This window comes from Spermophilus citellus (genome assembly GCF_964194105.1).
Source record: "Spermophilus citellus genome assembly, chromosome: 11".
Taxonomy (NCBI): Eukaryota; Metazoa; Chordata; class Mammalia; order Rodentia; family Sciuridae; genus Spermophilus; species Spermophilus citellus.
In genome coordinates this window covers 15,714,866-15,786,954 of record NC_138192.1, presented here as the reverse complement: position 1 = coordinate 15,786,954, position 72,089 = coordinate 15,714,866, and positions in this window count along the sequence as shown.

Genomic DNA, 72,089 nt, shown 5'->3' with positions numbered 1-72,089 from the left:
TGTATCCATATAGGAGAAAACAGAGTGAAACCTAAAAATTAAAACTGTTATTGCCATCGAACGGTTTAACCTAGAATAACAAAATTTGCTGAGCCAAGTGGATTTGGGGTACTGATCATTACCTGAAAGTGTCATCAAGATTGGTTGAAAAAATGTGTGCTGAGATTTCAGGAAACTCTTACTTTTTTGGAAGCTTGGAAACCCCTTTCCATGAAAGTGATTTGCGCCGGTCTCTGCTTAGGGCTACATCAATAGGAAACAAAACATAGAGATAGAATTTGGAACAACTTTATTGTGTCAAGTTTCAAAGAGCTAGACAAACCGGGTTTGATTTAGAGTTCCTGCAACATGTATCCATTAGGAGAAAACAGAGTGAAACCTAAAAATTAAAACTGTTACTGCCATCGAACGGTTTAACCTAGAAGAACGAAATTTGGTGAGCCATGTGGGATTGGGGTACTGATCCTTACCAGAAAGTGTCATCAAGATTGGGTGAAAAAATGTGTGCTGAGATTTCAGGAAACTTGTAGTTTTTTGGAAGCTTGGCAACCCATTTCCATGAAAGTGATTTGCGGTGGTCTCTGCTTAGGGCTACATCAATAGGAAACAAACCATAGAGGTAGAACTTGGAACTACTTTATTGTGTCAAGTTTCAAAGAGCTAGCACAAACCGTGTTTGATTTAGAGTTCCAAGTACATGTATCCATATAGGAGAAAACGGAGTGAAACCGAAAAATTAAAACTGTTACTGCCAACGAACGGTTTAACCTAGAAGAACGAAATTTGGTGAGCCAAGTGGGATTGGGGTACTGATCATTACCTGAAAGTGTCATCAAGACTGTGTGAAAAAATATGTGCTGCTATTTCAGGAAACTCGTAGATTTTTGGAAGCTTGGCAACCCCTTTACGTGAAAGTGATTTGAGCCGGTCTTTGCTTAGGGCTACATCAATAGGAAACAAACCCTAGATTTAGATCTTCGGACTATTTTATTGTGTCAAGTTTCAAAGAGCTAGCACAAACCGTGTTTGATTTAGAGTTCCAACTACATGTATCCATATAGGAGAAAACGGAGTGAAACCGAAAAATTAAAACTGTTACTGCCAACGAACGGTTTAACCTAGAAGAACGAAATTTGGTGAGCCAAATGGGATTGGGGTACTGATCATTACCTGAAAGTGTCATCAATATTCGGTGAAAAAATGTGTGCTGAGATTTCAGGAAACTCGTAGTTTTTTGGAAGCTTTCAACCCCTATCCATGAAAGTGATTTGCGGTGGTCTCTGCTTAGGGCTACATCAATAGGAAACAAACCATAGAGATAGAACTTGGAACTACTTTATTGTGTGAAGTTTCAAATAGCTAGCACAAACCGTGTTTGATTTAGAGTTCCAAGTACATGTATCCATATAGGAGAAAACAGAGTGAAACCTAAAAATTAAAACTGTTACTGCTAATGAACGGATTAACCTAGAATAACGAAATTTGGTGAGCCAAGTGGGATTGGGGTACTGACAATTACCTGAAAGTGTCATCAAGATTGGGTGAAAAAATGTGTACTGAGATTTCAGGAAACTCGTAGTTTTTTGGAAGCTTTCAACCCCTTTCCATGAAAGTGATTTGCGGTGGTCACTGCTTAGGGCTACATCAATAGGAAACAAACCATAGAGATAGAACTTGGAACTACTTTATTGTGTCAAGTTTCAAAGAGCTAGCACAAACCGTGTTTGATTTAGAGTTCCAACTACATGTATCCATATAGGAGAAAACAGAGTGAAACCTAAAAATTAAAACTGTTACTGCCATCGAACGGTTTAACCTAGAAGAACGAAATTTGCTGAGCCAAGTGGATTTGGGGTACTGATCATTACCTGAAAGTGTCATCAAGTTTGGGTGAAAAAATGTGTGCTGATATTTCAGGAAACTCGTAGTTTTTTGGAAGCTTGGCAACCCCTTTCCATGAAAGTGATTTGCGCTGGTCTCTGATTAGGGCTACATCAATAGGAAACAAAAAATAGAGGTAGAACTTGGAACTACTTTATTGTGTCAAGTTTCAAAGAGCTAGCACAAACCGTGTTGGATTTAGAGTTCCAATTACATGTATCCATATAGGAGAAAACAGAGTGAAACCTAAAAATTAAAACTGTTACTGCCTTCAAACGGTTTAACCTAGAAGAACGAAATTTTGTGAGCCAAGTGGATTTGGGGGTACTGATCATTACCTGGAAGTGTCACCAAGATTGGGTGAAAAAATGTGTGCTGAGATTTCAGAAAACTCGTAGGTTTTTGGAAGCTTGGCAACCCATTTCCATGAAAGTGATTTGCGCCAGTCTCTGCTTAGGGCTACAGCAATAGTAAACAAACCATAGAGATAGAACTTGGAACTACTTTATTGTGTCAAGTTTCAAAGAGCCATCACAAACCGTGTTTGATTTAGAGTTCCAACAACATGTATCCTCATAGGAGAAAACAGAGTGAAACCTAAAAATTAAAACTGTTACTGCCAAGGAACGGTTTAACCTAGAGAAACGAAATTTGGTGAGCCAAGTGGGATTGGGGTACTGATCATTAACTGAAAGTGTCATCAAGATTGGGTGAAAAAATGTGTGCTGAGATTTCAGGAAACTCGTAGTTTTTTGGAAGATTGGCAACCCCTTTCCGTGAAAGTGATTTGCGCCGGTCTCTGGTTAGGGCTACATCAATAGGAAACAAACCATAGAAATAGAACATGGAACTACTTTATTGTGTCAAGTTTCAAAGAGCTAGCACAAACCGTGTTTGATTTAGAGTTCCAAATACATGTATCCATAAAGGAGAAAACAGAGTGAAACCTAAAAATTAAAACCGTTACTGCCAACGAACGTTTTAACCTAGAAGAACGAAATTTGGTGCGCCAAGTGGGATTGGGGTACTGATCATTACCTGAAAGTGTCATCAAGATTGGGTAAAAAAATGTGTGCTGAGATTTCAGGGAACTCGTAGTTTTTTGGAAGCTTGGTAACCCCTTTCCGTGAGTGACTTGCGCCGGTCTCTGCTTAGGGCTACATCAATAGGAAACAAACCATAGAGATAGAACTTGGAACTACTTTATTGTGTCAAGTTTCAAAGAGCTAACACAAACCGTGTTTGATTTAGAGTTCCAAATACATGTATCCATATAGAAGAAAACAGAGTGAAACCTAAAAATTAAAACTGTTACTGCCAATGAACGGTTTAACCTAGAAGAACAAAAATTGGTGAGCCAAGTGGGATTGGGGTACTGATCCTTAACTGAAAGTGTCATCAATATTGGGTGAAAAAATATGTGCGGAGATTTCAGGAAACTCGTAATTTTTTGGAAGTTTGGCTACCCCTTTCCATGAAAGTGATTTGCGCTGGTCTCTGATTAGGGCTACATCAATAGGAAACAAGCCATAGAGGTAGAACTTGGAACTACTTTATTGTGTCAAGTTTCAAAGAGCTAGCACAAACCGTGTTTGATTTAGAGTTCCAAATACATGTATCCATATAGGAGAAAACAGAGTGAAACCTAAAAATTAAAACTGTTACTGCCAACAAACGGTGTAACCTAGAGGAACGACGTTTTGTGACCCAAGTGGGATTGGGGTACTGATCATTACCTGAAAGTGTCATCAGGATTGGGTAAAAGAATGTTTGCTGAGATTTCAGGAAACTCGTAGTTACTTGGAAGCTTGGCAACCCCTTTCCATGAAAGTGATTTGCGCTGGTCTCTGCTTAGGGCTCCTTCAATAGGAAACAAACCATAGAGATAGAACTTGGAACTAATTTATTGTGTCAAGTTTCAAAGAGCTAACACAAACCGTGTTTGATTTAGAGTTCCAACTACATGTATCCATATAGGAGAAAACTGAGTGAAACCTAAAAATTAAAACTGTTACTGCCAACGAACGGTTTAACCTAGAAGAACGAAATTAGGTGAGCCTAGTGGGATTGGCGTACTGATCATTACCTGAAAGTGTCATCAAGATTGGGTGAAAAAATGTGTGCTGGGATTTCAGGAAACTCGTAGTTTTTTGGAAGCTTGGCTACCAATTTTCATGTAAGTGATTTGCGGTGGTCTCTGCTTAGGGCTACATCAAAAGGAAAAACACCATAGAGATAGAACTTGGAACTACTTTATTGTGTCAAGTTTCAAAGAGCTAGCACAAACCGTGTTTGATTTAGAGTTCCAACTACATGTATCCATTTAGGAGAAAACAGAGAGAAACCTAAAAATTAAAACTGTTAATGCCAACGAACTGTTTAACCTAGAAGAACGATATTTGGTGAGCCAAGTGGCATTGGGGTACTGATCATTACCTGAAAATGTCATCAAATTGGGTGAAAAAATGTGTGCTGATATTTCAGGAAACTAATAGTTTTTTGGAAGCTTGGCAACCCCTTTCCATGAAAGTGATTTGCGCCAGTCTCTGCTTAGGGCTACATCAATAGGAAACAAACCATAGAGATAGAACTTGGAACTACTTTATTGTGTCAAGTTTCAAAGAGCTAGCACAAACCGTGTTGGATTTAGCGTTCCAACTACATGTATCCATATAGGAGAAAACAGAGTGAAACCTAAAAATTAAAAGTGTTACTGCCAACGAACGGTTTAACCTAGAAGAACGAAAATTGGTGATCCAAGTGGGATTGGGGTACTGATCATTACCTGAAAGTGTCATCAAGATTCGGTGAAAAAATGTGTGCTGAGATTTCAGGAAACTCGTAGTTTTTTGGAAGCTTTCAACCCCTTTCCATGAAAGTGATTTGCGGTCGTCTCTGCTTAGGGCTACATCAATAGGAAACAAACCATAGAGGTAAATCTTGGAACTATATTATTGTGTCAAGTTTCAAAGAGATAGCACATACTGTGTTTGATTTAGAGTTCCAACTACATGTATCCATATAGGAGAAAACAGAGTGAAAGATAAAAATTAAAACTCTTACTGCCAACGAACGGTTTAACCTAGAAAAACGAAATTTGGTGAGCCAAGTGGGATTGGGGTACTGATCATTACCTGAAAGTGTCATCAATATTGGGTGAAAAAATGTGTGCTGAGATTTCAGGAAACTCGTAGTTTTTTGGAAGCTTGGCATCCCCTTTCTATGATATTATTTTCCGCGGGTCTCTGCTTAGGGCTACATCAATAGGAAACAAACCGTAGAAATAGAACTTGGAACTACTTTATTGTGTCAAGTTTCAAAAAGCTAGCACAAACCGTGTTTTATTTGGAGTTCCAACAACATGTATCCATATAGGAGAAAACAGAGTGAAACCGAAAAATTAAAACTGTTACTGCCAACGAACGGTTTAACCTAGAAGAACGACATTTGGTGAGCCAAGTGGGATTGGGGTACTGACCATTACCTGAAAGTGTCATCAAGATTGGGTGAAAAAATGTGTGCTGAGATTTCAGGAAACTCGTAGTTTTTTGGAAGCTTGGCAACCCCTTTCCATGAAAGTGATTTGCGCCGGTCTCTGCTTAGGGCTACATCAATAGTAAACAAACCATAGAGATAGAATTTGGAACAACTTTATTGTATCAAGTTTCAAAGAGCTAGCACAAACCGTGTTTGATTTAGAGTTCCAACTACATGTATCCATATAGGAGAAAACAGAGTGAAACCGAAAAATTAAAACTGTTACTGCCAACGAACGGTTTAACCTAGAAGAACCAAATTTTGTGAGCCAAGTGGAATTGGGGTACTGATCATTACCTGAAAGTGTCATCAAGATTGGGTGAAAAAATGTGTGCTGACATTTCAGGAAACTCGTAGTTTTTTGGAAGCTTTCAACCCCTTTCCATGAAAGTGATTTGCGGTGGTCACTGCTTAGGGCTACATCAATAGGAAACAAACCATAGAGATAGAACTTGGAACTACTTTATTGTGTCAAGTTTCAAAGAGCTAGCACAAACCGTGTTTGATTTAGAGTTCCAACTACATGTATCCATATAGGAGAAAACAGAGTGAAACCTAAAAATTAAAACTGTTACTGCCATCGAACGGTTTAACCTAGAAGAACGAAATTTGCTGAGCCAAGTGGATTTGGGGTACTGATCATTACCTGAAAGTGTCATCAAGTTTGGGTGAAAAAATGTGTGCTGATATTTCAGGAAACTCGTAGTTTTTTGGAAGCTTGGCAACCCCTTTCCATGAAAGTGATTTGCGCTGGTCTCTGATTAGGGCTACATCAATAGGAAACAAAAAATAGAGGTAGAACTTGGAACTACTTTATTGTGTCAAGTTTCAAAGAGCTAGCACAAACCGTGTTGGATTTAGAGTTCCAATTACATGTATCCATATAGGAGAAAACAGAGTGAAACCTAAAAATTAAAACTGTTACTGCCTTCAAACGGTTTAACCTAGAAGAACGAAATTTTGTGAGCCAAGTGGATTTGGGGGTACTGATCATTACCTGGAAGTGTCACCAAGATTGGGTGAAAAAATGTGTGCTGAGATTTCAGAAAACTCGTAGGTTTTTGGAAGCTTGGCAACCCATTTCCATGAAAGTGATTTGCGCCAGTCTCTGCTTAGGGCTACAGCAATAGTAAACAAACCATAGAGATAGAACTTGGAACTACTTTATTGTGTCAAGTTTCAAAGAGCCATCACAAACCGTGTTTGATTTAGAGTTCCAACAACATGTATCCTCATAGGAGAAAACAGAGTGAAACCTAAAAATTAAAACTGTTACTGCCAAGGAACGGTTTAACCTAGAGAAACGAAATTTGGTGAGCCAAGTGGGATTGGGGTACTGATCATTAACTGAAAGTGTCATCAAGATTGGGTGAAAAAATGTGTGCTGAGATTTCAGGAAACTCGTAGTTTTTTGGAAGATTGGCAACCCCTTTCCGTGAAAGTGATTTGCGCCGGTCTCTGGTTAGGGCTACATCAATAGGAAACAAACCATAGAAATAGAACATGGAACTACTTTATTGTGTCAAGTTTCAAAGAGCTAGCACAAACCGTGTTTGATTTAGAGTTCCAAATACATGTATCCATAAAGGAGAAAACAGAGTGAAACCTAAAAATTAAAACCGTTACTGCCAACGAACGTTTTAACCTAGAAGAACGAAATTTGGTGCGCCAAGTGGGATTGGGGTACTGATCATTACCTGAAAGTGTCATCAAGATTGGGTAAAAAAATGTGTGCTGAGATTTCAGGGAACTCGTAGTTTTTTGGAAGCTTGGTAACCCCTTTCCGTGAGTGACTTGCGCCGGTCTCTGCTTAGGGCTACATCAATAGGAAACAAACCATAGAGATAGAACTTGGAACTACTTTATTGTGTCAAGTTTCAAAGAGCTAACACAAACCGTGTTTGATTTAGAGTTCCAAATACATGTATCCATATAGAAGAAAACAGAGTGAAACCTAAAAATTAAAACTGTTACTGCCAATGAACGGTTTAACCTAGAAGAACAAAAATTGGTGAGCCAAGTGGGATTGGGGTACTGATCCTTAACTGAAAGTGTCATCAATATTGGGTGAAAAAATATGTGCGGAGATTTCAGGAAACTCGTAATTTTTTGGAAGTTTGGCTACCCCTTTCCATGAAAGTGATTTGCGCTGGTCTCTGATTAGGGCTACATCAATAGGAAACAAGCCATAGAGGTAGAACTTGGAACTACTTTATTGTGTCAAGTTTCAAAGAGCTAGCACAAACCGTGTTTGATTTAGAGTTCCAAATACATGTATCCATATAGGAGAAAACAGAGTGAAACCTAAAAATTAAAACTGTTACTGCCAACAAACGGTGTAACCTAGAGGAACGACGTTTTGTGACCCAAGTGGGATTGGGGTACTGATCATTACCTGAAAGTGTCATCAGGATTGGGTAAAAGAATGTTTGCTGAGATTTCAGGAAACTCGTAGTTACTTGGAAGCTTGGCAACCCCTTTCCATGAAAGTGATTTGCGCTGGTCTCTGCTTAGGGCTCCTTCAATAGGAAACAAACCATAGAGATAGAACTTGGAACTAATTTATTGTGTCAAGTTTCAAAGAGCTAACACAAACCGTGTTTGATTTAGAGTTCCAACTACATGTATCCATATAGGAGAAAACTGAGTGAAACCTAAAAATTAAAACTGTTACTGCCAACGAACGGTTTAACCTAGAAGAACGAAATTAGGTGAGCCTAGTGGGATTGGCGTACTGATCATTACCTGAAAGTGTCATCAAGATTGGGTGAAAAAATGTGTGCTGGGATTTCAGGAAACTCGTAGTTTTTTGGAAGCTTGGCTACCAATTTTCATGTAAGTGATTTGCGGTGGTCTCTGCTTAGGGCTACATCAAAAGGAAAAACACCATAGAGATAGAACTTGGAACTACTTTATTGTGTCAAGTTTCAAAGAGCTAGCACAAACCGTGTTTGATTTAGAGTTCCAACTACATGTATCCATTTAGGAGAAAACAGAGAGAAACCTAAAAATTAAAACTGTTAATGCCAACGAACTGTTTAACCTAGAAGAACGATATTTGGTGAGCCAAGTGGCATTGGGGTACTGATCATTACCTGAAAATGTCATCAAATTGGGTGAAAAAATGTGTGCTGATATTTCAGGAAACTAATAGTTTTTTGGAAGCTTGGCAACCCCTTTCCATGAAAGTGATTTGCGCCAGTCTCTGCTTAGGGCTACATCAATAGGAAACAAACCATAGAGATAGAACTTGGAACTACTTTATTGTGTCAAGTTTCAAAGAGCTAGCACAAACCGTGTTGGATTTAGCGTTCCAACTACATGTATCCATATAGGAGAAAACAGAGTGAAACCTAAAAATTAAAAGTGTTACTGCCAACGAACGGTTTAACCTAGAAGAACGAAAATTGGTGATCCAAGTGGGATTGGGGTACTGATCATTACCTGAAAGTGTCATCAAGATTCGGTGAAAAAATGTGTGCTGAGATTTCAGGAAACTCGTAGTTTTTTGGAAGCTTTCAACCCCTTTCCATGAAAGTGATTTGCGGTCGTCTCTGCTTAGGGCTACATCAATAGGAAACAAACCATAGAGGTAAATCTTGGAACTATATTATTGTGTCAAGTTTCAAAGAGATAGCACATACTGTGTTTGATTTAGAGTTCCAACTACATGTATCCATATAGGAGAAAACAGAGTGAAAGATAAAAATTAAAACTCTTACTGCCAACGAACGGTTTAACCTAGAAAAACGAAATTTGGTGAGCCAAGTGGGATTGGGGTACTGATCATTACCTGAAAGTGTCATCAATATTGGGTGAAAAAATGTGTGCTGAGATTTCAGGAAACTCGTAGTTTTTTGGAAGCTTGGCATCCCCTTTCTATGATATTATTTTCCGCGGGTCTCTGCTTAGGGCTACATCAATAGGAAACAAACCGTAGAAATAGAACTTGGAACTACTTTATTGTGTCAAGTTTCAAAAAGCTAGCACAAACCGTGTTTTATTTGGAGTTCCAACAACATGTATCCATATAGGAGAAAACAGAGTGAAACCGAAAAATTAAAACTGTTACTGCCAACGAACGGTTTAACCTAGAAGAACGACATTTGGTGAGCCAAGTGGGATTGGGGTACTGACCATTACCTGAAAGTGTCATCAAGATTGGGTGAAAAAATGTGTGCTGAGATTTCAGGAAACTCGTAGTTTTTTGGAAGCTTGGCAACCCCTTTCCATGAAAGTGATTTGCGCCGGTCTCTGCTTAGGGCTACATCAATAGTAAACAAACCATAGAGATAGAATTTGGAACAACTTTATTGTATCAAGTTTCAAAGAGCTAGCACAAACCGTGTTTGATTTAGAGTTCCAACTACATGTATCCATATAGGAGAAAACAGAGTGAAACCGAAAAATTAAAACTGTTACTGCCAACGAACGGTTTAACCTAGAAGAACCAAATTTTGTGAGCCAAGTGGAATTGGGGTACTGATCATTACCTGAAAGTGTCATCAAGATTGGGTGAAAAAATGTGTGCTGACATTTCAGGAAACTCGTAGTTTTTTGGGAGCTTGGCAACCCCTTTCCATGAAAGTGATTTGCAGTGGTCTCTGCTTAGGGCTACATCAATAGGAAACAAACCATAGAGATAGAACTTGGAACTACTTTATTGTGTCAAGTTTCAAAGAGCTAGCACAAACCGTGTTTGATTTAGAGTTCCAACTACATGTATCCATATAGGAAAAACAGAGTGAAACCTAAAAATTAAAAGTGTTACTGCCATCGAACGGTTTAACCTGGAAGAACGAAATTTGCTGAGCCAAGTGGGATTGGGGTACGGATCATTACCTGAAAGTGTCATCAAGATTGGGTGAAAAAATGTGTGCTGAGATTTCAGGAAACTCGTAGTTTTTTGGAAGCTTGGCAACCCCTTTCCGTGAAAGTGATTTGCGCCGGTCTCTGCTTAGGGCTACATCAATAGGAAACAAACCATAGAGATAGATCTTCGTACTACTTTATTGTGTCAAGTTTCAAAGAGCTAGCAAAAACCGTGTTTGATTTAGAGTTCCAACTACATGTATCCATATAGGAGAAAACAGAGTGAAACCGAAAAATTAAAACTGTTACTGCCAACGAACGGTTGAACCTAGAAGAACGAAATTTGGTGAGCCAAGTGGGATTGGGGTACTGACCATTACCTGAAAGTGTCATCAAGATGGGTGAAAAAATGTGTGCTGAGATTTCAGGAAACTCGTAGTTTTTTGGAAGCTTTCAACCCCTTTCCATGAAAGTGATTTGCGGTGGTCTCTGCTTAGGGCTACATCAATAGGAAACAAACCATAGAGATAGAACTTGGAACTACTTTATTGTGTCAAGTTTCAAAGAGCTAGCACAAACCGTGTTTGATTTAGAGTTCCAAATACATGTATCCATATAGGAGAAAACAGAGTGAAACCTAAAAATTAAAACCGTTACTGCCAACGAACGGTTTAACCTAGAAGAATGAAATTTGGTGAGCCAAGTGGGATTGGGGTACTGATCATTACCTGAAAGTGTCATCAAGTTTGGGTGAAAAAATGTGTGCTGAGATTTCAGGAAACTCGTAGTTTTTTGGAAGCTTGGCAACCCCTTTCCGTGAAAGTGATTTGCGCCGATCTCTGCTTAGGGCTACATCAATAGGAAACAAACCATAGAGATAGAACTTGGAACTACTTTATTGTGTCAGTTTCAAAGAGCTAACACAAACCGTGTTTGATTTAGAGTTCCAACTACATGTATCCATATAGGAGAAAACAGAGTGAAACCTAAAAATTAAAACTGTTACTGCCAACGAACGGTTTAACTTAGAAGAACAAAAATTGGTGAGCCAAGTGGGATTGGGGTACTGATCCTTAACTGAAAGTGTCATCAAGATTGGGTGAAAAAAAATGTGCGGAGATTTCAGGAAACTCGTAGTTTTTTGGAAGCTTGGCATCCCCTTTCCATGATAGTCTTTTCCGTGGGTCTCTGCTTAGGGCTACATCAATAGGAAACAAACCGTAGAAATAGAACTTGGAACTACTTTATTGTGTCAAGTTTCAAAGAGCTAGCACAAACCGTGTTTGATTTGGAGTTCCAACAACATGTATCCATATAGGAGAAAACAGAGTGAAACCGAAAAATTAAAACTGTTACTGCCAACGAACGGTTTAACCTAGAAGAACGACATTTGGTGAGCCAAGTGGGATTGGGGTACTGACCATTACCTGAAAGTGTCATCAAGATTGGGTGAAAAAATGTGTGCTGAGATTTCAGGAAACTCGTAGTTTTTTGGAAGCTTTCAACCCCTTTCCATGAAAGTGATTTGCGGTGGTCTCTGCTTAGGGCTACATCAATAGGAAACAAACCATAGAGATAGAACTTGGAACTACTTTATTGTGTCAAGTTTCAAAGAGCTAGCACAAACCGTGTTTGATTTAGAGTTCCAAATACATGTATCCATATAGGAGAAAACAGAGTGAAACCTAAAAATTAAAACCGTTACTGCCAACGAACGGTTTAACCTAGAAGAATGAAATTTGGTGAGCCAAGTGGGATTGGGGTACTGATCATTACCTGAAAGTGTCATCAAGTTTGGGTGAAAAAATGTGTGCTGAGATTTCAGGAAACTCGTAGTTTTTTGGAATCTTGGCAACCCCTTTCCGTGAAAGTGATTTGCGCCGGTCTCTGCTTAGGGCTACATCAATAGGAAACAAACCATAGAGATAGAACTTGGAACTACTTTATTGTGTCAGTTTCAAAGAGCTAACACAAACCGTGTTTGATTTAGAGTTCCAACTACATGTATCCATATAGGAGAAAACAGAGTGAAACCTAAAAATTAAAACTGTTACTGCCAACGAACGGTTTAACCTAGAAGAACAAAAATTGGTGAGCCAAGTGGGATTGGGGTACTGATCCTTAACTGAAAGTGTCATCAAGATTGGGTGAAAAAATATGTGCGGAGATTTCAGGAAACTCGTAGTTTTTTGGAAGCTTGGCATCCCCTTTCCATGATAGTCTTTTCCGCGGGTCTCTGCTTAGGGCTACATCAATAGGAAACAAACCGTAGAAATAGAACTTGGAACTACTTTATTGTGTCAAGTTTCAAAGAGCTAGCACAAACCGTGTTTTATTTGGAGTTCCAACAACATGTATCCATATAGGAGAAAACAGAGTGAAACCGAAAAATTAAAACTGTTACTGCCAACGAACGGTTTAACCTAGAAGAACGACATTTGGTGAGCCAAGTGGGATTGGGGTACTGACCATTACCTGAAAGTGTCATCAAGATTGGGTGAAAAAATGTGTGCTGAGATTTCAGGAAACTCGTAGTTTTTTGGAACCTTGGCAACCCCTTTCCATGAAAGTGATTTCCGCCGGTCTCTGCTTAGGGCTACATCAATAGTAAACAAACCATAGAGATAGAATTTGGAACAACTTTATTGTATCAAGTTTCAAAGAGCTAGCACAAACCGTGTTTGATTTAGAGTTCCAACTACATGTATCCATATAGGAGATAACAGAGTGAAACCGAAAAATTAAAACTGTTACTGCCAACGAACGGTTTAACCTAGAAGAACGAAATTTGGTGAGCCAAGTGGGATTGGGGTACTGATCATTACCTGAAAGTGTCATCAATATTGGGTGAAAAAATGTGTGCTGAGATTTCAGGAAACTCGTAGTTTTTTGGAAGCTTGGCATCCCCTTTCTATGATAGTATTTTCCGCGGGTCTCTGCTTAGGGCTACATCAATAGGAAACAAACCGTAGAAATAGAACTTGGAACTACTTTATTGTGTCAAGTTTCAAAGAGCTAGCACAAACCGTGTTTTATTTGGAGTTCCAACAACATGTATCCATATAGGAGAAAACAGAGTGAAACCGAAAAATTAAAACTGTTACTGCCAACGAACGGTTTAACCTAGAAGAACGACATTTGGTGAGCCAAGTGGGATTGGGGTACTGACCATTACCTGAAAGTGTCATCAAGATTGGGTGAAAAAATGTGTGCTGAGATTTCAGGAAACTCGTAGTTTTTTGGAAGCTTGGCAACCCCTTTCCATGAAAGTGATTTGCGCCGGTCTCTGCTTAGGGCTACATCAATAGTAAACAAACCATAGAGATAGAATTTGGAACAACTTTATTGTATCAAGTTTCAAAGAGCTAGCACAAACCGTGTTTGATTTAGAGTTCCAACTACATGTATCCATATAGGAGAAAACAGAGTGAAACCGAAAAATTAAAACTGTTACTGCCAATGAACGGTTTAACCTAGAAGAACCAAATTTTGTGAGCCAAGTGGAATTGGGGTACTGATCATTACCTGAAAGTGTCATCAAGATTGGGTGAAAAAATGTGTGCTGACATTTCAGGAAACTCGTAGTTTTCTGGAAGCTTGGCAACCCCTTTCCATGAAAGTGATTCTAGTGGTCTCTGCTTAGGGCTACATCAATAGGAAACAAACCATAGAGATAGAACTTGGAACTACTTTATTGTGTCAAGTTTCAAAGAGCTAGCACAAACCGTGTTTGATTTAGAGTTCCAACTACATGTATCCATATAGGAGAAAACAGAGTGAAACCTAAAAATTAAAAGTGTTACTGCCATCGAACGGTTTAACCTGGAAGAACGAAATTTGCTGAGCCAAGTGGGATTGGGGTACTGATCATTACCTGAAAGTGTCATCAAGATTGGTGAAAAAATGTGTGCTGAGATTTCAGGAAACTCGTAGTTTTTTGGAAGCTTGGCAACCCCTTTCCGTGAAAGTGATTTGCGCCGGTCTCTGCTTAGGGCTACATCAATAGGAAACAAACCATAGAGATAGATCTTCGGACTACTTTATTGTGTCAAGTTTCAAAGAGCTAGCACAAACCGTGTTTGATTTAGAGTTCCAACTACATGTATCCATATAGGAGAAAACAGAGTGAAACCTAAAAATTAAAACTGTTACTGCCAACGAACGGTTGAACCTAGAAGAACGAAATTTGGTGAGCCAAGTGGGATTGGGGTACTGACCATTACCTGAAAGTGTCATCAAGATTGGGTGAAAAAATGTGTGCTGAGATTTCAGGAAACTCGTAGTTTTTTGGAAGCTTTCAACCCCTTTCCATGAAAGTGATTTGCGGTGGTCTCTGCTTAGGGCTACATCAATAGGAAACAAACCATAGAGATAGAACTTGGAACTACTTTATTGTGTCAAGTTTCAAAGAGCTAGCACAAACCGTGTTTGATTTAGAGTTCCAAATACATGTATCCATATAGGAGAAAACAGAGTGAAACCTAAAAATTAAAACCGTTACTGCCAACGAACGGTTCAACCTAGAAGAATGAAATTTTTTGAGCCAAGTGGGATTGGGGTACTGATCATTACCTGAAAGTGTCATCAAGTTTGGGTGAAAAAATGTGTGCTGAGATTTCAGGAAACTCGTAGTTTTTGGAAGCTTGGCAACCTCTTTCCGTGAAAGTGATTTGCGCCGGTCTCTGCTTAGGGCTACATCAATAGGAAACAGACCATAGAGATAGAACTTGGAACTACTTTATTGTGTCAGTTTCAAAGAGCTAACACAAACCGTGTTTGATTTAGAGTTCCAACTACATGTATCCATATAGGAGAAAACAGAGTGAAACCTAAAAATTAAAACTGTTACTGCCAACGAACGGTTTAACCTAGAAGAACAAAAATTGGTGAGCCAAGTGGGATTGGGGTACTGATCCTTAACTGAAAGTGTCATCAAGATTGGGTGAAAAAATATGTGCGGAGATTTCAGGAAACTCGTAGTTTTTTGGAAGCTTGGCATCCCCTTTCCATGATAGTCTTTTCCGCGGGTCTCTGCTTAGGGCTACATCAATAGGAAACAAACCATAGAAATAGAACTTGGAACTACTTTATTGTGTCAAGTTTCAAAGAGCTAGCACAAACCGTGTTTGATTTGGAGTTCCAACAACATGTATCCATATAGGAGAAAACAGAGTGAAACCGAAAAATTAAAACTGTTACTGCCAACGAACGGTTTAACCTGGAAGAAAGACATTTGGTGAGCCAAGTGGGATTGGGGTACTGACCATTATTTGAAAGTGTCATCAAGATTGGGTGAAAAAATGTGTGCTGAGATTTCAGGAAACTCGTAGTTTTTTGGAAGCTTGGCAACCCCTTTCCATGAAAGTGATTTGCGCCGGTCTCTGCTTAGGGCTACATCAATAGTAAACAAACCATAGAGATAGAATTTGGAACAACTTTATTGTATCAAGTTTCAAAGAGCTAGCACAAACCGTGTTTGATTTAGAGTTCCAACTACATGTATCCATATAGGAGAAAACAGAGTGAAACCGAAAAATTAAAACTGTTACTGCCAACGAACGGTTTAACCTAGAAGAACGATATTTGGTGAGCCAAGTGGAATTGGGGTACTGATCATTACCTGAAAGTGTCATCAAGATTGGGTGAAAAAATGTGTGCTGATATTTCAGGAAACTCGTAGTTTTTTGGAAGCTTGGCAACCCCTTTCCATGAAAGTGATTTGCAGTGGTCTCTGCTTAGGGCTACATCAATAGGAAACAAACCATAGAGATAGAACTTGGAACTACTTTATTGTGTTAAGTTTCAAAGAGCTAGCACAAACCGTGTTTGATTTAGAGTTCCAACTACATGTATCCATATAGGAGAAACAGAGTGAAACCTAAAAATTAAAACTGTTACTGCCATCGAACGGTTTCACCTGGAAGAATGAAATTTGCTGAGCCAAGTGGGATTGGGGTACTGATCATTACCTGAAAGTGTCATCAAGATTGGTTGAAAAAATGTGTGCTGAGATTTCAGGAAACACGTAGTTTTTTGGAAGCTTGGGAACCCCTTTCCGTGAAAGTGATTTGCGCCGGTCTGTGCTCAGGGCTACATCAATAGGAAACAGACCATAGAGATAGATCTTCGGACTACTTTATTGTGTCAAGTTTCAAAGAGCTAGCACAAACCGTGTTTGATTTAGAGTTCCAACTACATGTATCCATATAAGAGAAAACAGAGTGAAACCGAAAAATTAAAACTGTTACTGCCAACGAACGGTTTAACCTAGAAGAACGAAATTTGGTAAGCCAAATGGGATTGGGGTACTGATCATTACCTGAAAGTGTCATCAATATTCGGTGAAAAAATGTGTGCTGAGATTTCAGGAAACTCGTAGTTTTTTGGAAGCTTTCAACCCCTTTCCATGAAAGTGATTTGCGGTGGTCTCTGCTTAGGGCTACATCAATAGGAAACAAACCATAGAGATAGAACTTGGAACTACTTTATTGTGTGAAGTTTCAAAGAGCTAGCACAAACCGCGTTGGATTTAGAGTTCCAATTACATGTATCCATATAGGAGAAAACAGAGAGAAACCTAAAAATTAAAACTGTTAATGCCATCGAACGGTTTAACCTAGAAGAACGAAATTTGGTGAGCCAAGTGGATTTGGGGGTACTGATCATTACCTGGAAGTGTCATCAAGATTGGATGAAAAAATGTGTGCTGAGATTTCAGAAAACTCGTAGTTTTTTGGAAGCTTGGCAACCCATTTCCATGAAAGTGATTTGCGCCAGTCTCTGCTTAGGGCTAGAGCAATAGGAAACAAACCATAGAGATAGAACTTGGAACTACTTTATTGTGTCAAGTTTCAAAGAGCCATCACAAACCGTGTTTGATTTAGAGTTCCAACAACATGTATCCTCATACCAGAAAACAGAGTGAACTCTAAAAATTAAAACTGTTACTGCCAACGAACGGCTTAACCTAGAGAAATGAAATTTGGTGAGCCAAGTCGGATTGGGGTACTGATCATTACCTGAAAGTGTCATCAAGATTGGGTGAAAAAATGTGTGCTGAGATTTCAGGAAACTCGTAGTTTTTTGGAAGATTGGCATCCCCTTTCCGTGAAAGTGATTTGCGCCGGTCTCTGGTTAGGGCTACATCAATAGGAAACAAACCATAGAAATAGAACATGGAACTACTTTATTGTGTCAAGTTTCAAAGAGCTAGCACAAACCGTGTTTGATTTGGAGTTCCAACAACATGTATCCATATAGGAGAAAACAGAGTGAAACCGAAAAATTAAAACTGTTACTGCCAACGAACGGTTTAACCTAGAAGAACGACATTTGGTGAGCCAAGTGGGATTGGGGTACTGACCATTATTTGAAAGTGTCATCAAGATTGGGTGAAAAAATGTGTGCTGAGATTTCAGGAAACTCGTAGTTTTTTGGAAGCTTGGCAACCCCTTTCCATGAAAGTGATTTGCGCCGGTCTCTGCTTAGGGCTACATCAATAGTAAACAAACCATAGAGATAGAATTTGGAACAACTTTATTTTATCAAGTTTCAAAGAGCTAGCACAAACCGTTTTTGATTTAGAGTTCCAACTACATATATCCATATAGGAGAAAACAGAGTGAAACCGAAAAATTAAAACTGTTAATGCCATCGAACGGTTTAACCTAGAAGAACGAAATTTGGTGAGCCAAGTGGATTTGGGGGTACTGAACATTACCTGGAAGTGTCATCAAGATTGGATGAAAAAATGTGTGCTGAGATTTCAGAAAACTCGTAGTTTTTTGGAAGTTTGGCAACCCATTTCCATGACAGTGATTTGCGCCAGTCTCTGCTTAGGGCTAGAGCAATAGGAAACAAACCATAGAGATAGAACTTGGAACTACTTTATTGTGTCAAATTTCAAAGAGCCATCACAAACCGTGTTTGATTTAGAGTTCCAACAACATGTATCCTCATACCAGAAAACAGAGTGAACTCTAAAAATTAAAACTGTTACTGCCAACGAACGGCTTAACCTAGAGAAATGAAATTTGGTGAGCCAAGTCGGATTGGGGTACTGATCATTACCTGAAAGTGTCATCAAGATTGGGTGAAAAAATGTGTGCTGAGATTTCATGAAACTCGTAGTTTTTTGGAAGATTGGCATCCCCTTTCCGTGAAAGTGATTTGCGCCGGTCTCTGGTTAGGGCTACATCAATAGGAAACAAACCATAGAAATAGAACATGGAACTACTTTATTGTGTCAAGTTTCAAAGAGCTAGCACAAACCGTGTTTGATTTGGAGTTCCAACAACATGTATCCATATAGGAGAAAACAGAGTGAAACCGAAAAATTAAAACTGTTACTGCCAACGAACGGTTTATCCTAGAAGAACGACATTTGGTGAGCCAAGTGGGATTGGGGTACTGACCATTATTTGAAAGTGTCATCAAGATTGGGTGAAAAAATGTGTGCTGAGATTTCAGGAAACTCGTAGTTTTTTGGAAGCTTGGCAACCCCTTTCCATGAAAGTGATTTGCGCCGGTCTCTGCTTAGGGCTACATCAATAGTAAACAAACCATAGAGATAGAATTTGGAACAACTTTATTTTATCAAGTTTCAAAGAGCTAGCACAAACCGTTTTTGATTTAGAGTTCCAACTACATATATCCATATAGGAGAAAACAGAGTGAAACCGAAAAATTAAAACTGTTACTGCCAACGAACGGTTTAACCTAGAAGAACAAAATTTGGTGAGCCAAGTGGAATTGGGGTACTGATCATTACCTGAAAGTGTCATCAAGATTGGGTGAAAAAATGTGTGCTGACATTTCAGGAAACTCGTAGTTTTTTGGAAGCTTGGCAAGCCCTTTCCTTGAAAGTGATTTGCGCCGGTCTCTGCTTAGGGCTACATCAATAGGAAACAAACCATAGAGATAGATCTTCGGACTACTTTATTGTGTCAAGTTTCCAAGAGCTAGCACAAACCGTGTTTGATTTAGAGTTCCAACTACATGTATCCATATAGGAGAAAACAGAGTGAAAACTAAAAATTAAAACTGTTACTGCCAACGAACGGTTTAACCTAGAAGAACGAAATTTGGTGAGCCAAGTGGGATTGGGGTACTGACCATTACCTGAAAGTGTCATCATGATTGGGTGAAAAAATGTGTGCTGACATTTCAGGAAACTCGTAGTTTTTTGGAAGCTTGGCAACCCCTTTCCATGAAAGTGATTTGCGTCAGTCTCTGCTTAGGGCTACAGCAATAGGAAACAAACCATAGAGATAGAACTTGGAACTACTTTATTGTGTCAAGTTTCAAAGAGCTAGCACAATCCGTGTTTGATTTAGAGTTCCAACTACATGTATCCATATAGGAGAAAACAGAGTGAAAGATAAAAATTAAAACGCTTACTGCCAAGGAACGGTTTAATTTAGAAGAACAAAATTTGGTGAGCCAAGTGGGATTGGGGTACTGATCATTACCTGAAAGTGTCATCAAGACTGTGTGAAAAAATATGTGCTGAGATTTCAGGAAACTCGTAGTTTTTTGGAAGCTTGACAACCCCTTTCCGTGAAAGTGATTTGCGCCGGTCTGTGCTTAGGGCTACATCAATAGGAAACAGACCATAGAGATAGATCTTCGGACTACTTTATTGTGTCAAGTTTCAAAGAGCTAGCACAAACCGTGTTTGATTTAGAGTTCCAACTACATGTATCCATATAGGAGAAAACAGAGTGAAACCGAAAAATTAAAACTGTTACTGCCAACGAATGGTTTAACCTAGAAGAACGAAATTTGGTAAGCAAATGGGATTGGGGTACTGATCATTACCTGAAAGTGTCATCAATATTCGGTTAAAAAATGTGTGCTGAGATTTCAGGAAACTCGTAGTTTTTTGGAAGCTTTCAACCCCTTTCCATGAAAGTGATTTGCGGTGGTCTCTGCTTAGGGCTACATCAATAGGAAACAAACCATAGAGATAGAACTTGGAACTACTTTATTGTGTGAAGTTTCAAAGAGCTAGCACAAACCGTGTTGGATTTAGAGTTCCAATTACATGTATCCATATAGGAGAAAACAGAGAGACCTAAAAATTAAAACTGTTAATGCCATCGAACGGTTTAACCTAGAAGAACGAAATTTTGTGAGCCAAGTGGATTTGGGGGTACTGATCATTACCTGGAAGTGTCATCAAGATTGTTTGAAAAAATGTGTGCTGAGATTTCAGAAAACTCGTAGTTTTTTGGAAGCTTGGCAACCCATTTCCATGAAAGTGATTTGCGCCAGTCTCTGCTTAGGGCTACAGCAATAGGAAACAAACCATAGAAATAGAACATGGAACTACTTTATTGTGTCAAGTTTCAAAGAGCTAGCACAAACCGTGTTTGATTTAGAGTTCCAAATACATGTATCCATATAGGAGAAAACAGAGTGAAACCTAAAAATTAAAACCGTTACTGCCAACGAACGGTTTAACCTAGAAGAATGAAATTTGGTGAGCCAAGTGGGATTGGGGTATTGATCATTACCTGAAAGTGTCATCAATATTGGGTGAAAAAATGTGTGCTGAGATTTCAGGAAACTCGTAGTTTTTTGGAAGCTTGGCAACCCCTTTCCGTGAAAGTGATTTGCGCCGGTCTCTGCTTAGGGCTACATCAATAGGAATCAAACCATAGAGATAGAACTTGGAACTACTTTATTGTGTCAAGTTTCAAAGAGCTAACACAAACTGTGTTTGATTTAGAGTTCCAAATACATGTATCCATATAGGAGAAAACAGAGTGAAACCTAAAAATTAAAACTGTTACTGCCAACGAACGGTTTAACCTAGAAGAACAAAAATTGGTGAGCCAAGTGGGATTGGGGTACTGATCCTTAACTGAAAGTGTCATCAATATTGGGTGAAAAAATATGTGCGGAGATTTCAGGAAACTCGTAGTTTTTTGGAAGCTTGGCAAACCCTTTCCATGAAAGTGATTTGCGCTGGTCTCTGATTAGGGCTACATCAATAGGAAACACACCATAGAGGTAGAACTTGGAACTACATTATTGTGTCAAGTTTCAAAAAGCTAGCACATACTGTGTTTGATTTAGAGTTCCAACTACATGTATCCATATAGGAGAAAACAGAGTGAAAGATAAAAATTAAAACTCTTACTGCCAACGAACGGTTTAACCTAGAAGAACGAAATTTGGTGAGCCACGTGGGATTGGGGTACTGATCATTACCTGAAAGTGTCATCAAGATTGGGTGAAAAAATGTGTGCTGAGATTTCAGGAAACTCGTAGTTTTTTGGAAGCTTGGCATCCCCTTTCCATGATAGTCTTTTCCGCGGGTCTCTGCTTAGGGCTACATCAATAAGAAACAAACCGCAGACATAGAACTTGGAACTAAGTTATTTTGTCAAGTTTCAAAGAGCTAGCACAAACCGTGTTTGATTTAGAGTTCCAACTACATGTATCCATATAGGAGAAAACAGAGTGAAACCTAAAAATTAAAACTGTTACTGCGAACGAACGGTTTAACCTAGAAGAACGAAATTTGGTGAGCCTAGTGGGATTGGGGTACTGATCATTACCTGAAAGTGTCATCAAGATTGGGTGAAAAAATGTGTGCTGAGATTTCAGGAAACTCATAGATTTTGGAAGCTTGGCAACCCCTTTCCATGAAAGTGATTTGCGCCAGTCTCTGCTTAGGGCTACATCAATAGGAAACAAACCATAGAGATAGAACTTGGAACTTCTTTATTGTGTCAAGTTTCAAAGAGCTAGGACAAACCGTGTTTGATTTAGAGTTCCAACTACATGTATCCATATAGGAGAAAACAGAGTGAAACCTAAAAATTAAAACTGTTACAGCCAACGAACGGTTTAACCTAGAAGAACGAAATTTGGTGAGCCAAGTGGGATTTGGGTACTGATCATTAAATGAAAGTGTCATCAAGATTGGGTGAAAAAATGTGTGCTGAGATTTCAGAAAACACGTAGTTTTTGGGAAGCTTCCAACGCCTTTCCAAAAAAGTGATTTGCACCGGTCTCTGCTTAGGGCTACATCAATAGCAAACAAACCATAGAGATAGAACTTGGAACTTCTTTATTGTGTCAAGTTTCAAAGAGCTAGCGCAAACCGTGTTTGGTTTACAGTTCCAACTACATGTATCCATATAGGAGAAAACAGAGAGAAACCTAAAAATTAAAACTGTTACTGCCAGCGAACGGTTTAACCTAGAAGAACGAAATTTGGTGAGCCAAGTGGGATTGGGGTACTAATCATTACCTGAAAGTGTCATCAAGATTGGGTGAAAAAATGTGTGCTGAGATTTCAGGAAACTCGTAGTTTTTTGGAAGCTTGGCAACCCCTTTCCATGAAAGTGATTTGCGCTGGTCTCTGCTTAGGGCTACATCAATAGGAAACAAACCATAGAGATAGAACTTGGAACTACTTTATTGTGTCAAGTTTCAAAGAGCTAGCACAAACAGTGTATGATTTAGAGTTCCAAATACATGTATCCATATAGGAGAAAACAGAGTGAAACCTAAAAATTTAAACTGTTACTGCCATCGAATGGTTTAACCTAGAAGAACGAAATTTGGTGAGCCATGTAGTATTGGGGTACTGATCGTTACCTGAAAGTGTCATCAAGATTGGGTGAAAAATATGTGCTGAGATGTCAGGAATTACTTAGTTTTTTGGAAGGTTGGCTACTCCTTCCCTTGAAAGTGATTTGCACCGGTCTCTGATTAGGGCTACATCAATAGGAAACACACCATAGAGATAGAACTTGGAACTACTTTATTGTGTCAAGTTTCAAAGAGCTAGCACAAACCGTGTTTGATTTAGAGTTCCAACTACATGTATCCATATAGGAGAAAACAGAGTGAAACCAAAAAATTAAAACTGTTACTGCCATCGAACGGTTTAACATAGAAGAAGGAAATTTGGTGAGAAAGTGGGACTGGCGTACTGATCATTACCTGAAAGTGTCTTCAAGATGGTGAAAAAATGTGTGCTGAGATTTCAGGAAACTCGTAGTTTTTTGGAAGCTTGGCAACCCCTTTCCATGAAAGTGATTTGTGCCAGTCTCTGCTTAGGGCTACATCAATAGGAAACAAACCATAGAGATAGAACTGGGAACTACATTATTTGGTCAAGTTTCAAAGAGCTAGCAGAAACCGTGTTTGATTTAGAGTTCCAAATATATTTATTCAATAGGAGAAAACAGAGTGAAACCTAAAAATTAAAACTGTTAGTGCCAACGAACAGTTTATCCTAGACAAACGAAATTTGGTGAGCCAAGTGGGATTGGGGTACTGATCATTACGTGAAAATATCATCAAGATTGGGTGAAAAAATGTGTGCTAAGATTTCAGGAAACTCGTAGTTTTTTGGAAGCTTGGCAACCCCTTTCAATTAAAGTGATTTGAGCCCGTCTCTCCTTAGGGCTACATCAATAGGAAACAAACCATAGAGATAGAACTTGGAACTACTTGATTGTGTCAAGTTTCAAAAAGCTAGCACAAACCGTGTTTGATTTAGTGTTCCAACTACATGTATCCATATAGGAGAAAACAGAGTGAAACCTAAAAATTAAAACTGTTACTGCCAACGAACGGTTTAACCTAGAAGAACGAAATTTGGTGAGCCAAGTGGGATTGGGGTACTGATCATTATCTGAAAGTGTCATCAAGTTTGGGTGAAAAAATGTGCGCTGAGATTTCAGGAAACTCGTAGTTTTTTAGAAGCTTGGCAACCCCTTTCCATGAAAGAGTTTTGCGCTGGTCTCTGCTTAGTGCTGCATCAATAGGAAACAAACCGTAGAGATAGAACTCGGTACTACTTTATAGTGTCAAGTTTCAAAGAGCTAGCACCAACCATGTTTGATTTAGAGTTCCAAATACATGTATCCATATAGCAGAAAACAGAGTGAAACCTAAAAATTTAAACTGTTACTGCCAACGAACGGTTTAACCAAAAGAACGAAATTTGGTAAGCCAAGTGGGATTGGGGTACTGATCATTACGTGAAAGTGTCATCAAGATTGGGTGAAAAATTGTGTGCTGAGATTTCAGGAAACTTGTAGTTTTTTGGAAGCTTGGCAACCCCTTTCCATGAAAGTGATTTGCGCTGGTCTCTGCTTAGGGCTACATCAATAGAAAACAAACCATTGAGATAGAACTTGGAACTACTTTATTGTGTCGTGTCAAGTTTCAAAGAGCTAGAACAAACTGTGTTTCATTTAGAGTTCCAACTACATGGATCCATATAGGAGAAAACAGAGTGAAACCTAAGAATTAAAACTGTTAGTGCCAACGAACAGTTTTCCCTAGAAGAACGAAATTTGGTGAGCCAAGTGGGACTGGGGTACTGATCATTACGTGAAATTGTCATCAAGATTGGGTGAAAAAATGTGTGCTGAGATTTCAGGAAACTCGTAGTTTTTTGGAAGATTGGCAACCCCTTCCCTTGAAAGTGATTTGCGCCGGTCTCTCCTTAGGGCTACATCAATAGGAAACAAACCATAGAGATAGAACTTGGAACTACTTTATTGTGTCAAGTTTCAAAGAGCTAGCACAAACCGTGTTTGATTTAGAGTTCCAACTACATGTATCCATATAGGAGAAAACAGAGTGAAACCTAAAAATTAAAACGGTTACTGCCATCGAAAGGTTTAACATAGAAGAAGGAAATTTGGTGAGCCAAGTGGGACTGGCTTACTGATCATTACCTGAAAGTGTCATCAAGATTGGGTGAAAAAATGTGTGCTGAGATTTCAGGAAACTCGTAGTTTTTTGGAAGCTTGGCAACCCCTTTCCATGAAAGTGATTTGTGCCAGTCTCTGCTTAGGGCTACATCAATAGGAAACAAACCATAGAGATAGAACTTGGAACTACATTATTTGGTCAAGTTCCAAAGAGCTAGCAGAAACCGTGTTTGATTTAGAGTTCCAAATATATTTATTCAATAGGAGAAAACAGAGTGAAACCTAAAAATTAAAACTGTTACTGCCAACGAACGGTTTAACCTGGAAGAACGAAATTTGGTGAGCCAAGTGGGATTTGGGTACTGATCATTACGTGAAAGTGTCATCAAGACTGGGTGAAAAAATGTGTGCTGAGATGTCAGGAAATTCGTAGTTTTTTGGAAGCTTGGCAACCCCTTTCCATGAAAGTGATATGCACATTCTCTGCTTAGTGCTACATCAATAGGAAACAAACCATAGAGATACAACTTGGAAGTACTTTATTGTGTCAAGTTTCAAAGAGCTAGAAAAAACTGTGTTTCATTTAGAGTTCCAACTACATGGATCCATATAGGAGAAAACAGAGTGAAACCTAAAAATTAAAACTGTTAGTGCCAACGAACAGTTTATCCTAGAAGAACGAAATTTGGTGAGCCAAGTGGGATTGGGGTACTGATCATTACGTGAAAGTGTCATCAAGATTGGGTGAAAAAATCTGTGCTGAGATTGCAGGAAACTCGTAGTTTTTAGGAAGCTTGGCAACCCCTTTCAATGAAAGTGATTTGAGCCCGTCTCTGCTTAGGGCTACATCAATAGGAAACATACCATAGAGATAGAACTTGGAACTACTTGATTGTGTGAAGTTTCAAAGAGCTAGCACAAACCGTGTTTGATTTAGAGTTCCAACTACATGTATCCATATAGGAGAAACCAGAGTGAAACCTAAAAATTAAAACTGTTACTGCCAACGAACGGTTTAACCTGGAAGAATGAAATTTGGTGAGCCAAGTGGGATTGGGGTACTGATCATTACCTGAAAGTGTCCTCAAAATTGGGTGAAAAAATGTGTGCTGAGATTTCAGGAAACTCGTGTTTTTTTTGGAAGCTTGGCAACCCCTTTCCATGAAAGTGATATGCACCATTCTCTGCTTAGTGCTACGTCAATAGGAAACAAACCATAGAGATAGAACTTGGAAATTCTTTATTGTGTCAAGTTTCAAAGAGCTAGAAAAAACTGTGTTTCATTTAGAGTTCCAACTACATGGATCCATATAGGAGAAAACAGAGTGAAACCTAAAAATTAAAACTGTTAGTGCCAACGAACAGTTTATCCTAGAAGAACGAAATTTGGTGAGCCAAGTGGGATTGGGGTACTGATCATTACGTGAAAGTGTCATCAAGATTGGGTGAAAAAATCTGTGCTGAGATTGCAGGAAACTCGTAGTTTTTAGGAAGCTTGGCAACCCCTTTCAATGAAAGTGATTTGAGCCCGTCTCTGCTTAGGGCTACATCAATAGGAAACATACCATAGAGATAGAACTTGGAACTACTTGATTGTGTGAAGTTTCAAAGAGCTAGCACAAACCGTGTTTGATTTAGAGTTCCAACTACATGTATCCATATAGGAGAAACCAGAGTGAAACCTAAAAATTAAAACTGTTACTGCCAACGAACGGTTTAACCTGGAAGAATGAAATTTGGTGAGCCAAGTGGGATTGGGGTACTGATCATTACCTGAAAGTGTCCTCAAAATTGGGTGAAAAAATGTGTGCTGAGATTTCAGGAAACTCGTGTTTTTTTTGGAAGCTTGGCAACCCCTTTCCATGAAAGTGATATGCACCATTCTCTGCTTAGTGCTACGTCAATAGGAAACAAACCATAGAGATAGAACTTGGAAATTCTTTATTGTGTCAAGTTTCAAAGAGCTAGAAGAAACTGTGTTTCATTTAGAGTTCCAACTACATAGATCCATATAGGAGAAAACAGAGTGAAACCTAAAAATTAAAACTGTTAGTGCCAACGAACAGTTTATCCTAGAAGAATGAAATTTGGTGAGCCAAGTGGGATTGGGGTACTGATCATTACGTGAAAGTGTCATCAAGATTGGGTGAAAAAATGTGTGCTGAGATTTCAGGAAACTCGTAGTTTTTTGGAAGCTTGGCAACCCCTTTCCATGAAAGTGATTTGCGCCGGTCTCTGCTTAGGGCTACATCAATAGGAAACAAAGCATAGAGATAGAACTTGGAACTATTTTATTGTGTCAAGTTTCAAAGAGCTAGCACAAACCGTGTTTGATTTAGAGTTCCAACTACATGTATCCATATAGGAGAAAACAGAGTGAAACCTAAAAATTAAAACTGTTACTGCCAACGAACGGTTTAACCTGGAAGAACGAAATTTGGTGAGCCAAGTGGGATTGGGGTACTGATCATTACCTGAAAGTGTCATCAAGATTGGGTGAAAAAATGTGTGCTGAGATTTCAGGAAACTCATAGTTTTTTGGAAGCTTGGCAACCCCTTTCCATGAAAGGGATTTGCGCCAGTCTCTGCTTAGGGCTACATCAATAAGAAACAAACCGAAGACATAGAACTTGGAACTAAGTTATTTTGTCAAGTTTCAAAGAGCTAGCACAAACCGTGTTTGATTTAGAGTTCCAACTACATGTATCCATATAGGAGAAAACAGAGTGAAACCTAAAAATTAAAACTGTTACTGCCAACGAACGGTTTAACCTAGAAGAACGAAATTTGGTGATCCAAGTGGGATTGGGGTACTGACATTACCTGAAATGACATCAAGATTGGGTGAAAAAATGTGTGCTGAAATTTCAGGAAACTCATAGATTTTGGAAGCTTGGCAACCCCTTTCCATGAAAGTGATTTGCGCCAGTCTCTGCTTAGGGCTACATCAATAGGAAACAAACCATAGAGATAGAACTTGGAACTTCTTTATTGTGTCAAGATTCAAAGACCTAGCACAAACCGTGTTTGATTTAGAGTTCCAACAACATGTATCCATATAGGAGAAAACAGAGGGAAACCTAAAAATTAAAACTGTTACTGCCAACGAACGGTTTAACCTAGAAGAACGAAATTTGGTGAGCCAAGTGGGTTGGGGTACTGTACATTACCTGAAAGTGTCATCGAGATTGGGTGAAAAAATGTAGGCTGCGATTTCAGGAAACTCGTAGTTATTTGGAAGCTTGGCAACCCCTTTCCTTGAAAGTGGTTTGTGACGGTCTCTGCTTAGGGCTACATCAATAGGAAACAAACCACAGAGATAGAACTTGGAACTACTTTATTGTGTCAAGTTTCAAAGAGCTAGCACAAACCGTGTTTGATTTAGAGTTCCAAGTAAATGTATCCATATATGAGAAAACAGAGAGAAACCTAAAAATTAAAACTGTTACTGACAGTGAACGGTTTAACCTGGAATAACGAAATTTGGTGAGCCAAGTGGGTTGGGGTACTGATCATTACCTGAAAGTGTCATCAAGAATGGGTGAAAAAATGTGTGCTGAGATATCAGGAAACTCGTGGTTTTTTGGAAGCTTGGCAACCCCTTTCCATAAAAGTGATTTGCGCTGGTCTCTCCTTAGGGCTACATCAACAGGAAACAAACCAGAGAGATAGAACTTGGAACTACTTTATTGTGTCAAGTTTCAAAGAGCTAGCACAAACCGTGTTTGATTTAGAGTTCCAACTACATGTATCCATATAGGAGAAAACAAAGAGAAACCTAAAAATTAAAACTATTACTGCCACCGAACAGTTTATACTAGAAGAAAGAAATTTGGGGAGCCAAGTGGGTTGGGGTACTGATCTTTACTTGAAAGTGTCATCAAGATTGGGTGAAAAAATGTGTGCTGAGATTTCAGGAAACTCGTGGTTTTTTGGAAGCTTGGCAACCCCTTTCCTTGAAAGTGATTTGCGCCGGTCTTTCCTTAGGGCTACATCAATAGGAAACAATCCAGAGAGATTGAACTTGGAACTACTTTATTGTGTCAAGTTTCAAAGAGCTAGAACAAACTTTGTTTTATTTAGAGTTCCAACTACATGTATCCATATAGGAGAAAACAGAGTGAAACCTAAAAATTCAAATTGTTTCTGCCAATGAACGGTTTAACCTAGAAGAACGAAATTTGGTGACCAAGTGTGATTGAGGTACTGATCATTATCTGAAAGTGTCATCAAGATTGGGTGAAAAAATGTGTGCTGAGATTTCAGGAAACTCGTAGTTTTTTGGAAGCTTGGCAACCCCTTTCCATGAAAGTGATTTGTGCCAGTCTCTGCTTAGGGCTACATCAATAGGAAACAAACCATAGAGATAGAACTTGGAACTACTTTATTGTGTCAAGTTTCAAAGAGCTAGCACAAACTGTCTTTGATTTAGAGTTCCAAGTATATGTATCCATATAGGAGAAAACAGACTGAAACATAAAAATTAAACTGTTACTGCCAACGAAGTGTTTAACCTAGAAGAACGAAATTTGGTGATCCAAGTGGGATTGGGGTACTGATCATTACCTGAAATGTCATCAAGATTGGGTTAAAAAATGTGTGCTGAAATTTCAGGAAACTCGTAGTTATTTGGAAGCTTGGCAACCCCTTTCCTTGAAAGTGGTTTGCGCCGGTCTCTGCTTAAGGCTACATCAATAGGAAACAAACCATAGAGAGAGAACTTGGAACTACTTTATTGTGTCAAGTTTCAAAGAGCTAGCACAAACCGTGTTTGATTTAGAGTTCCAACTACATGTATCCATATAGGAGAAAACAGAGTGAAACCTAAAAATTAAAACTGTTACTGACAACGAACGGTTTAACCTAGAAGAACGAAATTTGGTGAGCCAAGTGGGATTGGGGTACTGATCATGATCTGAAAGTGTCATCAAGATTGGGTGAAAAAATGAGTGCTGAGATTTCAGGAAACTCGTAGTTTTTTGCAAGCTTGGCAAACCCTTTCAATGAAAGTGATTTGCGCCATTCTCTGTTTAGGGCTACATCAATAGGAAACAAACCATAGAGATAGAACTTGGAACTACTTTATTGTGTCAGGTTTCAAAGAGCTAGCACAAACTGTGTTTGATTTAGAGTTCCAAGTATATGTATCCATATAGGAGAAAACAGACTGAAACATAAAAATTAAACTGTTACTGCCAGCGAATGGTTTAACCTAGAAGAACGAAATTTGGTGATCCAAGTGGGATTGAGGTACTGAAATTACCTGAAATTTCATCAAGATTGGGTGAAAAAATGTGTGCTGAGATTTCAGGAAACTCGTATTTTTTCGGAAGCTTGGCAACCCCTTTGCAATGAAAGTGATTTGCGCCGGTCTCTGTTTAGGGCTACATCAATAGGAAACAAACCATAGATTAAGAACTTGGAACTACTTTATTGTGTCAAGTTTCAAAGACCTAGCACAAACCGTGTTTGATTTAGAGTTCCAACTACATGTATCCATATAGGAGAAATCAGAAGAAAACCTAAAAATTAAAACTGTTACTGCCAACAAACGGTTTAACCTAGAAGAACGAAATTGGGTGAGCCAAGTGTGTTGGGGTTCTGATCATTACCTGAAAGTGTCATCAAGATTGGGTGAAAAAATGTGTGCTGAGATTTCAGGAAAATCGTAGTTATTTGGAAGCTTGGCAAACCCTTTCCTTGAAAGTGGTTTGCGCCGGTCTCTGCTTAAGGCTACATCAATAGGAAACAAACCATAGAGAGAGAACTTGGAACTACTTTATTGTTTCAAGTTTCAAAGAGCTAGCACAAACCGTGTTTGATTTAGAGTTACAAATACATGTATCCATATAGGAGTAAACAGAGTGAAACCGAAAAATTAAAACTCCTATTGAAAACGAACGGTTTAACCTACAAGAATGAAATTTAGTTAGCCAAGTGGGATTGGGGTACTGATCATTATCTGAAAGTGTCATCAAGATTGGGTGAAAAAATGTGTGCTGAGATTTCAGGAAACTCGTAGTTTTTTGGAAGCTTGGCAAACCCTTTCAATGAAAGTGATTTGTGCCATTCTCTGCTTAGGGCTACATCAATAGGAAACAAACCATAGAGAGAGAACTTGGAACTACTTTATTGTGTCAAGTTGCAAAGGGCTAGCACAAACCATGTTTGATTTAGAGTTCCAACTACATGTATCCATAAAGGAGAAAACAGAGTGAAACCTAAAAATTAAAACTGTTACTGCCAACTAACGGTTTAACCAAGAAGTACGAAATTTGGTGAGCCAACTGGGATTGGGGTACTTACATTACCTGAAATGTCATCAAGATTGGGTGAAAAAATGTGTGCTGAGATTTCAGGAAACTTGTAGTTTTTTGGAAGCTTGGCAACCCCTTTCCATGAAAGTGATTTGCGCCGGTCTCTGCTTAGGGCTACATCAATAGGAAACAAACCATAGAGATAGAACTTGGAACTACTTTGTTGTGTCAAGTTTCAAAGAGCTAGCACAAACCATGTTTGATTTAGAGTTCCAACTATATGTATCTCTATAGGAGAAAACAGACTGAAACATAAAAATTAAAACTGTTACTGCCAATGAAGGGTTTAACCTAGAAGAATGAAATTTGGTGATCCATGTGGGATTGGGGTACTGACATTACCTGAAATGTCATCAAGATTGGGTGAAAAAATGTGTGCTGAGATTTCAGGAAACTCGTAGTTTTTTGGAAGCTTGGCAACCCCTTTCCAATGAAAGTGATTTGCGCCAGTCTCTGTTTAGGGCTACATCAATAGGAAACAATCCATAGATTAAGAACTTGGAACTACTTTATTGTGTCAAGTTTCAAAGACCTAGCACAAACCGTGTTTGATTTAGAGTTCCAACTACATGTATCCATATAGGAGAAAACAGAGGGTAACCGAAAAATTTAAACTGTTACTGCCAACGAACGTTTTTAAACTGGAAGAACGAAATTTGGTGAGCAAAGTGGGATTGGGGTACTGATCATTAAATGAAAGTGTCATCAAGATTGGGTGAAAAAATGTGTGCTGAGATTTCAGGAAACTCGTAGTTATGTGGAAGCTTGGCAACACATTTCCATGAAAGTGAATTGCGCCGGTCTCTGCTTAGGGCTACATCAATAGGAAACAAACCATAGAGATAGAACTTGGAACGACTATATTGTGCCAATTTTCATAGAGCTAGCACAAACCGTGTTTGATTTAGAGTTCCAAATACATGTATCCATATAGGAGAAAACAGAGTGAAACCTAAAAATTAAAACTGTTACTGCCAACGAACGGTTTAGCCTAGAAGAACGAAATTTGGCGAGCCAAGTGGGATTGGGGTACTGATCATTAAATGAAAGTGTCATCAAGTTTGGGTGAAAAAATATGTGCTGAGATTTCAGAAAACACGTAGTTTTTGGGAAGCTTCCAACCCCTTTCCAAAAAAGTGACTTGCACCGGTCTCTGCTTAGGGCTACATCAATAGGAAACAAACCATAGAGATAGAACTTGGAACTACATTATTGTGTCAAGTTTCAAAGAGCTAGCACAAACCGTGTTTGGTTTACAGTTCCAACTACATGTATCCATATAGGAGAAAACAGAGAGAAACCTAAAAATTAAAACTGTTACTGCCAACGAACGGTTTAACCTAGAAGAAGGAAATTTGGTGAGCCAAGTGGGATTGGGGTACTGATCATTAACTGAAAGTGTCATCAAGATTGGGTGAAAAAATGTGTGCTGAGATTTCAGGAAACTCGTAGTTTTTTGGAAGCTTGGCAACCCCTTTCCTTGAAAGTGGTTTGCGCCGGCCTGTGCTTAGGGCTACATCAATAGGAAACAAACCATAGAGATAGAACTTGGAACTACTTTATTGTGTAAAGGTTCAAAGAGCGAGCACAAACTGTCTTTGATTTAGAGTTCCAAATATATGTATCTATATAGGAGAAAACAGACTGAAACATAAAAATTAAAACTGTTACTGCCAACGAACAGTTTAAACTGGAAGAACGAAATTTGGTGAGCCAAGTGGGATTGGGGAACTGATCAATACCTGAAAGTGTCATCAAGATTGGGTGAAAAAATGTGTGCAGAGACTGCAGGAAACTTGTTGTTTTTTGGAAGCTTGGCAACCCCTTTCCATGAAAGTGATTTGCGCCGGTCTCTGCTAAGGGCTACATGAATAGGAAACAAACCATAGAGATAGAACTTGGAACTACTTTATTGTGTCAAGTTTCAAAGAGCTAGCACAAACCGTGTTTGATTTAGAGTTCCAACTACGTGTATCCATATAGGAGAAACCAGAGTGAAACCTAAAAATTTAAACTGTTACTGCCAACGAACGGTTTAACCTAGAAGAACGAAATTTGGTGAGCCAAGTGGGATTGGGGTACTGATCCTAAAATGAAAGTGTCATCAACATTGGGTGAAAAAATGTGTGATGAGATTTCAGAAAACTCGTAGTTTTTTGGAAGCTTCCAACCCCTTTCCAAAAAAGTGATTTACGCCGGTCTCTGCTTAGGGCTACATCAATAGCAAACAAACCACAGAGATAGAACTTGGAACTACTTTATTGTGTCAAGTTTCAAAGAGCTAGCACAAATCGTGTTTGGTTTACAGTTCCAACTACATGTATGCATATAGGAGAAAACAGAGAGAAACCTAAAAATTAAAACTGTTACTCCCAACGAACGGCTTAACGAAGAAGAACAAAATTTGGTGAGCCAAGTGGGACTGGGGTACTGATCATTCCCTGAAAGTTCATCAAGATTGGGTGAAAAAATATGTGCTGAGATTTCAGGAAACTCGTAGTTTTTTGGAAGCTTGGCAACCCCTTTCCATGAAAGTGATTTATGCCGGTCTCTGTTTAGGGCTACATCAATAGGAAACAAACCATAGAGACAGAACTTGGAACTACTTTATTGTGTCAAGTTTCAAAGAGCTAGCTTAAAACGTGTTTGATTTAGAGTTCCAACTACATGTATTCATATAGGAGAAAACAGAGTGAAACCTAAAAATTAAAACTGTTACTGCCAAAGAACGGTTTAACCTAGAAGAACGAAATTTGGTGAGACATGTAGGATTGGGGTACTGATCATTAAATGAATGTGTCTTCAAGATTGGGTGAAAAAATGTGTGCTGAGATTTCAGAAACACGTAGTTTTTTGGAAGCTTCCAACCCCTTTCCAAAAAAGTGATTTGCACCGGACTCTGCTTAGGGCTACATCAATAGCAAACAAACCATAGAGATAGAACATGGAACTACTTTATTGTGTCAAGTTTCAAAGAGCTAGCACAAACCGTGTTTGGTTTACAGTTCCAAATACATGTATCCATATAGGAGAAAACAGAGAGAAACCTAAAAAATAAAACTGTTACTGCCAATGAATGGTTTAACCAAGAAGTACGAAATTTGGTGAGCCAACTGGGATTGGGGTACTTACATTACCTGAAATGTCATCAAGATTGGGTGAAAAAATGTGTGCTGAGATTTCAGGAAACTTGTAGTTTTTTGGAAGCTTGGCAACCCCTTTCCATGAAAGTGATTTGCGCCGGTCTCTGCTTAGGGCTACATCAATAGGAAACAAACCATAGAGATAGAACTTGGAACTACTTTGTTGTGTCAAGTTTCAAAGAGCTAGCACAAACCATGTTTGATTTAGAGTTCCAACTATATGTATCTCTATAGGAGAAAACAGACTGAAACATAAAAATTAAAACTGTTACTGCCAATGAAGGGTTTAACCTAGAAGAATGAAATTTGGTGATCCATGTGGGATTGGGGTACTGACATTACCTGAAATGTCATCAAGATTGGGTGAAAAAATGTGTGCTGAGATTTCAGGAAACTCGTAGTTTTTTGGAAGCTTGGCAACCCCTTTCCAATGAAAGTGATTTGCGCCAGTCTCTGTTTAGGGCTACATCAATAGGAAACAATCCATAGATTAAGAACTTGGAACTACTTTATTGTGTCAAGTTTCAAAGACCTAGCACAAACCGTGTTTGATTTAGAGTTCCAACTACATGTATCCATATAGGAGAAAACAGAGGGTAACCGAAAAATTTAAACTGTTACTGCCAACGAACGTTTTTAAACTGGAAGAACGAAATTTGGTGAGCAAAGTGGGATTGGGGTACTGATCATTAAATGAAAGTGTCATCAAGATTGGGTGAAAAAATGTGTGCTGAGATTTCAGGAAACTCGTAGTTATGTGGAAGCTTGGCAACACATTTCCATGAAAGTGAATTGCGCCGGTCTCTGCTTAGGGCTACATCAATAGGAAACAAACCATAGAGATAGAACTTGGAACGACTATATTGTGCCAATTTTCATAGAGCTAGCACAAACCGTGTTTGATTTAGAGTTCCAAATACATGTATCCATATAGGAGAAAACAGAGTGAAACCTAAAAATTAAAACTGTTACTGCCAACGAACGGTTTAGCCTAGAAGAACGAAATTTGGCGAGCCAAGTGGGATTGGGGTACTGATCATTAAATGAAAGTGTCATCAAGTTTGGGTGAAAAAATATGTGCTGAGATTTCAGAAAACACGTAGTTTTTGGGAAGCTTCCAACCCCTTTCCAAAAAAGTGACTTGCACCGGTCTCTGCTTAGGGCTACATCAATAGGAAACAAACCATAGAGATAGAACTTGGAACTACATTATTGTGTCAAGTTTCAAAGAGCTAGCACAAACCGTGTTTGGTTTACAGTTCCAACTACATGTATCCATATAGGAGAAAACAGAGAGAAACCTAAAAATTAAAACTGTTACTGCCAACGAACGGTTTAACCTAGAAGAAGGAAATTTGGTGAGCCAAGTGGGATTGGGGTACTGATCATTAACTGAAAGTGTCATCAAGATTGGGTGAAAAAATGTGTGCTGAGATTTCAGGAAACTCGTAGTTTTTTGGAAGCTTGGCAACCCCTTTCCTTGAAAGTGGTTTGCGCCGGCCTGTGCTTAGGGCTACATCAATAGGAAACAAACCATAGAGATAGAACTTGGAACTACTTTATTGTGTAAAGGTTCAAAGAGCGAGCACAAACTGTCTTTGATTTAGAGTTCCAAATATATGTATCTATATAGGAGAAAACAGACTGAAACATAAAAATTAAAACTGTTACTGCCAACGAACAGTTTAAACTGGAAGAACGAAATTTGGTGAGCCAAGTGGGATTGGGGAACTGATCAATACCTGAAAGTGTCATCAAGATTGGGTGAAAAAATGTGTGCAGAGACTGCAGGAAACTTGTTGTTTTTTGGAAGCTTGGCAACCCCTTTCCATGAAAGTGATTTGCGCCGGTCTCTGCTAAGGGCTACATGAATAGGAAACAAACCATAGAGATAGAACTTGGAACTACTTTATTGTGTCAAGTTTCAAAGAGCTAGCACAAACCGTGTTTGATTTAGAGTTCCAACTACGTGTATCCATATAGGAGAAACCAGAGTGAAACCTAAAAATTTAAACTGTTACTGCCAACGAACGGTTTAACCTAGAAGAACGAAATTTGGTGAGCCAAGTGGGATTGGGGTACTGATCCTAAAATGAAAGTGTCATCAACATTGGGTGAAAAAATGTGTGATGAGATTTCAGAAAACTCGTAGTTTTTTGGAAGCTTCCAACCCCTTTCCAAAAAAGTGATTTACGCCGGTCTCTGCTTAGGGCTACATCAATAGCAAACAAACCACAGAGATAGAACTTGGAACTACTTTATTGTGTCAAGTTTCAAAGAGCTAGCACAAATCGTGTTTGGTTTACAGTTCCAACTACATGTATGCATATAGGAGAAAACAGAGAGAAACCTAAAAATTAAAACTGTTACTCCCAACGAACGGCTTAACGAAGAAGAACAAAATTTGGTGAGCCAAGTGGGACTGGGGTACTGATCATTCCCTGAAAGTTCATCAAGATTGGGTGAAAAAATATGTGCTGAGATTTCAGGAAACTCGTAGTTTTTTGGAAGCTTGGCAACCCCTTTCCATGAAAGTGATTTATGCCGGTCTCTGTTTAGGGCTACATCAATAGGAAACAAACCATAGAGACAGAACTTGGAACTACTTTATTGTGTCAAGTTTCAAAGAGCTAGCTTAAAACGTGTTTGATTTAGAGTTCCAACTACATGTATTCATATAGGAGAAAACAGAGTGAAACCTAAAAATTAAAACTGTTACTGCCAAAGAACGGTTTAACCTAGAAGAACGAAATTTGGTGAGACATGTAGGATTGGGGTACTGATCATTAAATGAATGTGTCTTCAAGATTGGGTGAAAAAATGTGTGCTGAGATTTCAGAAACACGTAGTTTTTTGGAAGCTTCCAACCCCTTTCCAAAAAAGTGATTTGCACCGGACTCTGCTTAGGGCTACATCAATAGCAAACAAACCATAGAGATAGAACATGGAACTACTTTATTGTGTCAAGTTTCAAAGAGCTAGCACAAACCGTGTTTGGTTTACAGTTCCAAATACATGTATCCATATAGGAGAAAACAGAGAGAAACCTAAAAAATAAAACTGTTACTGCCAATGAATGGTTTAACCAAGAAGTACGAAATTTGGTGAGCCAACTGGGATTGGGGTACTGACATTACCTGAAATGTCATCAAGATTGGGTGAAAAAATGTGAGCTGAGATTTAAGGAAACTCGTATTTTTTTGGAAGCTTGGCAACCCCTTTCCATGAAAGTGATTTGCGCTGGTCTCTGTTTAGGGCTACATCAAAAGAAAAGAAACCATAGAGATAGAACTTGGAACTACTTTATTCTGTCACGTTTCAAAGAGCTAGCACAAACCGTGTTTGATTTAGAGTTCCAAGTACATGTATCCATATAGGAGAAAACAGAGGGAAACCAAAAAATAAAACTGTTACTGTCTACGAACGGTTTAAACTAGAAGAATGAAATTTGGTGAGCCAAGTGGGTTGGGGTACTGATCATTACCTGAAAGTGTCATCAAGATTGGGTGAAAAAATGTGTGCTGAGATTTCAGGAAACTTGTAGTTTTTTGGAAGCTTGGCAACCCCTTTCCATGAAAGTGATTTGCGCCGGTCTCTGCTTAGGGCTACATCAATAGGAAACAAACCATAGAGATAGAACTTGGAACTACTTTGTTGTGTCAAGTTTCAAAGAGCTAGCACAAACCATGTTTGATTTAGAGTTCCAACTATATGTATCTCTATAGGAGAAAACAGACTGAAACATAAAAATTAAAACTGTTACTGCCAATGAAGGGTTTAACCTAGAAGAATGAAATTTGGTGATCCATGTGGGATTGGGGTACTGACATTACCTGAAATGTCATCAAGATTGGGTGAAAAAATGTGTGCTGAGATTTCAGGAAACTCGTAGTTTTTTGGAAGCTTGGCAACCCCTTTCCAATGAAAGTGATTTGCGCCAGTCTCTGTTTAGGGCTACATCAATAGGAAACAATCCATAGATTAAGAACTTGGAACTACTTTATTGTGTCAAGTTTCAAAGACCTAGCACAAACCGTGTTTGATTTAGAGTTCCAACTACATGTATCCATATAGGAGAAAACAGAGGGTAACCGAAAAATTTAAACTGTTACTGCCAACGAACGTTTTTAAACTGGAAGAACGAAATTTGGTGAGCCAAGTGGGATTGGGGAACTGATCATTACCTGAAAGTGTCATCAAGATAGGGTGAAAAAATGTGTGCAGAGATTGCAGGAAACCTGTAGTTTTTTGGAAGCTTGGCAACCCCTTTCCTTGAAAGTGGTTTGCGCCGGTCTCTGCTTAGGGCTACATCAATAGTAAACAAACCATAGAGAGAGAACTTGGAACTACTTTACTGTGTCACGTTTCAAAGAGCTAGCACAAACCATGTTTGATTTAGTGTTCCAACTACATGTATCCATATATGAGAAAACAGAGTGAAACCTAAAAATTAAAACTGTTACAGCCAACGAACGGTTTAACCTGGAAGAACGAAATTTGGTGAGCCAAGTTGGATTGGGGAACTGATCATTACCTGAAAGTGTCATCAAGATTGGGTGAAAAAATGTATGCTGAGATTTCAGGAAACTCGTTGTTTTTTGGAAGCTTGGCAATCCCCTTCCATGAAAGTGATTTGCGCCGGTCTCTGCTTAGGGCTACATCAATAGGAAACAAACCATAGAGATAGAACTTGGAACTACTTTAGTGTGTCAAGTTTCATAGAGCTAGCACAAACCGTGTGTGATTTAGAGTTCCAACTACATATATCCATATAGGACAAAACAGAGTGAAACCTAAATATTAAAACTTTTACTGCCAATGAACGGTTTAACCTAGAAGAACGAAATTTGGTGAGCAAAGTGGGATTGGGGTACTGATCATTACCTGAAAGTGTCATCAAGATAGGTGAAAAAATGTGTGCTGAGATTTCAGGAAACTCATAGTTTTTTGGAAGCCTGGCAACCCTTTTCCATGAAAGTGATTTGTGTCGGTCTCTGCTTAGGGCTACATCAATAGGAAACAAACCATAGAGATAGAACTTGGAACAACTTTATTGTGTCAAGTTTCAAAGAGCTAGCACAAACCGTGTTTCATTTAGAGTTCCAACTACATGTATCCATATAGGAGAAAACAGAGTGAAACCTAAAAATTTAAACTGTTACTGCCATCGAACCGTTTAATCTAGAAGAACGAAATTTGGTGAGCTAAGTGGGATCGGGGACTGATCATTACCTGAAAGTGTCATCAAGATTGGGTGAAAAAATGTGGGCTGAGATTTCAGGAATCTCGTAGTTTTTTTGGAAGCTTGGCAACCCCTTTCCATGTAAGTGATTTGCGCAGGTCTCTGCTTAAGGCTACATCAATAGGAAACAAACCATAGAGATAGAACTTGGAACTATTTGATTGTGTCAAGTTTCAAAGAGCTGGCAGAAACCGTGTTTGATTTAGAGTTCTAACTACATGTATCCATATAGGAGAAAACAGAGTGAAACCTAAAAATTAAAACTGTTACTGCCAACGAACGGTTTAACCTACAAGAACGAAATTTGGTGAGCCAAGTAGGATTGGGGTACTGATCATTAAATGAAAGTGTCATCAAGATTGGGTGAAAAAATGTGTGCTGAGATTTCAGAATACTCGTAGTTTTTTGGAAGCTTCCAAATCCTTTCCAAAAAAGTGATTTGCGCCGGTCTCTGCTCAGGGCTACATCAATAGCAAACAAACCATAGAGATAGAACTTGGAACTACTTTATTGTGTCAAGTTTCAAAGAGCTAGCACAAACCGTGTTTGATTTACAGTTCCAACTACATGTATCCATATAGGAGAAAACAGAGAGAAACCTAAAAATTAAAACTGTTACTGCCAACGAATCGTTTAACCTAGAAGAACGAAATTTGGTGAGCCAAGTGGGATTGGGGTACTGATCATTACCTGAAAGTGGCATCAAGATTGGGTGAAAAAACATGTGCTGAGATTTCAGGAAACTAGTAGTTTTTTGGAAGCTTGGCAACCCCTTTCCTTGAAAGTGGTTTGCGCCGGTCTCTGCTTAAAACTACATCAATAGGAAACGAACCATAGAGATAGAACTTGGAACTACTTTATTGAGTCAAGTTTCAAAGAGCTAGACAAACCGTGTTTGATTTAGAGTACCAACTACATGTATCCATATAGGAGAAAACAGAGTGAAACCTAAAAATTAAAACTGTTACTGCCAACGAACGGTTTAACCTGGAAGAACGACATTTGGTGAGCCAAGTGGGATTGGGGTACAGCTCATTACCTGAAAGTGTCATCAAGATGGGTGAAAAAATGTGTGCTGAGATTTCAGGAAACTCATAGTTTTTTGGAAGCCTGGCAACCCCTTTCCATGAAAGTGATTTGTGCCGGTCTCTGCTTAGGGCTACATCAATAGGAAACAAACCATAGAGATAGAACTTGGAACTACTTTATTGTGTCAAGTTTCAAAGAGCTAGCACAAACCGAGTTTGATTTAGAGTTCCAACTACATGTATCCATATAGGAGAAAACAGAGTGAAACCTAAAAATTAAAACTGTTACTGCCAACGAAAGGCTTAACCAAGAAGAACGAAATTTGGTGAGCCAAGTGGGACTAGGGTACTGATCATTACCTGAAAGTTCATCAAGATTGGGTGAAAAAATGTGTGCTGAGATTTCAGAAAACTCGTAATTTTTTAGAAGCTTGGCAACCCCTTTCCATGAAAGTGATTTGCGCCAGTCTCTGCTTAGGGCTAAATCAATAGGAAACAAACCATAGAGATAGAACTTGGAACTACTTTATTGTGTCATGTTTCAAAGAGCTAGACAAACCGTGTTTGATTTAGAGTTCCAACTACATGTATCCATATAGGAGAAAACAGAGTGAAACCTAAAAATTAAAACTGTTACTGCCAACGAAAGGTTTAACCTGGAAGAACGAAATTTGGTGAGCCAAGTGGAATTGGGGTACTGATCATCACCTGAATGTGTCATCAAGATTGGGTGAAAAAATGTGTGCTGAGATTTCAGGAAACTCATAGTTTTTTGGAAGCTTGGCAACCCCTTTCCATGAAAGTGATTTGCGCTGGTCTCTGCTTAGGGCTACATCAATAGGAAACAAACCATAGAGATAGAACTTGGAACTACTTTATTGTGTCAAGTTTCAAAGAGCTAGCACAAACCGTGTTTGATTTAGAGTTCCAACTATATGTATCCATATAGGAGAAAACAGAGTGAAACCTAAAAATTAAAACTGTTACTGCCAACGAAAGGCTTAACCAAGAAGAACGAAATTTTGGTGAGCCAAGTGGGACTGGGGTACTGATCATTACCTTAAAGTTCATCAAGTTTGGGTGAAAAAATGTGTGCTGAGATTTCAGAAAACTCGTAGTTTTTTGGAAGCTTGGCAAACCCTTTCCATGAAAGTGATTTACGCCAGTCTCTGCTTAGGGCTACATCAATAGGAAACAAACCATAGAGATAGAACTTGGAACTATTTTATTGTGTCAAGTTTCAAAGAGCTAGACAAACCGTGTTTGATTTAGAGTTCCAATTACATGTATCCATATAGGAGAAAACAGAGTGGAACCTAAAAATTAAAATTGTTACTGGCAACGAATGGTTTAACCTGGAAGAACGAAATCTGGTGAGCCAAGTGGGATTGGGGTACTGATCATCACTTGAAAGTGTCATCAAGATTGGGTGAAAAAATGTGTGCTGAGATTTAGGGAAACTCGTAGTTTTTTGGAAGCTTGGCAACCCCTTTCCATGAACGTGATTTACGCCAGTCTCTGCTTAGGGCTACATCAATAGGAAACAAACCATAGTGATAGAACTTGGAACTACTTTATTGTGTCAAGTTTCAAAGAGCTAGACAAACTGTGTTTGATTTAGAGTTCCAACTACATGTATCCATATAGGAGAAAACAGAGTGAAACCTAAAAATTAAAACTGTTACTGCCAACGAACGGTTTAACCTACAAGAACGAAATTTGGTGAGCCAAGTAGGATTGGGGTACTGATCATTACCTGAAAGTGACATCAAGATTGGGTGAAAAAATGTGTGCTGAGATTTCAGAATACTCGTAGTTTTTTGGAAGCTTCCAAACCCTTTCCAAAAAAGTGATTTGCGCCGGTCTCTGCTCAGGGCTACATCAATAGCAAACAAACCATAGAGATAGAACTTGGAACTACTTTATTGTGTCAAGTTTCAAAGAGCTAGCACAAACCGTGTTTGATTTACAGTTCCAACTACATGTATCCATATAGGAGAAAACAGAGAGAAACCTAAAAATTAAAACTGTTACTGCCAACGAATGGTTTAACCTAGAAGAGCGAAATTTGGTGAGCCAAGTGGGATTGGGGTACTGATCATTACCTGAAAGTGTCATCAAGATTGGGTGAAAAAATGTGTGCTGAGATTTCAGAATACTCGTAGTTTTTTGGAAGCTTCAAAACCCTTTCCAAAAAAGTGATTTGCGCCGGTCTCTGCTCAGGGCTACATCAATAGCAAACAAACCATAGAGATAGAACTTGGAACTACTTTATTGTGTCAAGTTTCAAAGAGCTAGCCCAAACCGTGTTTGATTGAGAGTTCCAACTACATGTATCCATATAGGAGAAAACAGAGAGAAACCTAAAAATTAAAACTGTTACTGCCAACAAATGGTTTAACCTAGAAGAACGAAATTTGGTGAGCCAAGTGGGATTGGGGTACTGATCATTACCTGAAAGTGGCATCAAGATTGGGTGAAAAAATGTGTGCTGAGATTTCAGGAAACTCGTAGTTTTTTGGAAGCTTGGCAACCCCTTTCCTTGAAAGTGGTTTGCGCCGGTCTCTGCTTAAAACTACATCAATAGGAAACAAACCATAGAGATAGAACTTGGAACTACTTTATTGAGTCAAGTTTCAAAGAGCTAGACAAACCGTGTTTGATTTAGAGTTCCAACTACATGTATCCATATTGGAGAAAACAGAGTGAAACCTAAAAATTAAAACTGTTACTGCCAACGAACGGTTTAACCTGGAAGAACGACATTTGGTGAGCCAAGTGGGATTGGGGTACAGCTCATTACCTGAAAGTGTCATCAAGATGGGTGAAAAAATGTGTGCTGAGATTTCAGGAAACTCATAGTTTTTTGGAAGCCTGGCAACCCCTTTCCATGAAAGTGATTTGTGCAGGTCTCTGCTTAGGGCTACATCAATAGGAAACAAACCATAGAGATAGAACTTGGAACTACTTTATTGTGTCAAGTTTCAAAGAGCTAGCACAAACCGTGTTTGATTTAGAGTTCCAACTACATGTATCCATATAGGAGAAAACAGAGTGAAACCTAAAAATTAAAACTGTTACTGCCAACGAAAGGCTTAACCAAGAAGAACGAAATTTGGTGAGCCAAGTGGGACTAGGGTACTGATCATTACCTGAAAGTTCATCAAGATTGGGTGAAAAAATGTGTGCTGAGATTTCAGAAAACTCGTAATTTTTTAGAAGCTTGGCAACCCCTTTCCATGAAAGTGATTTGCGCCAGTCTCTGCTTAGGGCTAAATCAATAGGAAACAAACCATAGAGATAGAACTTGGAACTACTTTATTGTGTCATGTTTCAAAGAGCTAGACAAACCGTGTTTGATTTAGAGTTCCAACTACATGTATCCATATAGGAGAAAACAGAGTGAAACCTAAAAATTAAAACTGTTACTGCCAACGAAAGGTTTAACCTGGAAGAACGAAATTTGGTGAGCCAAGTGGAATTGGGGTACTGATCATCACCTGAATGTGTCATCAAGATTGGGTGAAAAAATGTGTGCTGAGATTTCAGGAAACTCATAGTTTTTTGGAAGCTTGGCAACCCCTTTCCATGAAAGTGATTTGCGCTGGTCTCTGCTTAGGGCTACATCAATAGGAAACAAACCATAGAGATAGAACTTGGAACTACTTTATTGTGTCAAGTTTCAAAGAGCTAGCACAAACCGTGTTTGATTTAGAGTTCCAACTATATGTATCCATATAGGAGAAAACAGAGTGAAACCTAAAAATTAAAACTGTTACTGCCAACGAAAGGCTTAACCAAGAAGAACGAAATTTTGGTGAGCCAAGTGGGACTGGGGTACTGATCATTACCTTAAAGTTCATCAAGTTTGGGTGAAAAAATGTGTGCTGAGATTTCAGAAAACTCGTAGTTTTTTGGAAGCTTGGCAAACCCTTTCCATGAAAGTGATTTACGCCAGTCTCTGCTTAGGGCTACATCAATAGGAAACAAACCATAGAGATAGAACTTGGAACTATTTTATTGTGTCAAGTTTCAAAGAGCTAGACAAACCGTGTTTGATTTAGAGTTCCAATTATATGTATCCATATAGGAGAAAACAGAGTGGAACCTAAAAATTAAAATTGTTACTGCCAACGAATGGTTTAACCTGGAAGAACGAAATTTGGTGAGCCAAGTGGGATTGGGGTACTGATCATCACTTGAAAGTGTCATCAAGATTGGGTGAAAAAATGTGTGCTGAGATTTAGGGAAACTCGTAGTTTTTTGGAAGCTTGGCAACCCCTTTCCATGAACGTGATTTACGCCAGTCTCTGCTTAGGGCTACATCAATAGGAAACAAACCATAGTGATAGAACTTGGAACTACTTTATTGTGTCAAGTTTCAAAGAGCTAGACAAACTGTGTATGATTTAGAGTTCCAACTACATGTATCCATATAGGAGAAAACAGAGTGAAACCTAAAAATTAAAACTGTTACTGCCAACGAACGGTTTAACCTACAAGAACGAAATTTGGTGAGCCAAGTAGGATTGGGGTACTGATCATTACCTGAAAGTGTCATCAAGATTGGGTGAAAAAATGTGTGCTGAGATTTCAGAATACTCGTAGTTTTTTGGAAGCTTCCAAACCCTTTCCAAAAAAGTGATTTGCGCCGGTCTCTGCTCAGGGCTACATCAATAGCAAACAAACCATAGAGATAGAACTTGGAACTACTTTATTGTGTCAAGTTTCAAAGAGCTAGCACAAACCGTGTTTGATTTACAGTTCCAACTACATGTATCCATATAGGAGAAAACAGAGAGAAACCTAAAAATTAAAACTGTTACTGCCAACGAATGGTTTAACCTAGAAGAGCGAAATTTGGTGAGCCAAGTGGGATTGGGGTACTGATCATTACCTGAAAGTGTCATCAAGATTGGGTGAAAAAATGTGTGCTGAGATTTCAGAATACTCGTAGTTTTTTGGAAGCTTCAAAACCCTTTCCAAAAAAGTGATTTGTGCCGGTCTCTGCTCAGGGCTACATCAATAGCAAACAAACCATAGAGATAGAACTTGGAACTACTTTATTGTGTCAAGTTTCAAAGAGCTAGCCCAAACCGTGTTTGATTGAGAGTTCCAACTACATGTATCCATATAGGAGAAAACAGAGAGAAACCTAAAAATTAAAACTGTTACTGCCAACAAATGGTTTAACCTAGAAGAACGAAATTTGGTGAGCCAAGTGGGATTGGGGTACTGATCATTACCTGAAAGTGGCATCAAGATTGGGTGAAAAAATGTGTGCTGAGATTTCAGGAAACTCGTAGTTTTTTGGAAGCTTGGCAACCCCTTTCCTTGAAAGTGGTTTGCGCCGGTCTCTGCTTAAAACTACATCAATAGGAAACAAACCATAGAGATAGAACTTGGAACTACTTTATTGAGTCAAGTTTCAAAGAGCTAGACAAACCGTGTTTGATTTAGAGTTCCAACTACATGTATCCATATTGGAGAAAACAGAGTGAAACCTAAAAATTAAAACTGTTACTGCCAACGAACGGTTTAACCTGGAAGAACGACATTTGGTGAGCCAAGTGGGATTGGGGTACAGCTCATTACCTGAAAGTGTCATCAAGATGGGTGAAAAAATGTGTGCTGAGATTTCAGGAAACTCATAGTTTTTTGGAAGCCTGGCAACCCCTTTCCATGAAAGTGATTTGTGCAGGTCTCTGCTTAGGGCTACATCAATAGGAAACAAACCATAGAGATAGAACTTGGAACTACTTTATTGTGTCAAGTTTCAAAGAGCTAGCACAAACCGTGTTTGATTTAGAGTTCCAACTACATGTATCCATATAGGAGAAAACAGAGTGAAACCTAAAAATTAAAACTGTTACTGCCAACGAAAGGCTTAACCAAGAAGAACGAAATTTGGTGAGCCAAGTGGGACTGGGGTACTGATCATTACCTGAAAGTTCATCAAGATTGGGTGAAAAAATGTGTGCTGAGATTTCAGAAAACTCGTAATTTTTTAGAAGCTTGGCAACCCCTTTCCATGAAAGTGATTTACGCCGGTCTCTGCTTAGGGCTAAATCAATAGGAAACAAACCATAGAGATAGAACTTGGAACTACTTTATTGTGTCATGTTTCAAAGAGCTAGACAAACCGTGTTTGATTTAGAGTTCCAACTACATGTATCCATATAGGAGAAAACAAAGTGAAACCTAAAAATTAAAACTGTTACTGCCAACGAAAGGTTTAAACTGGAAGAACGAAATTTGGTGAGCCAAGTGGAATTGGGGTACTGATCATCACCTGAAAGTGTCATCAAGATTGGGTGAAAAAATGTGTGCTGAGATTTGAGGAAACTCGTAGTTTTTGGGAAGCTTGGCAACCCCTTTCCATGAAAGTGATTTGCGCCTGTCTCTGCTTAGGGCTACATCAATAGGAAACAAACCATAGAGATAGAACTTGGAACTACTTTATTGTTTCAAGTTTCAAAGAGCTAGCACAAACCGTGTTTGATTTAGAGTTCCAACTACATGTATCCATATAGGAGAAAACAGAGTGAAACCTAAAAATTAAAACTGTTACTGCCAACGAACGGTTTAACCTGGAAGAACGAATTTTGGTGAGCCAAGTGGGATTGCGGTACTTATCATTACCTGAAAGTGTCATTAAGATTGGGTGAAAAAATATGTGCTGAGATTTCAGGAAACTCGTAGTTATTTGGAAGCTTGGCAACCCCTTTCCTTGAAAGTGGTTTGCGCCGGTCTCTGCTTAGGGCTAAATCAATAAGAAGCAAACCATAGAGATAGAACTTGGAACTACTTTATTGTGTCATGTTTCAGAGAGCTAGACAAACCGTGTTTGATTTAGAGTTCCTACTACATGTATCCATATAGGAGAAAACAGAGTGAAACCTAAAAATTAAAACTGTTACTGCCAACGAAAGGTTTAACCTGGAAGAACGAAATTTGGTGAGCCAAGTGGAATTGGGGTACTGATCATAACCTGAAAGTGTCATCAAGATTGGGTGAAAAAATGTGTGCTGAGATTTCAGGAAACTCATAGTTTTTTGGAAGCTTGGCAACCCCTTTCCATGAAAGTGATTTGCGCTGGTCTCTGCTTAGGGCTACATCAATAGGAAACAAACCATAGAGATAGAAGTTGGAACTACTTTATTGTGTCAAGTTTCAAAGAGCTAGCACAAACCGTGTTTGATTTAGAGTTACAACTACATGTATCCATATAGGAGAAAACAGAGTGAAACCTAAAAATTAAAACTGTTACTGCCAACGAAAGGCTTAACCAAGAAGAACGAAATATGGTGAGCCAAGTGGGACTGGGGTACTGATCATTACCTTAAAGTTCATCAAGTTTGGGTGAAAAAATGTGTGCTGAGATTTCAGAAAACTCGTAGTTTTTTGGAAGCTTGGCAAACCCTTTCCATGAAAGTGATTTACGCCAGTCTCTGCTTAGGGCTACATCAATAGGAAACAAACCATAGAGATAGAACTTGGAACTATTTTATTGTGTCAAGTTTCAAAGAGCTAGACAAACCGTGTTTGATTTAGAGTTCCAACTACATGTATCCATATAGGAGAAAACAGAGTGAAACCTAAAAATTAAAATTGTTACTGCCAATGAATGATTTAACCTGGAAGAACGAAATTTGGTGAGCCAAGTGGGATTGGGGTACTGATCATCACTTGAAAGTGTCATCAAGATTGGGTGAAAAAATGTGTGCTGAGATTTAGGGAAACTCGTAGTTTTTTGGAAGCTTGGCAACCCCTTTCCATGAAAGTGATTTGCGCTGGTCTCTGCTTAGGGCTACATCAATAGGAAACAAACCATAGAGATAGAACTTGGAACTACTTTATTGTGTCAAGTTTCAAAGAGCTAGCACAAACCGTGTTTGATTTAGAGTTACAACTATATGTATCCATATAGGAGAAAACAGAGTGAAACCTAAAAATTAAAACTGTTACTGCCAACGAAAGGCTTAACCAAGAAGAACGAAATTTGGTGAGCCAAGTGGGACTGGGGTACTGATCATTACCTTAAAGTTCATCAAGTTTGGGTGAAAAAATATGTGCTGAGATTTCAGAAAACTCGTAGTTTTTTGGAAGCTTGGCAAACCCTTTCCATGAAAGTGATTTACGCCAGTCTCTGCTTAGGGCTACATCAATAGGAAACAAACCATAGAGATAGAACTTGGAACTATTTTATTGTGTCAAGTTTCAAAGAGCTAGACAAACCGTGTTTGATTTAGAGTTCCAACTACATGTATCCATATAGGAGAAAACAGAGTGAAACCTAAAAATTAAAATTGTTACTGCCAATGAATGATTTAACCTGGAAGAACGAAATTTGGTGAGCCAAGTGGGATTGGGGTACTGATCATCACTTGAAAGTGTCATCAAGATTGGGTGAAAAAATGTGTGCTGAGATTTATGGAAACTCGTAGTTTTTTGGAAGCTTGGCAACCCCTTTCCATGAAAGTGATTTGCGCTGGTTTCTGCTTAGGGCTACATCAATAGGAAACAAACCATAGAGATAGAACTTGGAACTACTTTATTGTGTCAAGTTTCAAAGAGCTAGCACAAACCGTGTTTGATTTAGAGTTCCATCTACATGTATCCATATAGGAGAAAACAGAGTGAAACCTAAAAATTAAAACTGTTACTGCCAACGAACGGTTTAACCTGGAAGAACGAAATTTAGTGAGCCAAGTGGGACTGGGGTACTGATCATTACCTGAAAGTGTCACCAAGATTGGGTGAAAAAATGTGTGCTGAGATTTGAGGAAACTCGTAGTTTTTTAGAAGCTTGGCAACCCCCTTCCATGAAAGTGATTTACGCCAGTCTCTGCTTAGGGCTACATCAATAGGAAACAAACCATAGAGATAGAACATGGAACTTCTTTATTTTGTCAAGTTTCAAAGAGCTAGCACAAACCGTGTTTGATTTAGAGTTCCAACTACATGTATCCATATAGGAGAAAACAGAGTGAAACCTAAAAATTGAAACTGTTACTGGCATCGAACGGTTTAACCTAGAAGAACGAAATTAGGTGAGCCAAGTGGGATTGGGGTACTGATCATTACCTGAAAGTGTCATCAAGATGGGTGAAAAAATGTGTGCTGAGATTTCAGGAAACTCATAGTTTTTTGGAAGCCTGGCAACCCCTTTCCATGAAAGTGATTTGTGCCGGTCTGTGCTTAGGGCTACATCAATAGGAAACAAACTATAGAGATAGAACTTGGAACTACTTTATTGTGTCACGTTTCAAAGAGCTATCACAAACCGTGTTTCATTTAGAGTTCCAACTACGTGTATCCATATAGGAGAAAACAGAGTGAAACCTAAAAATTTAAACTGTTACTGCCATCGAACCGTTTAATCTAGAAGAACGAAATTTGGTGAGCTAAGTGGGATCGGGGACTGATCATTACCTGAAAGTGTCATCAAGATTGGGTGAAAAAATGTGAGCTGAGATTTCAGGAATCTCGTAGTTTTTTTGGAAGCTTGGCAACCCCTTTCCATGTAAGTGATTTGCGCAGGTCTCTGCTTAAGGCTACATCAATAGGAAACAAACCATAGAGATAGAACTTGGAACTATTTGATTGTGTCAAGTTTCAAAGAGCTAGCAGAAACCGTGTTTGATTTAGAGTTCCAACTACATGTATCCATATAGGAGAAAACAGAGTGAAACCTAAAAATTAAAACTGTTACTGCCAACGAACGGTTTAACCTACAAGAACGAAATTTGGTGAGCCAAGTAGGATTGGGGTACTGATCATTAAATGAAAGTGTCATCAAGATTGGGTGAAAAAATGTGTGCTCAGATTTCAGAATACTCGTAGTTTTTTGGAAGCTTCCAAACCGTTTCCAAAAAAGTGATTTGCGCTGGTCTCTGCTCAGGGCTACATCAATAGCAAACAAACCATAGAGATAGAACTTGGAACTACTTTATTGTGTCAAGTTTCAAAGAGCTAGCACAAACCGTGTTTGATTTACAGTTCCAACTACATGTATACATATAGGAGAAAACAGAGAGAAACCTAAAAATTAAAACTGTTACTGCCAACGAATGGTTTAACCTAGAAGAACGAAATTTGGTGAGCCAAGTGGGATTTGGGTACTGATCATTACCTGAAAGTGTCAACAAGATTGGGTGAAAAAATGTGTGCTGAGATTTCAGAAAACTCGTAATTTTTTAGAAGCTTGGCAACCCCTTTCCATGAAAGTGATTTACGCCGGTCTCTGCTTAGGGCTAAATCAATAGGAAACAAACCATAGAGATAGAACTTGGAACTACTTTATTGTGTCATGTTTCAAAGAGCTAGACAAACCGTGTTTGATTTAGAGTTCCAACTACATGTATCCATATAAGAGAAAACAAAGTGAAACCTAAAAATTAAAACTGTTACTGCCAACGAAAGGTTTAACCTGGAAGAACGAAATTTGGTGAGCCAAGTGGAATTGGGGTACTGATCATCACCTGAAAGTGTCATCAAGATTGGGTGAAAAAATGTGTGCTGAGATTTGAGGAAACTCGTAGTTTTTGGGAAGCTTGGCAACCCCTTTCCATGAAAGTGATTTGCGCCTGTCTCTGCTTAGGGCTACATCAATAGGAAACAAACCATAGAGATAGAACTTGGAACTACTTTATTGTTTCAAGTTTCAAAGAGCTAGCACAAACCGTGTTTGATTTAGAGTTCCAACTACATGTATCCATATAGGAGAAAACAGAGTGAAACCTAAAAATTAAAACTGTTACTGCCAACGAACGGTTTAACCTGGAAGAACGAATTTTGGTGAGCCAATTGGGATTGCGGTACTTATCATTACCTGAAAGTGTCATTAAGATTGGGTGAAAAAATATGTGCTGAGATTTCAGGAAACTCGTAGTTATTTGGAAGCTTGGCAACCCCTTTCCTTGAAAGTGGTTTGCGCCGGTCTCTGCTTAGGGCTAAATCAATAGGAAGCAAACCATAGAGATAGAACTTGGAACTACTTTATTGTGTCATGTTTCAGAGAGCTAGACAAACCGTGTTTGATTTAGAGTTCCTACTACATGTATCCATATAGGAGAAAACAGAGTGAAACCTAAAAATTAAAACTGTTACTGCCAACGAAAGGTTTAACCTGGAAGAACGAAATTTGGTGAGCCAAGTGGAATTGGGGTACTGATCATAACCTGAAAGTGTCATCAAGATTGGGTGAAAAAATGTGTGCTGAGATTTCAGGAAACTCATAGTTTTTTGGAAGCTTGGCAACCCCTTTCCATGAAAGTGATTTGCGCTGGTCTCTGCTTAGGGCTACATCAATAGGAAACAAACCATAGAGATAGAAGTTGGAACTACTTTATTGTGTCAAGTTTCAAAGAGCTAGCACAAACCGTGTTTGATTTAGAGTTACAACTATATGTATCCATATAGGAGAAAACAGAGTGAAACCTAAAAATTAAAACTGTTACTGCCAACGAAAGGCTTAACCAAGAAGAACGAAATTTGGTGAGCCAAGTGGGACTGGGGTACTGATCATTACCTTAAAGTTCATCAAGTTTGGGTGAAAAAATGTGTGCTGAGATTTCAGAAAACTCGTAGTTTTTTGGAAGCTTGGCAAACCCTTTCCATGAAAGTGATTTACGCCAGTCTCTGCTTAGGGCTACATCAATAGGAAACAAACCATAGAGATAGAACTTGGAACTATTTTATTGTGTCAAGTTTCAAAGAGCTAGACAAACCGTGTTTGATTTAGAGTTCCAACTACATGTATCCATATAGGAGAAAACAGAGTGAAACCTAAAAATTAAAATTGTTACTGCCAATGAATGATTTAACCTGGAAGAACGAAATTTGGTGAGCCAAGTGGGATTGGGGTACTGATCATCACTTGAAAGTGTCATCAAGATTGGGTGAAAAAATGTGTGCTGAGATTTAGGGAAACTCGTAGTTTTTTGGAAGCTTGGCAACCCCTTTCCATGAAAGTGATTTGCGCTGGTCTCTGCTTAGGGCTACATCAATAGGAAACAAACCATAGAGATAGAACTTGGAACTACTTTATTGTGTCAAGTTTCAAAGAGCTAGCACAAACCGTGTTTGATTTAGAGTTACAACTATATGTATCCATATAGGAGAAAACAGAGTGAAACCTAAAAATTAAAACTGTTACTGCCAACGAAAGGCTTAACCAAGAAGAACGAAATTTGGTGAGCCAAGTGGGACTGGGGTACTGATCATTACCTTAAAGTTCATCAAGTTTGGGTGAAAAAATATGTGCTGAGATTTCAGAAAACTCGTAGTTTTTTGGAAGCTTGGCAAACCCTTTCCATGAAAGTGATTTACGCCAGTCTCTGCTTAGGGCTACATCAATAGGAAACAAACCATAGAGATAGAACTTGGAACTATTTTATTGTGTCAAGTTTCAAAGAGCTAGACAAACCGTGTTTGATTTAGAGTTCCAACTACATGTATCCATATAGGAGAAAACAGAGTGAAACCTAAAAATTAAAATTGTTACTGCCAATGAATGATTTAACCTGGAAGAACGAAATTTGGTGAGCCAAGTGGGATTGGGGTACTGATCATCACTTGAAAGTGTCATCAAGATTGGGTGAAAAAATGTGTGCTGAGATTTAGGGAAACTCGTAGTTTTTTGGAAGCTTGGCAACCCCTTTCCATGAAAGTGATTTGCGCTGGTCTCTGCTTAGGGCTACATCAATAGGAAACAAACCATAGAGATAGAACTTGGAACTACTTTATTGTGTCAAGTTTCAAAGAGCTAGCACAAACCGTGTTTGATTTAGAGTTCCATCTACATGTATCCATATAGGAGAAAACAGAGTGAAACCTAAAAATTAAAACTGTTACTGCCAACGAACGGTTTAACCTGGAAGAACGAAATTTAGTGAGCCAAGTGGGACTGGGGTACTGATCATTACCTGAAAGTGTCACCAAGATTGGGTGAAAAAATGTGTGCTGAGATTTGAGGAAACTCGTAGTTTTTTGGAAGCTTGGCAACCCCTTTCCATGAAAGTGATTTGCGCCTGTCTCTGCTTAGGGCTACATCAATAGGAAACAAACCATAGAGATAGAACTTGGAACTACTTTATTGTGTCAAGATTCAAAGAGCTAGCACAAACCGTGTTTGATTTAGAGTTCCAACTACATGTATCCATATAGGAGAAAACAGAGTGAAACCTAAAAATTAAAATTGTTACTGCCAACGAAAGGCTTAACCAAGAAGAACGAAATTTGGTGAGCCAAGTGGGACTGGGGTACTGATCATTACCTGAAAGTTCATCAAGATTGGGTGAAAAAATGTGTGCTGAGATTTCAGAAAACTCGTGATTTTTTAGAAGCTTGGCAACCCCCTTCCATGAAAGTGATTTACGCCAGTCTCTGCTTAGGGCTACATCAATAGGAAACAAACCATAGAGATAGAACATGGAACTTCTTTATTTTGTCAAGTTTCAAAGAGCTAGCACAAACCGTGTTTGATTTAGAGTTCCAACTACATGTATCCATATAGGAGAAAACAGAGTGAAACCTAAAAATTGAAACTGTTACTGGCATCGAACGGTTTAACCTAGAAGAACGAAATTCGGTGAGCCAAGTGGGATTGGGGTACTGATCATTACCTGAAAGTGTCATCAAGATTGGGTGAAAAAATGTGTGCTGAGATTTCAGGAAACTCGTAGTTTTTTGGAAGCTTGGCACCCCCTTTCCATGAAAGTGATTTGAGCCTGTCTCTGCTTAGGGCTACAACAATAGGAAACAAACCATCGAGATAGAACTTGGAACTACTTTATTGTGTCCAGTTTCAAAGAGCTAGCACAAACCGTGTTTGATTTAGAATTTCAACTACATGTAGCCATATTGGAGAAAACAGAGTGAAACCTAAAAATTAAACCGTTACTGCCAACGAACGGTTTAACCTAGAAGAACGAAATTTGGTGAGCCAAGTGGGATTGGGGTACTGATCATTACCTGAAATTGTCATCAAGATTGGGTGAAAAAATGTGTGCTGAGATTTCAGGAAACTCGTAGTTTTTTTGGAAGCTTGGCAACCCATTTCCATGAAAGTGATTTGCGCCAGTCTCTGCTTAGGGCTACATCAAAAGGAAACAAACCATAGAGATAGAACTTGGAACTACTTTATTGCGTCAAGTTTCAAAGAGCTAGCACAAACCGTGTTTGATTTAGAGTTCCAACTACTTATATCCATATAGGAGAAAACAGAGTGAAACCTAAAAATTAAAACTGTTACTGCCAAAAACGGTTTAACTTAGAAGAACGAAATTTGGTGAGCCAAGTGGGATTGGGGTACTGATCATTACCTGAAAGTGTCATCAAGATTGGGTGAAAAAATTGTGTGCTGAGATTTCAGGAAACTCGTAGTTTTTTGGAAGCTAGGGAACCCCTTTCCATGAAAGGGATTTGAGCCTGTCTCTGCTTAGGGCTACATCAATAGGAAACAAACCATAGAGATAGAACTTGGAACTACTTTATTGTGTCAACTTTCAAAGAGCTAGCACTAACTGTGTTTGATTTAGAGTTTCAACTACATGTATCCATATAGGAGAATACAGAGTGAAACCTAAAAATTAAAACTGTTACTGCCAACGAACGGTTTAACCTAGAAGAATGAAATTTGGTGAGCCAAGTGGGATTGGGGTACTGATCATTACCTGAAACCGTCATCAAGATTGGGTGAAAAAATGTGTGCTGAAATTTCAGGAAATACGTAGTTTTTTGGAAGCTTGGCAACCCCATTCCATGAAAGTGATTTGCGCCAGTCTCTGCTTAGGGCTACATCAATAGGAAACAAACGATAGAGATAGAACTTGGAACTACTTTATTCTGTCAAGTTTCAAAGAGCTAGCACAAACCGTGTTTGATTTAGAGTTCCAAGTACATGTATCCATATAGGAGAAAACAGAGTGAAACCTAAAAATTAAAACTGTTACTGCCAACGAACGGTTTAACCTAGAGAACGAACTTTGGTGTGCCAAGTGGGATTGGGGTACTGATCATTACCTGAAAATGTCATCAAGATTGGGTGAAAAAATGTGTGCTGAGATTTCAGGAAACTCGTAGTTTTTTGGAAGCTTGGCAACCCCTTTCCATAAAAGTGATTTGCGCCAGTCTCTGCTTAGGGATACATCAATAGGAACCAATCCGTAGAGATAGAACTTGGAACTACTTTATTCTTTCAAATTTCAAAGAGCTGGCACAAACCGTGTTTGATTTACAGTTCCAAATACATGTATCCATATAGGAGAAAACAGAGTGAAACCTAAAAATTAAAACTGTTACTGACAACGAACGTTTTAACCTAGAAGAAAAAAATTTGGTGAGCCAAGTGGGACTGGGGTACTGATCATTACCTGAAAGTGTCATCAAGATTGGGTGAAAAAATGTGTGCTGAGATTTCAGGAAACTCGTAGTTTTTTGTAAGCTTGGCAACCCCTTTCCATGAAAGTGATTTGCGCCAGTCTCTGCTTAGGGCTACATCAATGGGAAACAAACCACAGAGAGAGAACTTGGAACTATTTTATTGTGTCAAGTTTCAATGAGCTAGCATAAACCGTGTTTGATTTAGAGTTCCAAGTACATGTATCCATACAGGAGAAAACAGAGTGAAACGTAAAAATTAAAACTGTTACTGCCATCAAGCGGTTTAACCTAGAAGAACGAAATTTGGTGAGCCAAGTGGGATTGGGGTACTGATCATTACCTGAAAGTGTCATCAAGATTGGGTGAAAAAATATGTGCTGAGATTTCAGGAAACTCGTAGTTTTTTGGAAGCTTGGCAAACCCTTTCCATGAAAGTGATTTGGGCCGGTCTCTGATTAGGGCTACATCAATTGGAAAAAAATCATAGAGATAGAACATGGAACTACTTTATAGTGTCAAGTTTCAAAGAGCTAGCACAAACCGTGTGTGATGTAGAGTTTCAACTGCATGTATCCATATAGGAGAAAACAGAGTGAAACCTAAAAATTAAAACTGTTACTGCCAACGAATGGTTTAACCTAGAAGAACAAAATTTGGTGAGCCAAGTGGGATTGGGGTACTGATCATTACCTGAAAGCGTCATCAAGATTGGGTGAAAAAATGTGTGCTGAAATTTCAGCAAATGCGTAGTTTTTTGGAAGCTTGGCAACCCCATTCCATGAAAGTGATTTGCGCCAGTCTCTGCTTAGGGCTACATCAATAGGAAACAAACCATAGAGATAGAACTTGGAACTACTTTATTGTGTCAAGTTTCAAAGAGCTAGCACAAACCATGTTTGATTTAGAGTTCCAACTACATGTATCCATATAGGAGAAAACAGAGTGAAACCTAAAAATTAAAACTGTTACTGCCAACGAACGGTTTAAGCTAGAAGAACGAAATTCGGTGAGCCAAGTGGGATTGGGGTACTGATCATTACCTGAAAGTGTCATCAAGATTGGGTGAAAAAATGTGTGCTGAGATTTCAGGAAACTCGTAGTTTTTTGTTAGCTTGGCACCCCCTTTCCATGAAAGTGATTTGATCCTGTCTCTGCTTAGGGCTACAACAATAGGAAATAAACCATCGAGATAGAACTTGGAACTAGTTTATTGTGTCAAGTTTCAAAGAGCTAGCACAAACCGTGTTTGATTTAGAATTTCAACTACGTGTAGCCATATAGGAGAAAACAGAGTGAAACCTAAAAATTAAAACTGTTACTGCCAACGAACGGTTTAACCTAGAAGAACGAAAATTGGTGAGCCAAGTGGGATTGCTGTACTGATCATTACCTGAAAGCGTCATCAAGATTGGGTGAAAAAATGTGTGCTGAAATTTCAGGAAATACGTAGTTTTTTGGAAGCTTGGCAACCCCATTCCATGAAAGTGATTTGCGCCAGTCTCTGCTTAGGGCTACATCAATAGGAAACAAACGATAGGGATAGAACTTGGAACTACTTTATTCTGTCAAGTATCAAAGACCTAGCACAAACCGTGTTTGATTTAGAGTTCCAACTACATGTATCCATATAGGAGAAAACAGAGTGAAACCTAAAAATTAAAACTGTTACTGCCAACGAACGGTTTAAGCTAGAAGAACGAAATTCGGTGAGCCAAGTGGGATTGGGGTACTGATCATTACCTGAAAGTGTCATCAAGATTGGGTGAAAAAATGTATGCTGAGATTTCAGGAAACTCGTAGTTTTTTGGAAGCTTGGCAACCCCTTTCCATGAAAGTGATTTGCGCTGGTCTCTGCTTAGGGCTTCATCAATAGGAAACAAACCATAGAGATAGAACTTGGAACTACTTTATTGTGTCAAGTTTCAAAGAGCTAGCACAAACCGTGTTTGATTTAGAGTTCCAACTACATGTATCCATATAGGAGAAAACAGAGTGAAACCTAAAAATTAAAACTGTTACTGCCAACGAACGGTATAACCTAGAAGAACAAAATTTGGTGAGCCAAGTGGATTGGGGTACTGATCATTACCTGAAAGTGTCATCAAGATTGGGTGAAAAAATATATGCTGAGATTTCAGGAAACTCGTTGTTTTTTGGAAGCTTGGCAACCCCTTTCCATGAAAGTGATTTGCGCCGGAATCTGCTTAGGCCTACATCAATAGGAAACAAACCATAGAGATAGAACTTGGAACTACTTTATTGTGTCAAGTTTCAAAGAGCTAGCACAAACCGTGTTTGATTTAGAGTTCCAACTACATGTATCCATATAGGAGAAAACAGAGTGAAACCTAAAAATTAAAACTGTTACTGCCACCCAACGGTTTAACCTAGAGGAACGAAATTTGGTGAGCCAAGTGGGATTGCGGTACTGATCATTACCTGAAAGTGTCATCGATATTGGGTGAAAAATGTGTGGTGAGATTTCACGAAACTCGTAGTTTTTTGGAAGCTTGGCAACCCCTTTCCATGTAAGTGATTTGCGCCGGTCTCTGCTTAGGACTACATCAATAGGAAACAAACCATAGAGATAGAACTTGGAACTACTTTATTGTGTCAAGTTTCAAAGAGCTAGCATAAACCGTGTTTGATTTAGAGTTCCAACTACATGTATCCATATAGGAGAAAACAGAGTGAAACCTAAAAATTAAAACTGTTACTGCCAACGAACGGTTTAACCTAGAAGAACGAAATTTGGTGAGCCAAGTGGGACTGGGGTACTGATCATTACCTGAAAGTGTCATCAAGATTGGGTGAAAAAATGTGTGCTGAGATTTCAGGAAACTCGTAGTTTTTTGGAAGCTTGGCAACCCTTTTCCATGCAAGTGATTTGCCCCGCTCTCTGCTTAAGGCTACATCAATAGGAAACAAACAATAGAGATAGAACTTGGAACTACTGTATTGTGTCAAGTTTCAAAGAGCTAGCACAAACCGTGTTTGATTTAGAGTTCCAACTACATGTATCCATATAGGAGAAAACAGAGTGAAACCTAAAAATTAAAACTGTTACTGCCAACGAACGGTTTAACTTTGAAGAACGAAATTTGGTGAGCCAAGTGGGATTCGGGTACTGATCATTACCCGAAAGTGTCATCAAGATTGGGTGAAAAAATGTATGCTGAGATTTCAGGAAACTCGTTGTTTTTTGGAAGCTTGGCAACCCCTTTCCTTGAAAGTGATTTGCGCCAAAATCTGCTTAGGCCTACATCAATAGGAAACAAACCATAGAGATAGAACTTGGAACTACTTTATTGTGTCAAGTTTCAAAGAGCTAGCACAAACCCTGTTTGATTTAGAGTTCCAAATACATGTATCCATACAGGAGAAAACAGAGTGAAACCTAAAAATTAAAACTGTTACTGCCAACGAACGGTTTAACCTAGAAGAACGAAATTTGGTGAGCCAAGTGGGATTGGGGTACTGATCATTACCTGAAAGTGTCATCAAGATTGGGTGAAAAAATGTATGCTGAGATTTCAGGAAACTCGTAGTTTTTTGGAAGCTTGGCAACCCCTTTCCATGAAAGTGATTTGCGCCGGTCTCTGCTTAGGGCTACATCAATAGGAAACAAACCATAGAGATAGAACTTGGAACTACTTTATTGTGTCAAGTTTCTAAGAGCTAGCACAAACCGTGTTTGATTTAGAGTTCCAACTACCTGTATCCATATAGGAGAAAACAGAGTGAAACCTAAAAATTAAAACTGTTACTGCCAACGAACGGTTTAACCTAGAAGAAGGAAATTTGGTGATCCAAGTGGGATTGGGGTACTGATCATTACCTGAAAGTGTCATCAAGATTGGGTGAAAAAATGTGAGCTGAGATTTCAGGAAACTCATAGGTTTTTGGAAGCTTGGCACCCCCTTTCCATGCAAGTGATTTGCGCCGGTCTCTGCTTAGGGCTACATCAATAGGAAAAAAAACCATAGAGATAGAACTTGGAACTACTTTATTGTGTCAGTTTTCAAAGAGCTAGCACAAACCGTGTTTGATTTAGAATTTCAACTACGTGTAGCCATATAGGAGAAAACAGAGTGAAACCGAAAAATAAAAACTGTTACTGCCAATGAACGGTTTAACCTAGAAGAACGAAATTTGGTGAGCCAAGTGGGATTGGGATACTGATCATTACCTGAAAGCGTCATCGAGATTGGGTGAAAAAATGTGTGCTGAAATTTCAGGAAACTCGTAGTTTTTTGGAAGCTTGGCAACCCCTTTCCATGAAAGTGATTTGCGCCAGTCTCTGCTTAGGGCTACATCAATAGGAAACAAACCACACAGATAGAACTTGGAACTACTTTATTGTGTCAAGTTTCAAAGAGCTAGCACATACCGTGTTTGATTTAGAGTTCCAACTACATGTATCCATATAGGAGAAAACAGAGTGAAACCTAAAAATTAAAACTGTTACTGCCAACGAACGATTTAACCTAGAAGAACGAAATTTGGTGAGCCAAGTGGGATTGGGGTACTGATAATTATCTGAAAGTGTCATCAAGATTGGGAGAAAAAATGTGTGCTGAGATTTCAGGAAAATCGTAGTTTTTTGGAAGCTTGGCACCCCCTTTCCATGAAAGTGATTTGAGCCTGTCTCTGCTTAGGGCTACATCAATAGGAAACAAACCATAGAGATAGAACTTGGAACTACTTTATTGTGTCAATTTTGAAAGAGCTAGCACAAACCTTGTTTGATTTAGAGTTCCAAATACATGTATCCATATTGGAGAAAACAGAGTGAAACCTAAAAATTTAAACCGTTACAGCCAACGAACGGTTTAACCTAGAAGAAGGAAATTTGGTGATCCAAGTGGGATTGGGGTACTGATCATTACTTGAAAGTGTCATCAAGATTGGGTGAAAAAATGTGTGCTGAGATTTCAGGAAACTCGTAGTTTTTTGGTAGCTTGGCAACCCCTTTCCATGCAAGTGATTTGCGCCGGTCTCTGCTTAGGGCTACATCCATAGGAAACAAATCATAGAGGTAGAACTTGGAACTACTTTATAGTGTCAAGTTTCAAAGAGCTAGCCCAAACCGTGTTTGATTTAGAGTTCCAACTACATGTATCCATATAGGAGAAAACAGAGTGAAACCTAAAAATTAAAACTGTTACTGCCAAGGAACGGTTTAACCTAGAAGAACGAAATTTGGTGAGCAACGTGGGATTGGGGTACTGATCATTACCTGAAAATGCATCAAGTTTGGGTGAAAAAATGTGTGCTGAGATTTCAGGAAACTCGTAGTGTTTTGGAAGCTTGGCAACCCCTTTCCATGAAAGTGATTTTCGCCGGTCTCTGCTTAGGGCTACATCAATGGGAAAGAAACCACAGAGATAGAATTTTGAACTACTTTATTGTGTCAAGTTTCAATGAGCTAGCACAAACCGTGTTTGATTTAGAGTTCCAAGTACATGTAATCCATACAGGAGAAAACAGAGTGAAACGTAAAAATTAAAACTGTTACTGCCAACAAACGGTTTAACCTAGAAGAACAAAATTTGGTGAGCCAAGTGGGATTGGGGTACTGATCATTACCTGAAAGTGTCATCAAGATTGGGTGAAAAAATGTGTGCTGAGATTTCAGGAAACTCGTAGTTTTTTGGAAGCTTGGCAACCCCTTTCCATAAAAGTGATTTGCACCATTCTCTGCTTAGGGATACATCAATAGGAACCAAACCGTAGAGATAGAACGTGGAACTACTTTATTCTTTCAAATTTCAAAGAGCTGGCACAAACCGTGTTTGATTTACAGTTCCAAATACATGTATCCATATAGGAGAAAACAGAGTGAAACCTAAAAATTAAAACTGTTATTGCCAAGGAACGGTTTAACCTAGAAGAAGGAAATTTGGTGTGCCAAGTGGGACTGGGGTACTGATCATTACCTGAAAGTGTCATCAAGATTGGGTGAAAAAATGTGTGCTGAGATTTCAGGAAACTCGTAGTGTTTTGGAAGCTAGGCAACCCCTTTCCATGAAAGTGATTTTCGCCGGTCTCTGCTTAGGGCTACATCAATGGGAAAGAAACCACAGAGATAGAATTTTGAACTACTTTATTGTGTCAAGTTTCAATGAGCTAGCACAAACCGTGTTTGATTTAGAGTTCCAAGTACATGTATCCATACAGGAGAAAACAGAGTGAAACCTAAAAATTAAAACTGTTACTGCCAACGAACGGTTTAACCTAGAAGAACGAAATTTGGTGAGCCAAGTGGGATTGGGGTACTGATCATTACCCGAAAGTGTCATCAAGATTGGGTGAAAAAATGTATGCTGAGATTTCAGGAAACTCGTTGTTTTTTGGAAGCTTGGCAACCCCTTTCCTTGAAAGTGATTTGCGCCAAAATCTGCTTAGGCCTACATCAATAGGAAACAAACCATAGAGATAGTACTTGGAACTACTTTATTGTGTCAAGTTTCAAAGAGCTAGCACAAACCCTGTTTGATTTAGAGTTCCAAATACATGTATCCATACAGGAGAAAACAGAGTGAAACCTAAAAATTAAAACTGTTACTGCCAACGAACGGTTTAACCTAGAAGAACAAAATTTGGTGAGCCAAGTGGGATTGGGGTACTGATCATTACCTGAAAGTGTCATCAAGATTGGGTGAAAAAATGTATGCTGAGATTTCAGGAAACTCGTAGTTTTTTGGAAGCTTGGCAACCCCTTTCCATGAAAGTGATTTGCGCCGGTCTCTGCTTAGGGCTACATCAATAGGAAACAAACCATAGAGATAGAACTTGGAACTACTTTATTGTGTCAAGTTTCTAAGAGCTAGCACAAACCGTGTTTGATTTAGAGTTCCAACTACCTGTATCCATATAGGAGAAAACAGAGTAAAACCTAAAAATTAAAACTGTTACTGCCAACGAACGGTTTAACCTAGAAGAAGGAAATTTGGTGATCCAAGTGGGATTGGGGTACTGATCATTACCTGAAAGTGTCATCAAGATTGGGTGAAAAAATGTGAGCTGAGATTTCAGGAAACTCATAGGTTTTTGGAAGCTTGGCACCCCCTTTCCATGCAAGTGATTTGCGCCGGTCTCTGCTTAGGGCTACATCAATAGGAAAAAAAACCATAGAGATAGAACTTGGAACTACTTTATTGTGTCAGTTTTCAAAGAGCTAGCACAAACCGTGTTTGATTTAGAATTTCAACTACGTGTAGCCATATAGGAGAAAACAGAGTGAAACCTAAAAATTAAAACTGTTACTGCCAATGAACGGTTTAACCTAGAAGAACGAAATTTGGTGAGCCAAGTGGGATTGGGATACTGATCATTACCTGAAAGCGTCATCAAGATTGGGTGAAAAAATGTGTGCTGAAATTTCAGGAAACTCGTAGTTTTTTGGAAGCTTGGCAACCCCTTTCCATGAAAGTGATTTGCGCCAGTCTCTGCTTAGGGCTACATCAATAGGAAACAAACCACACAGATAGAACTTGGAACTACTTTATTGTGTCAAGTTTCAAAGAGCTAGCACATACCGTGTTTGATTTAGAGTTCCAACTACATGTATCCATATAGGAGAAAACAGAGTGAAACCTAAAATTTAAAACTGTTACTGCCAACGAACGGTTTAACCTAGAAGAACGAAATTTGGTGAGCCAAGTGGGATTGGGGTACTGATAATTATCTGAAAGTGTCATCAAGATTGGGAGAAAAAATGTGTGCTGAGATTTCAGGAAAATCGTAGTTTTTTGGAAGCTTGGCACCCCCTTTCCATGAAAGTGATTTGAGCCTGTCTCTGCTTAGGGCTACATCAATAGGAAACAAACCATAGAGATAGAACTTGGAACTACTTTATTGTGTCAATTTTGAAAGAGCTAGCACAAACCTTGTTTGATTTAGAGTTCCAAATACATGTATCCATATTGGAGAAAACAGAGTGAAACCTAAAAATTAAAACCTTTACAGCCAACGAACGGTTTAACCTAGAAGAAGGAAATTTGGTGATCCAAGTGGGATTGGGGTACTGATCATTACTTGAAAGTGTCATCAAGTTTGGGTGAAAAAATGTGTGCTGAGATTTCAGGAAACTCGTAATTTTTTGGTAGCTTGGCAACCCCTTTCCATGCAAGTGATTTGCGCCGGTCTCTGCTTAGGGCTACATCCATAGGAAACAAATCATAGAGGTAGAACTTGGAACTACTTTATAGTGTCAAGTTTCAAAGAGCTAGCCCAAACCGTGTTTGATTTAGAGTTCCAACTACATGTATCCATATAGGAGAAAACAGAGTGAAACCTAAAAATTAAAACTGTTACTGCCAGCAAACGGTTTAACCTAGAAGAACGAAATTTGGTGAGCCAAGTGGGATTGGGGTACTGATCATTACCTGAAAGTGTCATCAAGATTGGGTGAAAAAATGTGTGCTGAGATTTCAGGAAACTCGTAGTTTTTTGGAAGCTTGGCAACCCCTTTCCATAAAAGTGATTTGCACCATTCTCTGCTTAGGGCTACATCAATGGGAAAGAAACCACAGAGATAGAATTTTGAACTACTTTATTGTGTCAAGTTTCAATGAGCTAGCACAAACCGTGTTTGATTTAGAGTTCCAAGTACATGTATCCATACAGGAGAAAACAGAGTGAAACGTAAAAATTAAAACTGTTACTGCCAACAAACGGTTTAACCTAGGAGAACGAAATTTGGTGAGCCAAGTGGGATTGGGGTACTGATCATTACCTGAAAGTGTCATCAAGATTGGGTGAAAAAATGTGTGCTGAGATTTCAGGAAACTCGTAGTTTTTTGGAAGCTTGGCAAACCCTTTCCATGAAAGTGATTTGGGCCGGTCTCTGATTAGGGCTACATCAATTGGAAAAAAATCATAGAGATAGAACATGGAACTACTTTATAGTGTCAAGTTTCAAAGAGCTAGCACAAACCGTGTGTGATGTGGAGTTTCAAATATATGTATCCATATAGGAGAAAACAGAGTGAAACCTAAAAATTAAAACTGTTACTGCCAACGAACGGTTTAACCTAGAAGAACGAAATTTGGTGAGCCAAGTGGGATTGGGGTACTGATCATTATCTGAAAGTGTCATCAAGATTGGTGAAAAAATGTGTGCTGAGATTTCAGGAAACTCGTAGTTTTTTTGAAGCTTGGCACCCCCTTTCCATGAAAGTGATTTGAGCCTGTCTCTGCTTAGGGAACATCAATAGGAAACAAACCATAGAGATACAACTTGGAACTACTTTATTGTATCAAGTTTCAAAGAGCTAGCAAAAACCGTGTTTGATTTAGAGTTCCAAATACATGTATCAATATAGGAGAAGACAGAGTGAAACCTAAAAATTAAAACTGTTACTGCCAACGAACGGTTTAACCTAGAAGAACGAAATTTGGTGCGCCAAGTTGGATTGGGGTACTGATCATTACCTGAAAGTGTCATCAAGATTTGGTGAGAAAATGTGTGCTGAGATGTCAGGAAACTCGTAGTTTTTTGGAAGCTTGGCACCCCCTTTCCATTAAAGTGATTTGAGCCTGTCTCTGCTTAGGGCTACATCAATAGGAAACAAACCATAGAGATAAAACTTGGAACTACTTTATTGTGTCAAGTTTCAAAGAGCTAGCACAAACCGTGTTTGATTTAGAGTTCCAACTACCTGTAGCCATATAGGAGAAAAGAGAGTGAAACCTAAAAATTAAAACTGTTACTGCCAACGAACGGTTTAACCTAGAAGAATGAAATTTGGTGAGCCAAGTGGGATTGGGGTACTGATCATTACCTGAAAGCGTCATCAAGATTGGGTGAAAAAATGTGTGCTGAAATTTCAGGAAATGCGTAGTTTTTTGGAAGCTTGGCAACCCCATTCCATGAAAGTGATTTGCGCCAGTCTCTGCTTAGGGCTACATCAATAGGAAACAAACGATAGAGATAGAACTTGGAACTACTTTATTCTGTCAAGTATCAAAGAGCTAGCACAAACCGTGTTTGATTTAGAGTTCCAACTACATGTATCCATATAGGAGAAAACAGAGTGAAACCTAAAAATTAAAACTGTTACTGCCAACGAACGGTTTAAGCTAGAAGAACGAAATTCGGTGAGCCAAGTGGGATTGGGGTACTGATCATTACCTGAAAGTGTCATCAAGATTGGGTGAAAAAATGTGTGCTGAGATTTCAGGAATCTCGTAGTTTTTTGGAAGCTTGGCACCACCTTTCCATGAAAGTGATTTGAGCCTGTTTCTGCTTAGGGCTACAACAATAGGAAACAAACCATCGAGATAGAACTTGGAACTACTTTATTGTGTCCAGTTTCAAAGAGCTAGCACAAACCGTGTTTGATTTAGAATTTCAACTACATGTAGCCATATTGGAGAAAACAGAGTGAAACCTAAAAATTAAACCGTTACTGCCAACGAACGGTTTAACCTAGAAGAACGAAATTTGGTGAGCCAAGTGGGATTGGGGTACTGATCATTACCTGAAATTGTCATCAAGATTGGGTGAAAAAATGTGTGCTGAGATTTCAGGAAACTCGTAGTTTTTTTGGAAGCTTGGCAACCCATTTCCATGAAAGTGATTTGCGCCAGTCTCTGCTTAGGGCTACATCAAAAGGAAACAAACCATAGAGATAGAACTTGGAACTACTTTATTGCGTCAAGTTTCAAAGAGCTAGCACAAACCGTGTTTGATTTAGAGTTCCAACTACTTATATCCATATAGGAGAAAACAGAGTGAAACCTAAAAATTAAAACTGTTACTGCCAAAAACGGTTTAACTTAGAAGAACGAAATTTGGTGAGCCAAGTGGGATTGGGGTACTGATCATTATCTGAATGTGTCATCAAGATTGGTGAAAAAATGTGTGCTGAGATTTCAGGAAACTCGTAGTTTTTTGGAAGCTTGGCACCCCCTTTCCATGAAAGTTATTTGAGCCTGTCTCTGCTTAGGGAACATCAATAGGAAACAAACCATAGAGATACAACTTGGAACTAGTTTATTGTATCAAGTTTCAAAGAGCTAGCAAAAACCGTGTTTGATTTAGAGTTCCAAATACATGTATCAATATAGGAGAAGACAGAGTGAAACCTAAAAATTAAAACTGTTACTGCCCACGAACGGTTTAACCTAGAAGAACGAAATTTGGTGCGCCAAGTTGGATTGGGGTACTGATCATTACCTGAAAGTGTCATCAAGATTTGGTGAAAAAATGTGTGCTGAGATTTCAGGAAACTCGTAGTTTTTTGGAAGCTTGGCACCCCCTTTCCATTAAAGTGATTTGAGCCTGTCTCTGCTTAGGGCTACATCAATAGGAAACAAACCATAGAGATAGAACTTGGAACTACTTTATTGTGTCAAGTTTCAAAGAGCTAGCACAAACCGTGTTTGATTTAGAGTTCCAACTACCTGTAGCCATATAGGAGAAAAGAGAGTGAAACCTAAAAATTAAAACTGTTACTGCCAACGAACGGTTTAACCTAGAAGAATGAAATTTGTTGAGCCAAGTGGGATTGGGGTACTGATCATTACCTGAAATTGTCATCAAGATTGGGTGAAAAAATGTGTGCTGAGATTTCAGGAAACTCGTAGTTTTTTTGGAAGCTTGGCAACCCATTTCCATGAAAGTGATTTGCGCCAGTCTCTGCTTAGGGCTACATCAAAAGGAAACAAACCATAGAGATAGAACTTGGAACTACTTTATTGCGTCAAGTTTCAAAGAGCTAGCACAAACCGTGTTTGATTTAGAGTTCCAACTACATATATCCATATAGGAGAAAACAGAGTGAAACCTAAAAATTAAAACTGTTACTGCCAAAAACGGTTTAACTTAGAAGAACAAAATTTGGTGAGCCAAGTGGAATTGGGGTACTGATCATTACCTGAAAGTGTCATCAAGATTGGGTGAAAAAAATGTGTGCTGAGATTTCAGGAAACTCGTAGTTTTTTGGAAGCTAGGGAACCCCTTTCCATGAAAGGGATTTGAGCCTGTCTCTGCTTAGGGCTACATCAATAGGAAACAAACTGTAGAGAAAGAACTTGGAACTACTTTATTGTGTCAAGTTTCAAAGAGCTAGCACAAACCGTGTGTGATTTAGAGTTTCAACTACATGTATCCATATAGGAGAAAACAGAGTGAAACCTAAAAATTAAAACTGTTACTGCCAACGAACGGTTTAACCTAGATGAACGAAATTTGGTGAGCCAAGTGGGATTGGCGTACTGATCATTACCTGAAAGTGTCATCAAGATTGGGTGAAAAAATGTGTGCTGAGATTTCAGGAAACTCGTAGTTTTAGGAAGCTTGGCAACCCCTTTCCATGAAAGTGATTTGCGCCGGTCTCTGCTTAGGGCTACATCAATAGGAACCAAACCATAGAGATAGAACTTGGATCTACTTTATTGTGTCAAGTTTCAAAGAGCTAGCACAAACCGTGTTTGATTTAGAGTTTCAAACACATGTATCCATATAGGAGAAAACAGAGTGAAACCTAAAAATTAATACTGTTACTGCCAACGAACGGTTTACCTAGAAGAACGAAATTTTGGGAGCCAAGTGGGATTGGGGTACTGATCATTACCTGAAAGTGTCATCAAGATTGGGTGAAAAAATATGTGCTGACATTTCAGGAAACTCGTAGTTTTTGGAAGCTTGGCAACCCCTTTCCATCAAAGTGAATTGCGCCGGTCTCTCCCTAGGGCTACATCAATAGGAAACAAACCATAGAGATTGAACTTGGAACTACTTTATTGTGTCATGTTTCAAAGAGCTAAGACAAACCGTCTTTGATTTAGAGTTCCAACTACATGTATCCATATAGGAGTAAACAGAGTGAAACCTAAAATTTAAAACTGTTACTGCCAACGAACGGTTTAACCTAGAAGAACGAAATTTGGTGAGCCAAGTGGGATTGGGGTACTGATCATTACCTGAAAGTGTCATCAAGATTGGGTGAAAAAATGTGTGCTGAGATTTCTGGAAACTCGTAGTTTTTTGGAAGCTTGGCAAACCCTTTCCATGAAAGTGATTTGCGCCAGTCTCTGCTTAGGGCTACATCAATAGGAAAAAAACCATAGAGATAGAACTTGGAACTACTTTATTGTGTCAAGTTTCAAAAAGTTAGCACAAACCGTGTTTGATTCAGAGTTCCAACTATATGTATCCATAGAGGAGAAAACAGAGTGAAACCTAAAAATTAAAACTGTTACTGCCAACGAACAGTTTAACCTAGAAGAACGAAATTTGGTGAGCCAAGTGGTATAGGGGTACTGATCATTACCTGAAAGTGTCATCAAGATTGGGTGAAAAAATGTGTGCTGAGATTTCAGGAAACTCGTAGTTTTTTGGAAGCTTGGCAACCCCTTTCCATGTAAATGATTTGCGCTGGTCTCTGCTTAGGGCTACATCCAGAGGAAACAAACCATAGAGATAGAACTTGGAACTACTTTATTGTGTCAAGTTTCAAAGAGCTAGCACAAACCGTCTTTGATTTAGAGTTCCAACTACATATATCCATATAGGAGAAAACAGAGTGAAACCTAAATTTAAAACTGTTACTGCCAACGAACGGTTTAACCTAGAGGAACGAAATTTGGTGAGCCAAGTGGGATTGGGGTACTGATCATTACCTGAAAGTGTCATCAGGATTGGGTGACAAAATGTGTGCTGAGATTTCAGGAAACTCGTAGTGTTTTGGAAGCTTGGCAACCCCTTTCCATGAAAATGATTTGCGCTGGTCTCTGCTTAGGGCTACATCCACAGGAAACAAACCATAGAGATAGAAGTTGGAACTACTTTATTGTGTCAAGTTTCAAAGAGCTAGCACAAACCGTCTTTGATTTAGAGTTCCAACTACATATATCCATATAGGAGAAAACAGAGTGAAACCTAAAAATTAAAACTGTTATTGCCAACGTACGGTTTAACCTAGAGGAACGAAATTTGGTGAGCCAAGTGGGATTGGGGTACTGATCATTACCTGAAAGTGTCATCAGGATTGGGTGAAAAAATGTGTGCTGAGATTTCAGGAAACTCGTAGTTATATGGAAGCTTGGCAACCCATTTCCATGAAAGTGATTTGCGCCGGTCTCTGCTTAGGTCTACATCAATAGGAAACAAACCATAGAGATAGAACTTGGAACTACTTTATTGTGTCAAGTTTTAAAGAGCTAGCACAATCCGTGTGTGATTTAGAGTTTCAACTACATGTATCCATACAGGAGAAAAAGAATGAAACCTAAAAATTAAAACTGTTACTGCCAATGAACGGTTTAACCTAGAAGAACAAAATTTGGTGAGCCAAGTGTGATTGGGGTACTGATCATTACCTGAAAATGTCATCAAGATTGGGTGAAAAATTGTGTGCTGAGATTTCAAGAAACTCGTAGTTTTTGGAAGCTTGGCAACCCTTTTCAATGAAAGTGATTTGCGCCAGTCTCTGCTTAGGGATACATCAATAGGAACCCAACCATAGACATAGAACTTGGAAATACTTTATTGTGTCAAGTTTCAAAGAGCTGGCACAAACCGTGTTTGATTTAAACTTCCAAATATGTGTATCCATATAGGAGAAAACAGAGTGAAACCTAAAAATTAAAACTGTTACAGCCAACAAACAGTTTAACCTAGAAGAACGAAATTTGGTGAGCCAACTGGGATTGGTGTACTGATCATTACCTGAAAGTGTCATCAAGATTGGGTGAAAAAATGTGTGCTGAGCTATCAGGAAACTCGTAGTTTTTTGGAAGCTTGGCAACCCCTTTCCATGAAAGTGATTTGCGCCGGTCTCTGCTTAGGGCTACATCAATAGGAAACAAAACCGTAGAGATAGAACTTGGAACTACTTTATTGTGTCAAGTTTCAAAGAGCTAGCACAAACCGTGTGTGATTTAGAGTTTCAACTACATGTATCCATATAGGAGAAAACAGAGTGAAACCTAAAAATTAAAACTGTTACTGCCAACGAACGGTTTAACCAAGATGAACGAAATTTGGTGAGCCATGTGGGATTGGCGTACTGATCATTACCTGAAAGTGTCATCAAGATTGGTGAAAAACTGTGTGCTGAGTTTTCAGGAAACTCGTAGTTTTTTGGAAGCTTGGCAACCCATTTCCATGAAAGTGATTTGCGCCGGTCTCTGCTTAGGGCTACATCAATAGGAAACAAACCATAGAGATAGAACTTGGAACTACTTTATTGTGTCAAGTTTCAAAGAGCTAGCACAAACCGTGTTTGATTTAGAGTTCCAAATACATGTATCCATATAGGAGAAAACAGAGTGAAACCTAAAAATTAAAACTGTTACTGCCAACGAACGGTTTAACCTAGAGTAACGAAATTTGGTGAGCCAAGTGGGATTGGGGTACTGATCATTATCTGAAAGTGTCATCAAGATTGGGTGAAAAAATGTGTGCTGATATTTCAGGAAACTCATAGTTTTTTCGAAGCTTGGCAACCCCTTTCCATGAAAGTGATTTGAGGTGGTCTCTGCTTAGGGCTACATCAATACTAAACAAACCATAGAGATAGAATTTGGAACTACTTTATTGTATGAACTTTCAATGAGCTAGCACAAACCGTGTTTGATTTAGAGTTCCAACTGCATGTATCCATATAGGAGAAAACAGAGTGAAACCTAAAAATTAAAACTGTTACTGCCAACGAATGGTTTAACCTAGAAGAACGAAATTTGGTGAGCCAAGTGGGATTGGGGTACAGATCATTACCTGAAAGTGTCATCAAGATTGGGTGAAAAAATGTGTGCTGATATTTCAGGAAACTCATAGATTTTTCGAAGCTTGGCAACCCCTTTCCATGAAAGTGATTTGAGCTGGTCTCTGCTTAGGGCTACATCAATACTAAACAAACCATAGAGATAGAACTTGGAACTGCTTTATTGTGTCAAGTTTCAAAGAGCTAGCACAAACCGTGTTTGATTTAGAGTTCCAACTACAAGTATCCATATAGGAGAAAACAGAGTGAAACCTAAAAATTAAAACTGTTACTGCCAACGAACGGTTTAACCTCGAGGAACGAAATTTGGTGAGC